Genomic DNA, 66,662 nt, shown 5'->3' on the forward strand with positions numbered 1-66,662 from the left:
GCTCTGCCGCTGACTCTTTCCCCAACTCTCCCTTTCTCTGGACCTCGGTTTCCCCACCTTGGAGACAGGGGCTGTTGAACAGTGTTTTCTACAGCGTCTCTCACACTGACTGTCTATGGGGCTCCAAGTGCTGGAATTTTGCCTTTTGCCTCCTCCCGGACAGGAAGTGAAAATTCTGTCTAACAATGAGGTTGATCTTATCAGGGAATAAATGACTTTATGGGAGTAAACAGCTTCCTCACTGACAGGAAAAGTAAGAGGATCGAGCAACCGCAGCCAGAACACGGTACCTCCAGCCAATTGCCTCCCTAAAGGTAAAACAATCCCGCCCCCAAACTGAGGAAGAACCAGGATCCCCTGCCTTCCCCTAGGAACACTCTCTATCCCACCTTCGACACCGCTTGGTCCTCTCCTGACTGTAGTCCTGGAATTCCCACCACTGATGAAAGGAAGGAATTGCTGAGTTCTGAGATACCCCCATCCCCACCCCTAGGCCTCGGCCAGACACCCAGCATCTCATGTCTGTCCCTTTCTTCATGTGGATCAGGCCCCTTCAGAAGTAGGTTTTGAACAGAGTTTGAGCAAAAATACCCTGGGATTCCTCAGCCCCAACCCTCACTGCTCCTTACTCCTCAGAAGAAAAAAACAAGTGATGCCAAGATGACCTGGGAGAAGCCACAGCTCACACACGCCGTTCTGTACATTTTCAGGGTTTTTATCCACTGCCACCACCCACAGACCTCAGGGGTCTATGATCTAAGACATTAAAAGCATGTCTGGCCAGCCAGCTAATGACCATGAGTGTGCTTGTGCAAGCGACTTCTCTTCTGTGTCCTCAGCAGCAAAATGGGGTGGAGGTTTTGATCTTGTTGGGCATGGTGGGCATGAACTTGATATAATACCTGCAAAGCATTTAGCTCAGCACCTATCAAGTGGCAGGTGCACTGAGCTAGTTGAGGTTGAGGATGTCCAGATCTGGGAGACCCCACATCCACACCTATGCCTCCAATCTAGAGTCTGGGCCCCAACTTCTCTGCATGCTTCTTTTTGGAGAGTACTTGGTCATCCAAGGTCATCCTGAGATGAAAGGGGATATCCACAGGAGAACGGGAGCCAGGAATCTTTGTGGTTGGAAGAAGCTTTTCCTAGCAAGTTGACAATGAGCGTGATGGGTTTTGCTGAAACAAATTCTTGATATGTGCAAGGATCTGATAAAGCAGACCAGACCTTGAAACCTAGAGTCGAAAACTGGGCAAGTTTCTAGTCCCCCATTTCTTCACTGGCTGACCTCTTCCTATTTTCGCTATTCAGTTATATTATCTGTAAAATGGGACTTACAAAGGCTCTTTCACAAGGCCATTGTGAGAGTCAAATAAGAAGCTTGTGTGGTATGAGGATGGAGAGCAAATAGTGGCATGCAGAAATGGAGCAGGCAGGGAGGAGTGAAAGTGAAGGACTTAAGGAAGTGCAAGCTATGGCCAGTGCCTTGGGCAGTCCCCTGGGCAGCTTTATAGAAGTAGCATGGGGTGGGCAGTCAGCTGAATTGAATCTGAGTGCCAGCTCTGCCATTAGCTTCCTGTGTGAACTTTAGCTGGTCCCCTGACATCTCTAAGCCTCAGTGTCCTCATAGGTAACAGCCAATCAGACTGGATGCCCTCCAATGATTCACCCTCCCTTGGTTCCTCACATTTCCTATTATGCAGCTTGGCTGAGGATCCTCAAATTGCCCACAATTCTTAAACACCTTCATTCTCATCTTCATGATTTGCCCAAGGATGGCAAAGAAAAGATCTCAAACTTTTGGAGAGGGTAGTTGGGAGAGTTGAGGACAACCAGTGGCCAGTGCTCCCTGACTGAAGCTTGGTGGCAATCCCCAGATTCTGTCTGCCTGCTTCCCTGTAGTCACTTGCTGGGAATAGTGGGAAGTGAGCTAGACACAGTACCTGACACTGGAGCAAAGCTGTGAGTAATACAGATCCAGTCTTGCTCTCATGGAACTAACATTCAGGAAGTAGGATGGATAATACATTAGAGCACTGATATTTGGTACATATATGTTTATTATTGCTATTATTTTTTTGTTCAATTGACACTGACTAATATATAAAGTCCTTCTTTGTCTCTTATATGTTTGGCTTAAAGTTTATCTTGTCTGATATTAGTATAGACACAAGAGAATGCACTGGGGATAGAAAACACCCTTTTCCAACAACACAAGAGATAACTCTACACATGGACATCACCCGATGGTCAATACCAAAATCAAATTGATTATATTCTTTGCAGCTGAAGATGGAGATGCTTTCTACGGTCAGCAAAAACAAGACTGGGAGCTGACTGTGGCTCAGATCATGAACTCCTTATTGTCAAATTCAGACTTAAATTGAAGAAAGTAAGGAAAACCACTAGACCATTTAGGTATGACCTAAATCAAATCCCTCATGATTAAACAGTGGCAGTGACAAATAGATTCAAGGGATTAGATCTGATAGACAGAGTGACTAAGAACTATGGACAGAGGCTTGTGCCATTACACAGGAGGTGGTGATCAAAATTATCTCCAAGAAAAAGAAATGCAAAAAGGCAAAATGGTTGCCTGCGCAGGCCTTAAAAAATAGCTGGGAAATGAAGAGAAGAGAAAGGCAAAGGAGAAAAGGAAAGATATATCCACCTAAATGCAGAGTTCCAAAGAATAGCAAGGAGAGATAAGAAAGCCTTTCTAAGGGATCAATGCAAAGAAATAGAGGAAAACAATAGAATGGAAAAGACTGGAGATCTCTTCAAGAAAATTAGAGATACCAATGGGAACATTTCATGCAAAGATGAGCACAATAAAGGACAGAAACTGTATGGACCTAACAGAAGCAGAAGATATTAAGAAGAGGTGGCAAGAATACACAGAAGAACTGTACAAAAAAGATATTAGTGACCCAGATAAGCCATGATGGTGTGATCACTCACCTAGAGCCAGACATCCTGGAATGCAAACTCAAGTAGGTCTTAGGAAGCATCACTCCAAACAAAGCTAGTGGAGGTGATGGAATTCTAGCTGGGCTATTTCAAATCCTAAAAGATGATGCTATAAAGTGCTGCACTCAATATGCCAGCAAATTTGGAAAACTTAGCAGTGACCATAGGACTGGAAAAGGTCAGTTTTCATTCCAATCCCAGAGAAAGGCAATGCCAAAGAATGTTAGAACTACTACACAATTGCACTCATCTCACATGCTAGTAAAGTGATGCTCAAAATTCTCCAACCTAGGCTTCAACAGTACATGAACCATGAAATTCCAGATGTTCAAGCTGGATTTAGAAAAGGCAGAGGAACCAGAGATCAAATTGCCAACATCTGTTGGATCATAGAACAAGCAAGAGAATTCCAGAAAAAGCATCTGCTTTATTGACTACGCCGAAGCCTTTGACTGTGTGGATCACAACAAACTGTGGAAAATTCTTCAAGAGATGGGAATACCAGATCACCTGATCTGCCTCCTGTAAAACCTGTATGCAGGTCAAGAAGCAACAATTAGAACCAGACATGGAACAACAGACTGGTTTCAAATAGGAAAAAGAGTATGACAAGGCTGTATCCTGTCAGCCTGCTTATTTAACTTACATGCAGAGTACATCACTCGAAATGCCAGGCTGGATGCAGCAGTAGCTGGAATCAAGATTGCCAGGAGAAATATCAATAACCTCGGATATGCAGATGACACCACCCTTATGGCAGAAAGCAAAGAGGAACTACAGAGCCTCTTGATGAAACTGAAAGAGGAGAGTGAAAAAGCTGACTTAAAACTCAACATGCAAAAAACAAAGGTCATGGCATCTGGTCTCATCACTTCATGGCAAGTAGATGGGGAAACAATGGAAACAGTGGCAGATTTTATTTTCTTAGGCTTCAAAATCACTGTGGATGGTGATTTCAGCCATGATATGAAAAGACACTTACTCCTTGGAAGAAAAGCCATGGCAAACCTAGACAGCATATTAAAAAGCAGAGACATTACTTTTCCAAAAAAGGTCCATATGTTCAAAGCTATGGTTTTTCCTTTAGTCATGTATGGATGTTAGAGTTGGACCATGAAGAAAGCTGAGCACGGAAGAATTCATGCTTTTGAATTGTGGTGCCAAAGAAGACTTTTGAGAGTCCCTTGGACTGCAAGGAGACCCAACCAGTCCATCCTAAAGGAATTCAGTCCTGGGTATTGATTGGAAGGACTGATGTTGAAGCTGAAACTCCAGTACTTTGGCCACCTGATATAAAGAGCTGACTCATTTGAAAAGACCCTGATGTTGGGAAAGATTGAGGGCAGGAGGAGAAGGGGACGACAGAGGATGAGATGGTTGGATGGCATCACCGACTCAATGGACATGAGTTTGAACTAGCTCCAGGAGATAGTGAAAGACAGGGAAGACTGGGGTGCTGCAGTCCATGGGGTTGCAAAGAGCTGGACAAGACTGAGCGACTGAACAGCAACAACATGAGGATTACATATAACATCCTAAAGTTATAAAAATTTAATTTGAAGGGATACCAACTTAATTTCAATTGCACACAAAAATTCCAATCTTTTATTGTTCTGTTCATTCTCCTATTTTAGTTACTGATGTCACAAATTATATCTTTAAACACTGCGTACCTATTAACATAGAATTATAATTAATTTTTATTCTTTTGCCTTTTAAATCTCATAAAAAATAAAAGGTAGAGTTGCAAACCAAAATTACAATAATATTTGCTTTTACATTTGCCCAAGTACTTACTTTTATCAGATATTCTTATTTGTTCATACAGCTTTGAGTTACTATCTGCTGCTGCTGCTGCTAAGTTGCTTCAGTCGTGTCTGACTCTGTGAGACGACAGATTGCAGCCCACCAGGCTCCACCGTCACTGGGACTCTCCAGGCAAGAACACTGGAGTGGGCTGCCATTTCCTTCTCCAATGCATGAAAGTGAAAAGTGAAAGTGAAGTTGCTCAGTCGTGTCCGACTCTTAGCGATCCCATGGGCTGCAGCCTACCAGGCTCCTCCATCCATGGGATTTTCCAGGCAAGAGTACTGGAGTGGGGTGCCATTGCCTTCTCTGGAGTTATTATCTAATATCTTTTTATTTTAACCTGAAGGATTCCCTTAGAATTTCTCATAGGTTAGGTATAGTGGTAATGAATTACCTCAGTTTTTGTTTATCTTGATGTGTCTTTAATTCTTCCCTCATTTTTTGGAAGGATATAGTTTTTCTATATCCTTTTTTCTTTGGCTGAAATCTTTTTTTTTTTTTTTTGACACAAATATATTCTCCCACTTCCTTCTAGTCTCCAAGGTTTCTGCTGCGAAGTAGGCTAATAATCACATTAAAACTCCATTGTCCATAAGGAGTCACCTCTCTCTTGCTGTTTTTCAAGTTTTTTCTTTGGCTTGGGCATTTTACAATTTGATTATAATACAGCACAGAGTGGGTTGGTTAGAGTGCAACAAATTTCCTACTTGGAAATTATTCAGCTTCTTGGATTTGTAGATACATGTACTTCATCAAGTTTGGGAAGTTTTAGCCATTTTCTTCTTCAAATAGTTTCTCTGCCTCTTTTTATCCTCTTCTTTGGGGACTCCCATAATACATATATTGGTCCTTTGTTGCTGTCCTACAAGTCCCCTAGATTTTATTCACTTTTCTTCATTCTTTTTTTTCCCCCTGCTCTCCAGGCTCGAACATTTCAGTTGTTCTTCCTTCAGGTTTACCGCATCTTTCTTTGGCCTGTTCAGTATTGCCCATCATAGGCAGCAGACTAGAATACTAGGAAGCTCCAAACTCTCATCCCTCCCACGGAAGCATCAAGAACAAAATCGAAAACTAGAAACTGCACTGACCTAATATAGGAGCTCTGGAAAACAGTACAAGATTTATAGCAACCAAGTGAATATCCAATCAAGATGTCTGAGGCACGTGATTATGGGTGGACACTTACAACAAACCATCTATGGACCCAGGCGTCTTGGGTCTATCTTCTCCCTGACGCTTTCATGCGTGGTGCCTGCTGCTTCTCCCTACCTGAGATCCAAATTAGATGAAACAAGGACCAGTTCTTCAGGGAGTTCTCATCAGGTCAGAAGGCTGCAAACAAGATCTGCCTTGCAACCTCTGGTTTGAGCGAGGGAACTAGGAACTGGGCTGCTGTCTCCCCCAGACCAAGATCACTGTTATGCCAGGGAGAGGATGGAAGAAGAGCTAATAAAATCACCACAAAACATTTCCTACTGTTTTGAAGGTGGATTTTTCTTGATTGTGTGTTCATTTAGTTGCTATAAATTTCTGATTGTTTTTCAGAGCTCCTATATTAGTTCGGCCCAGTTTCTGGGTCTTTATTTTTGTTTTTGGTGCTTCCGTGGGAGGAATGAGAGTTTGGAGTATCCTCATCTGCCATTTTGCTGCCTCTGATGGACAATATGTTAGAAACACTGAAATATTTAACTGCATGATAAGAGAAAGGAGCAGCATCACTGGTGTGAACATATATACAGCAGAAGCTACTATAAATGATTGGGATCAGGCTTTGGGGAAAAGATGATTTTTGAACTGAGGGAGAAGAAAGAAGAGACTAGGAAAAGAACTGAGGAAAGAGAAAAAGAACAAAGTTCCCAAGGTGGGAAAGAAGCTGGTTTATCCTGAGCCCTGTTGAAAGGTTGATTCTGAAGCTCAGGGAGTCTGGGGGCCAGAGCACACAGGACTTGAGAGCCAGGAGGAACAGTCTGGGCTTTATTCTATCTAACATGGAGGGTTTCAAGAACTAAAGAGGCCTCATGATTTTTGTTTAAGGTCACTGCGTAGGTAAGGCCTAGGATGGAAGCAGGGAGACCAGTGAGGAGGGTGATATAGATGCCCTGGCCAGAGGTGGAGCCAGAGTCTGATAATTAGGGGCCAGCCTTTGGCAGGAGTCACAGTGAGGCTGAGTTTGGTGGAAATGGGCTGGCAGCATCCCTGAGGGCTTTCAGAGGTAGACCAGGGAGTAATCTCAGCCAAGTCTGGTACTGGGGTAAGTGGGGGAATGGACCACTTTTGCTCCTGTGGATGTCTTTTGAAGTTCGATGCTCTGCCTCTCCCATCCGTGCCTTTCTCATTGGGAAGGTGGGGGGAAAGAAGACAAGCTGTGCTCCTGGGGTTTGCAGAATCAGTATCTAAAAGGTCCATGCTTTTAACAGGAACTGGCTCATTGAAGAGATGGGGAAGCTGGGCCCAAGGGAGGGGCTGTGGCTGTGGGCTCACAGCCTGTGGGCCCCCTTCAGTGGGAATGAGTCAGGGACCTCATCACTCAGTTCCTGCTAATACTGAGGTGTCAGCGTTTTCAGTGTGTCTGAGGTTAAACGCAAGGATTCCAAAGTTGATCTGGTCTGGCCAGAATCCTGAACCTCTGACTCACAGTGTGATATTGTGCCAGCTGCCAAGCCTCAGTTTCGTCCCCTGTACCACTGAGGTGATAACAGTCCCCATGATATTGATTTATGGTGAACTACATGAGATAATGTGGACAAAGCCCATAGCAGGGGCCTGGCTTATAGTAGGTGCTCAATATTTGATCTTTGCAATGATATTGCTAATTACTTTGATAACTGTAATTATTAGCCGAGTATCCTGCCAACAATTTCAGGCACTCATCAGAACCATAGGATCCAGCTTGGTCTGGTTTGGGAGCATGTCAGAAGGACAGATTCCTTCTTCTTGTTCCCTCTGTCTTAGCCACAGAGCTTGCCTGCTCACAGGCCCTGCCACCTATTTCATGTTCAAAGTGAAATGTCAAAGAGAGGGAAAGAGAACCTGCAGAAAGAAGAACAATGAGCCATTACATCCGTTCCTCATAGATGGTGGGTGGCATTTGAGATGGGCCTTGAGTTTGGGTTGGAGATACACAAGCCAAGATGGTAGGCTGGCATTCCAAGAGGAGCGAGGAGCCTCTGCCAAGGTTTGGATATACAAAAGTGTTTCTCATTGCTTTTGGGTAGACAGAGAAAAGACTGGCTCATTTTAGCCATATGAAGAGTTTGTGATAAGAGGGTGAGTATGAAGAAATAAAGTTGTTAGATTGTGGCTATTTGTGGATGCCAGGGTAGAGGAATTTGGTGTCCACCATTCAAGCGACTGGAGATGTGATTGTTTCTGAAGAAGGGAAGATCATTCTCAGAGCTGGGCTCTGGAGAGCTCCATACACAGACCAGAGGCCCTGATCCCTGTTTAGAGCCTTTACAGTGGCCTAGGCCAGGGATATGGCACCCCACTCCAGTACTCTTGCCTGGAAAATCCCATGGACGGAGGAGCCTGGTGGGCTGCAGTCCATGGGGTCACTGGGAGTCGGATACGACTGAGTGACTTCACTTCCACTTTTCACTTTCATGCATTGGAGAAGGAAATGGCAACCCACTCCAGTGTCCTTGCCTGGAGAATCCCAGGGATGGGGGAGCCTGATGGGTTGCCGTCTATGGGGTCACACAGAGTCGGACACGACTGAAGCGACTTAGCAGCAGCAGCAGCAGCAGGCCAGGAATGCTGAGGTCCATCTTTGGGAGTGTGGATGGAGGGATTTTCCGGGGGAGGTGTATAGTCAACAAGGCTTGACAACTAATTAGAAGTGACAGAGGAGAGGGAGGACCCAAGACAGACTCGCATGGCTGGATGGTTGAGATGAAGGCCAAGGACAGAAGAGGTCTGGGGAAGAAGATGGTGATGGCAGCTCTGGATGCTTCTTGCTTGAGGAGCCTGTGAGCCCTTCGCAGGGCCAGTTGGCTCTGCAGCTCTGGACTTAGAGGTCTCAAGATTGGAGATGGGTATTTGGTGATGATTATGTCTGAGTTTGTCTGATCTGTTGAGGGACGTGGGCAGTGGGGAGGGCCTGGCAGGGCCGCTGGCTGCTGCTGCCCCCTCGGCCCATGTGTGGCCTCAGAGTCTGTTTCTTCTCTCTGCCACCATCCCCTCCTTCTCATCTTACACTTCCTTTCCGGCCCTCACTCAGCTGCGTCATTTTAGGGAACTTGGAAACCAGACCTCATGTCTTTAACTTACAAAATTATACACTCCAATGAGCCGGAAAGGGGCTTTCTGGAATAATTCTATTGAAAATATGTGGGTTTTCGCCTTGAAATGATCTTCCTGAAATTATCCCCTTTCTCTCTTTATAAATATTAAAAAGAAGGAATCAGAGCTTAGTGCTTTAAATCCCTATTCAGGGATTTCTTGTCTGCCTCCCAGGAAAGCAACCAGTCATTGCTGAGGAAGAAAAGGAAGAGTCTGGCTTGGGTCTGTCTAATGCGAGCACCCCGACCCCGGCTTTTGGAGTGTCCCTGACCCATCCCTCCTTGTGTCCCTACAGCTAAGCTGGGATGTGTCGGAATGTGGGGGTGTGAGAGGGAAGGAGCAGGCTGGGAGGGGTGGGGGGAGAGGGAAGGTGAGTAAGGCTGCGGAGACAGAAGCAAGAGAGATGGAGAGCTGGAGCGAGAATGAGAGAGACAGAGACAGAGAGAGACATCAGGAAGAGAGAGAAGAGAGCTGGAGTGAGAGAGAGAAGTGGCTTTAGGGAGAAAGAGACACAAAAAGCAGAGACAGGGGGGCTGGGTAAGAGAAGTAGTAACACAGAACCAGAGCCGGAGGATTAAAGGAGACACAGAATACAGAGAGAGGACAGCACAAGATGCCGAGAGAGAAAGAGAAGGTACAGGGATGGGGGACTGGGAGCATGTGACAGGGAGCCAGAGGCAGACAAAGATGCAGAGAAAGGCCCACAGAAGAGAGGCAACACAGGCTGACAAGCAGGGTAGGGAAGAGCCGTGGGACAGAGACACCGTGAGCCAGTGACAGAGGGGGGGGTGACAAGGAGGCTGGAAGGGCTGGTGCCACGCCCAGGCTGGGGCTGACTCAGGCTGGGGATGAATGTGTGACTTGTGTGCAGGGTGGCATCAGATGGAGGGAAACTCCTCATTCCTAGCCTGATCCCTCGGGGCCTTTCCTCAGTTCCATGACTTGGGTGAAACACTGTCGATTTTAATACGCGAGGGAGGGGTGGGGGAACAGGAAGCTGGCTTAGGAGACGGCGGGTCCGAGTGTGAGGTCTGCCAAACCATTGCTGTGTCACCTTACGCACTTTTTCCAGTTTTTGGAGCCTTGGTTTTCTCATCCGAAAAGTGGGGATAATGGAGCCTATATCAGGACTGTTTGCCACTCACATGGGGCACCACCTGTAAGGGGCTTGTCACAGAACCTGGTGGTATGTGCCCACCTTACAAGAATGTCTGGGACTCAGCTACAATTCTGTGATCTCAGAACTAACCAGTGCGCATGCTGAAGACCTAGAGGGCAGAACTTGTACCCTATAGGCACCTCGAAAAAAGAAGTCTGTGGGAGGAAGAGAACAGGAAACTTCATGGTTGGGAGAGTTCCTGAGAAGGCTTTCCAAGGCAGTCATGATGGGTACAAGAGGTAAAGGGGGAGATAAGAACATTTAACTAGTCTCCATCCTCCTGAAAGGGGCCCTGGTGAGGAGAGAAGTGCCCTGGCCCATGGCTCCCTCTGTGACCATGAGCCCTCCAGGGCTTCTGCCTGCCTGTCTGACCAAGAGGGTATCAGCCTCCAGGCTCTGTAGAGCTTTGAGGCCCTAACATTCAGGGGTTCTCCAGGTCTATGATTGTAGCAGCCTGATCTGGAGTGGGGGTGGGGGTGGCGAGGATGTCCCCTGTGCCTTCCCGCCACCCCCAGAGCTGCAGCAGGAACAGAGCCCTCTGCCTTCTAAAGGATCTGTCACAAAGCACGGTGGTGGGTTACTGGTTACCACATAAGCCAAGCCCTTGATCTGCCGTGTTTGAGGAAACCCTTTGTTCCTTTCAAGTCTCTATTCTCTCAGCCAGGGTTGGCGCAGAGACCGAAGCACTGTTTTCTCTTTCTTCCTTTTCTTTTTGGATTTTTAAAAATAACTGGCTTGTGCATTCAGGCAGTGTTCCAGAATTAGGTTCCCAGGCTTGGGTTCAAGGCCAGGGACTTCAGCTATCCCTTACTCCTGGGAGCACCTGGAGGAGTGAACCCAGGAAGACTCGGGGGATGGGGAGGGCATTAAAACCATGCCCTCGAGACAGACTCAAGCTGAGGCAGCAGCCCTGTGAGGTGAGGCTAAAGAGTACAGACAGACTGATGGGGGGTTCCAATCCTGGCTGCAGTAGCCCCAAGCTGGCTGACTCTAGTGTACCTCCATTCTCTTCTGGACCTCAGTTTTGTTAAGTTAGAGGTCAGAGCAGAGATGACACCTTTCTCCATTGCTGGGTCCATGCCAGACATTACTAATCAATCTCCCCCTCCCCCAACCCTCAAGCTTGGATGAGACCTGAGAATTCTTTTCAACACAGTGCCCTGTGTGTTTACCACCAATTGAATCTGAGCAGTGCAAAATGAGACCTACTTCCCATTCTGGGACATCTCACATGGCCAACATGAAGTGGGTACTCAAAAAATATTTATTAGATGAACAGAAACAAATTTTTTTTTAGTCCCTACTACATCTCCTGCGAAGAGTTGGCTCATTGGAAAAGACCCTGATGCTGGGAGGGATTGGGGGCAGGAGGAGAAGGGGACGACAGAGGATGAGATGGCTGGATGGTATCACCGACTCGATGGACGTGAGTTTGAGTGAACTCCGGGAGTTGGTGATGGACAGGGAGGCCTGGCATGCTGAGATTCATGGGCTCGAAAAGAGTCAGACACGACTGAGCGACTGAACTGAACTGAACTGAACATGCCAGATAGTGTTGTACGTACTTCTAAGCAGTGAACAAAACAGAGTTCCTGACCTCAATTCAACGTGTGGGGGAGACAGGCAATAAGCAAATAAACAGAGAAATAAATATCAAACATCAGGTGGTAATCAGTGCTGTGAAGAAAAATGAACCAGAATAAAACAAGGGAGAGTGACAGAGGATGGGTGTGGTGGCGGGGTTGGGGGGTGCATATTGTAGATAAGATCATTAAAGAAGGTCTTCTGAGGAGTTGATAGCACAGCAGAGAACGCAACAGAGTGAGAAATCTCTTAAGATTCCATCACTCTAAGACTATGAGTGGATTTGACACTAAGATTCTAATTTTTGTTGTATAAGATTCTAGAATCCCAGGAACTTAGGAACCTGTAACTAAAATTGCGGATTTTTACTGCTTTCACATTCTCTGACAATGATTCTAGAATTTTGTGACTCTGAAATGCTAGGATTCACTGAAACATCTTTTTTGCTTGAATAGACCAGGATTCATTGCCTACCCTCTCCTGCTACCCTTAGGAAACGAAGCTGAAAATAGAAACATCAAAACAACAAGCCATTCCAGCTCTAAGTGCCATAGTAAACAAATGGTCCAATGTTGCTCCGACGGTTTAATTGCAGCAGCTCCAGACAAGCTCATTCATGAAGCATCTTCAGTTGATGAAGAGGAGGAGTGAGGCTTTGGGGGAAGGGGTGGCTTGTGGCTATCTCTGAGGAAGGATCTGAACTGCCATCCCAGGTGAGGGCGATGCTCTGGGAAGCTGGCTGGGTTTTAGCAGTCAAAGCCCACTTTGGCTGGATCAGACACCCTTTGCTTTGGGGATCAAGATGGTGGATATTTCCTAGGAGATTAAGAAAGGCCTCTCTGAGGAGATGGCATTAGAGCTGGATCTGAAGGACTAGACAATGCCAGGTTGACAGACTGCCAGGGGAAGTGAATTACAGGCGGAGGGAATAGCAGATGCAAAGGTTCTGAGGTGAGAGGGAGCTTGGCTGGTTCCCAAAACTGTTGGAATGCATAAAAACAAGGAGATAAGATTAGAAGGGCAGGAAGGGTCTAGATCATACATGGGTTTGTAGGCCAGGACTAGGAATGTGGAAGCTCCTGAAAGGTTTTAAACAGAGGAGTGACATAATGTTAATTCTTTAATTAAAATATTCCTAAGCACTCTGAGTAGAATGAACTACTGTGGGGAAAAGTAGAAACTAGAAGATTAGTAAGAAACTGGTGTTTGTCCCACTGAGAAATAATGGTGGCTTAGACTTAAATGGTGGCAGTAAATCCATCTGTTCATCTCTCCCTTCTTCCTTCTCTCTTCCTTCCATCCTTCCCTGTATCCATCCATTTGTTAACCAAACACATATTAAGTGTCCGTGGGGAGTTGGGCATAATGCAGGAATCACAGAGATGAATTCAACATGGTTCCTAACCATGAGGAACTCATAGACCGGCAGGGTGAATGACGTTGCCGTACAATCGTATGAATGCTCCAGGTAAGAAATTCACCAAGTGTGGCGCAAGCTCATGGGAGGAAATGTGTTGAGCCTGGGAAGCTGGAAAAGGCCTCGTGCAGGAGGAGTTGATGTTTGAATTGGACCTTTTGGAAGACACAGGGGAAGTGGGCAGCCAGGAGAGTGTCCCTGGCAGGGGGGCAGCGTGAGTAAAGGCAAGGGGGTAGCCTGAGAGAGCATGGTGTGTATTGAAATGTGGAGATGTCCAGGTTGGTGGAATCAACAGGTGTGTGGAGGCACACTCTGGGAGAGGTGGAAGGCACACTTGTGATGGGCCTGCCCCTTGCTGCTCAGTTCTGCCTGCCCCAACCAGAGCTGAGTAATTTAATTAAGTGCCAACTCTCAAATAAGATGCAGCTGTTAAGCAGATGTCGCCTTTCACCCCAGATGGAGGTGCATCTTGGCAACGGGCACAGCATTTCTAGGGCATCTAATTTGTGAAGCTGCAGAGAGGAAGGAAATTCAAGACGCTGCCATTATTATCTAACGACCATCATTCGCTCGGCCCCCACCCCCAGTACCTCTGCCACCTGTCAGACATTCCTGTTGGCTTCAGACTAGAGACAGGGAGGTGGGCTTGCAGGTGGACTAGGAACTTGACTTGCTGGTTCTCGCTCAGTAAAGGAGAAGAAAAGTAAATGAAAAAGCTGTCAATCCACAGAGAATCCCCAAGAACTTTTATGATAGTGGAAAGTGACCTATTGCCCCAGTTTTCATGAAAGGGGCACAGACAATAACCGCTATCTACTGAACTCCTACTTAGAGTCACACGCTGAGTGCAGTTCTTCACGCACCTGGTCTCTGGTTCTCTAGGCCCCCCCATCTCCATGCACCAATGTACCCCATGCAGGTACTCCCTCAAGGCCTCTGCCCTTGCTTCCTCCCCTGGGAATGCTCTTCCTCCCCTGGGAATGCTCTGTCCACGTGGCTCATTCCCTCCTATTTTTCAATGTCACCTCCTCACAGAGGCCTTCCCTGACCCCCTGCTTACAGTAGCAGCCTCTCCATCATTCTCTATCCCTTACCTTGCTTTATTTTCCTTCATCACCAGATACGTGTATGTTTACTTGGTGTCTGTTTCTCTCCTCTAGAGTTTAAACTCCTAAGCACAAAGATTTCTGTCTCTTTTATTCATTGTGGCCCTTCCAGCACTCAAAAGAATGCTTGACGCAAGGCAGAACTCTAAATATTTGTTCAGTGGGTGGATGAATGATCAATGGATCTCATTGAACTTCAGGGAGATAAAATCACTTTCCCAGGAGTAACATAGCTGCGAGGGGCAAGCTTGGATTTGAATTTGGGTCTGTCTATTCCAAAACTCTTTCCTTAAGGCTCTCTCCTCTACTCTTTCTCCCTAGCACTTACAACCACTTACTTGTTAACGATCTGTTCTTGTGTTTGGTATCTGTCTCCCCCACTAGAATGGCAACTCCACTGTAATAACAGAGTTCACCTGTTTTATTCACAACTGACTCCTCTCACACACATACTTCTTTAATCCTGGAAGCAAGCCATTTTACAGATGGGAAAATTGAGGCTCAGACAGAGGAATGGTTTGCCTTGCCCAGGATCCTCCACCTAGTGAGTGGAGAGCAGGTTTTCATTTGTCATATGAAAGGGTCCCCCATTTAACACTTGCTGGTTCAGTCCACCCAAGGGACTCCCAGCCTGGCCAGAAGCTCCCCTCACAGCCTGCTTTCCCCTCAAGGTCAGCAGTGTCAGGGCCAACGTCAAGCTAACCCTTAATTCATAACTCCCCAGTTTTGTCCATTCAAGTAAAAACTTTGATGTTATTTTAACTCAAATCCCCCATTGACTTCAATGGAAGCTTTGAATCCATGAGGAAGTTCTGACAGCGATTTTGGAGGTAGCACAAGCACCCAGTGGAAATCACATTAGCATACTCATTATCTCAGGATCCTTTGAATGTGTTTTTCAGCTGTTCCCTTAAAGTGACTGGCAACAATGGATCCTTTCTATTCACGAATTCCCGGGCCTGTATTGGGGCTGTGGTGGGCTCCTAGGTGCTTCTCTGCGCTTTCCAAATGGTGACAACGATGTGAACCCCTGCGGCATAAGGTAAGGTAAAGAATGCCATCCAGGCAGACACTCTGGGGTAAAAGAAGCACATGGTCTGGGTTTGGAAGAAACAACTCCTCAAGTCACTTAGGGCCGGGTGTGGTGGGACCCCCAGGGGTGAGAGTGGGGGCTCAGGTAACAAAACTGTTGCTAAAGGGCAGGGATGGCTTTGGGTTGTCAAGATGGCTGCTCAACTCCGGAAAGTGCCAGAATCAGCTGGGGAGCATCTGCCAACCCTTAGCATCCAGAACCCCCACAGAAGACCATTTAGCTCTGAATCTTGGGACTTGGGGGGACAACTGGGCCTCAAAGGCTTTTGAGTGTTCCCAGATGACTCTAGTACACTGACAGGCAGCTAGTAAGTGGAGCTAAACTGCTCTCTCAGTCAAACCAGAGGGGAGGGGAAGCTGGAAATTATGCCGTGGGTGATGGTGGCAGGGGCAATAGGAAGTCCTCTGAGGATGTGTGGGGAAGAAGGCACATCAGAGAAAACATCCCCCCTTTTTTTCTTTTTAAGAAAAATTTCAAGTACAGAAAAGTAGAGAGACTAGTACAATGACCCCCTTATCTGTTACCAGTCTCATCAATTACCAATGTGATGCCCCCATTGCGGGGGGAGGCTGAGGTGTATGTGGGAGGCAAAGCACCCCAGCTTCCCTGGGAGCTTCCTGGAAAGCCAGCGCTGTTCACCAGTGGTTCTGTGACAGTGGATCCCTGGTGGGAATGCAAAGCACCCCACCAAGCTCTCAGGCTAGGACAAGTTTTGGCAGGAGAGCCAACAACTGGGACACAAGGACTTCTGTAGTAAGGAAAAAAAGTTATACTTAAGAAATTCCCAACTATTTGAAATAATTCCTCCTTGACTAGTTCCTCGGTCCTCGTGTTTGGGGACAGGGCTGTGAGCATCCCCTTTGGGTGGGACCTCTCTGGCTGCTGAGTGCAGACACCTGCAGAAGGCAAGCACAGAGCAGAAGGTGTTGCAGTCTCCCCAGACCCACTGACAGTTTAGCCACTTGCAAATCATTCAGCTGCCAGTGCTCCAGGGACCGAGTTAGTTCAGGGCCCCCTTCTTGTCTTCACTTGTGTGCCTTCACGTAAGAGTCTCTGTGTTTTCACACTGTCTTTGTAATATCTGATCCTATGGGGTCTTTTGGTTTTTATGCATTTTTCCAACTCTGAGATCCAGATTCAAACACAGTACCAATACTAGACCAATTGATACTGATCAGTTTAGCTAACTGCGCTCAGCCCTGCTGGGTGGAGATTTTGCACCAGGCCAAACCAGTGGCTGCCGGCTGGCCTCTATTTTGGCAGCCTTTGGCTCAGGTGACACCTCCTGCTCCAATCAGCTGCTGTGGTGGCTATGGAGGCACTATTGGGTATGAATATAAAGTCCGAATGAAATAGTGCATGGATTAAGGTGGACTCTGGGGCAGACTGCCTGTGCTCAGGTTCAGACCCAGCCTTCGCCACTTATTGTGACCTTGGGCTGGGTATTCAACCTTACACTGGTGAAGAGTATGTAAGCTGATCAATGAAGCACATAGTACAGTATTTAATTAGAGCCCCAAAAGTGTTCATCACCATTGCTGCTACTATCAGGGGACAGTTTATCTGCACTAAGTTAGATGCTTTAAAGGCAAGTTCTCATTCAGTTCTTTAAAAACCCACAGTGAGATAGGCTGTCTTTTCTATCCCATCACACAGGTGTGAATATAGAGGGACAGGGAAGTTACCTTCTGGTTCTAGGGTCCCTCAGCTAGTAAGGATGGAGCTGGGATTCAAACACAGGTTTGTCTAGCTCCAGAACCATTGCTCTGATTCACTGTGCCCCTGACAGGGCACCTATGTATAAACGCCCTCCATTGGCCACTTGTGCAAGGCTTAGGCAGGAGCCTCCCACACCCCGGAAGGTGCAGCACTGCCCCTGACCCCACCCCGCCTCAGCTGGCCCTGCCCTCCAAGGATGCAATCTGCTAAAGTGGAGACTGCATCCTGTCTGGCTCTGGTCTACAAAAGCCGTTCCTATCCCTCGTCCTACGTGGTCCTCAGCAAGTGCCAACAAGTTAGTAGACTGGGAATTATCCCTCCCATTTGAGAGATGCAGAAACTGAGGGTCACCAAAAATAGAATCAGGATTTGAACCCAGGTCTGTCTGTCCCTTTCCCCTTCTCCGTCCCCTTTGCAGGGCAAAGCTGAATCCAAGGGGATCCGGAGCCACTGTAGATTCTCAAACAGGGTAAATTAAAGGCAAGAAGAACTTGGTGTCAGAATGGAGGACCTCAGAACTGGAAGGTGCCTCATGTAATTGGGCCCAGAGAAGCCAGAGGGTTGCTGGATTTGTGCCCTGATCACTGCTTAACAATTAAACAGTTGTGTAAACTTTCCTACTCATGACCTGGGGTTCTTTCAGGGTGTAGAGGAAATGGAGTGAAATGAATTCCAGGTGCCAGTTTAATTCCATGAAGTTCAGTATGCCTGCCAAACACGGGGATTTGATGCAGGTTCCCTGACTGAAGGACTGCAGGGAGGAAGGGGTATCTGCAGGCTCTTGGCTCAGGTTTTCCTCTTCTGACACTCACACACAAAGCAGGGCCTTGCTTATCCTCCAGGGTGATTATCGCTCAACAGTCCCTGGGCTTCACATATGTAGGCTTTTCAGCACACCCGTGGAATCAAACAGACAAGGATTTGAATTCTTATGTTGCACCTACTCACTGTGTGACCTGGGGCGAGTTGCTTAACCTCTCTGGGCTTCCATTTCCTCATGTATCAATACAGTCCTCTCCTATTTGGTTACCGTGAGGACCGAGTAAGATATGTTCATACAGTGCTTGCTGTAGTGCCTGGTGTGTGGTGAAAGCTGTTATTGTTATTTTAGGCACTAAAATCCCATGTCCCCCACACAAAAAACTTCAGACACTTGCTGTTGGCATGGGGATGATTAAGAGATTTACCTTTTAGAAACATAAAAGAATGATTAAAAAGGAAGGGTTATTTTGGTGACAGGGTGGAGGATGCATTAGGAGGAACAAGACTGAAAATGAAATATGTCCATTAGGAATGTGTTTGGCTGTTGGTAGCAAAAAAATCCAACAACGAAACAGATTTCCAGTCTTTCCTCAATCTTCACTCTCCCTCTCTTCCTTAGTCAATAGAATTCCTAATTTTATCTGGGCACGTGGCAGCCTGGCATGAAGATTACAGTTCCTAGCTTCCTTTTCATATTTTAGGTATGGCCATGAATTTCTCTTGCCAATGGGAAATGTTTTATGTGATTTCTAGAGAATGTCTTAAAAGAGAGAGTATACACATTACTCCTCTCTTTCTCCTTGCTGGCTGGAATTTGAGATGTGAGGACTGGATCTTAAGCAGCTATTTTGTAAATTAAAGATGGTTGATGATTCTTTGACCCTCTTTCCATCGAGAGGAAGAGTCAATTTGAGTCAATTTTTCCCTTCACTCAATCTAGGCTGGCCTGTGACTTCTTGGACCAAAAGACTAGAGTGGAAATGATGTTCTGCCAATTCTAGGTGTTGCCCTTAAGAGAACTGACAGCTTCTGCCATGGCTTTTTGGATCCAGAAGCTGCTATTGGCAAGGTCAAACCACTCTGCTGGAGAGATCACCTGGAAAGGCCCTAGGACTACATAGAAAAAGAGAGGGACCCAGCTGAGCTTAGCACTGTAGTCATCCCAGGAAAGCACCGGCATCCCAGTAAAATCTTCAGCTGAATATGAAAAGTGACTAGTTGATGCTTACAGATGAGAAGGATCACCCAATTATTGTTGTTCAGTTGCTGAGTCACGTCTCACTTTGCAACCTCAGGGACTGCAGCATGCCAGGTTTCCCTGTCCGTCACTGTCTCCTACAGTTTGCTCAGACTCATGTCCACTGAGTTGGTGATGATATCTAACCATCTCATCCTCTGTTGCCCTTTTCTCATTTCCCTTCAGTCTTTCTCAGCATCAGGGTCTCTTCCAATGAGTCAGCTCTTTACATCATGTAGCCAAAGGATTAGAGCTTCAGCTTCAGCAACAGTCCTCCAATGAATATTCAGGGTTGATTTCCTTTAGGATTGACTGGTCTGATCTCCTTGCAGTCCAAGGGATTCTCAAGAGTCTTTACCAACACCACAGTTCAAGAACATCAATTGTTTGGTGCTCAGCCTTCTTTACGGTCCAACTCACATCTGTACATGACTACTGGAAAAATCATACTTTTGACTATATGAACCTTTGTTGGCAAAGTGATATCTTTGTTTTTTAATATGCTGTCTAGGTTTGTCATAGCTTTCCTTCCAAGGAGCAAGTATCTTTTGATTTCATGGCTGCAGTCACTGCCCCCAGTGATTTTGGAGCCCAAGAAAATAAAATCTATTACTGCTTCCACTTTTTTCCCTTCTATTTGCCATGAAATGATGGGACTGAATGCCATGATCTTGGTTTTTTGAATGCTGAGTTTTAAGCCAGCTTTTTCACTCTCCGCTTTCACCCTCATCAAGAGACTCTTTAGTTCCTCTTCACTTTCTGCCATTATAGGGAAATCATCTGCATATCTGAGGTTGTTGATATTTCTCACCCAACAGAGCACTGCCCAAATTTTTGACCCACAAAGCTGTAGAAAAATAATAGAATGGTTACTGTTTGGGAGTTGTTTATTATAAAACCAGAAATAACCAGAACAGAGGATGAGATGGAAGCCGTTTGCTGAGGATGGTGCACCAATTACATTAGCCCTGGTCTGGCGACCTCCCGATTGCTTGTTACACAAGAAAAGTCAACTCTGTTTGTTAAAGCCTTGATGATACCTTGGTTTATTGCTCAAGGCCTCAGTTTCCCCAAAACCATTCAATTGGACTTTAGCTCCTGCCCTTACCTCCCAAGTGCCTGAAAGGATAAAGCAATAATCAAGAGGAGGGGGTCCTTTTTCATGTATATAAACAGTACTTCTATCCAACAAGATCAATAGGTGTTCATGATGGGTGTGAACTCATCATGAACCAATTACAAAGGATTTTGGAATCAGACATACTAGGGCTTGAGGCTCAACTCTTCTCTTTTCTAATGTGATGGATTGGGGCAGTCACTAAATCTCTCCAAGCCTAGTTTCCTCATCAATAAAACACAGATGATGCTATTTCCCTTGTAGAGTCTGTGTGAGGATTAAATGAGATTAATCCATCTACTTGATAAATAGTGAATTTCTCTTATATTCTAGGCCAGACCCACTCCTGATATTGGTGGGGCCTGGGGCCCACTCACTCCCAAAATTTAAATATTATATATCAAGCTAATACATTGTTTTGAAAATGTTCTATCCTTCTCCTCAAGGAATATAACTTCATAACTACTTGGAAGGCCAGGTTCAATTTGGAAACCCTGGACTCCTCAGACTGAGATGTTGAATGGTGGTGGGCAGAGCTGGGCCCCAGCCCCTAGCTCCCCAGATGCCTTCTCCCTTCTCTCTTCTCATTCCTGGCTCCATGCCACACTGTGCAGACCCACATGCGCTCCAGGCTGCCTGTCCAAGCTCCCTTCACCCATGCTCCATCCTGTTGGTTGATTGACCTATTGGTTACATCCTGGGCCTAGTGTTTTGCTTGCAGACAACAAATCAGAAGAGGCCTGCAGAGGCCCTGGAATCAGCCTGGACCCTTGGGAAGGGAGCTTAAGAATGCTGGGACCCCAGAGTGTGTCTAGAAAGGGAGTAGAGTCTTGGGTGGGCATGTCCCCTTGGCCCTGTGGGGACATATGCAGCTGGAGGAGCCAGAGAGAGGCTCTTTAAAGTATGAGAACCAGGGACAAGGGCAGGGTCCCCTGCCTGGATCTGAGGCCTGCTAGTAGCTGTGCATCAGTGTATGAAACAGATACTGCCCCTGCCCTGTTCCTTCCATTTGGGCCTCAGTCTCACCTCTACTTGTAAAATGAGGGTTTAGCTGATCTGACATCTCCAAGTTTGTGTTGGAGACCAAGGGCTAGGGAATTGGTGACTGCCAACATGAATCTCCTAGACACCAGGAGATCAGATGCAAGAAGTGTGTGTTTAAGACCTGAGTGATCAACCTCCTCCTCCAGCCCAAGCCTGGCAGAGCAGGAGGGGCCTCCACTGGCTAGTCCAACCCATTATCCACACAAAACTTTAGCAGCCATAATAGCAATGTGACTTCCTGTCAAACCTGGAATAAAATCCCGGCTCTTTGCCAAGACCTGCAAAGTTTTTTCCACTTGGCCTCTGGCTACCTGCAATCTGCTCACCCACCACTCTTGCCCTTCCTCACTGAGCTGTAGACCCCTTGACCTTCCTTATATTTATGAAATGTAAAGAGTCCACTCTTCCCACCCCCAGGCCTTGGCCCTGGCTGTTCCCTCTGCCTGGACCACCCAGCTCTTTGCACAGCTGTATCCACTCCTTCAGGCCTCAGCTTAGTTGCCCTGGGATGTAGAGATGTTCACTGACACCTTTCCAAGAATAGCTCTCCTTTATCCCAGTGCTCTCTTTATAATTTTCCATCTTCCTTAGCATGACCAGAAGTGGCAGACGGAGTGATTAAAAGGTCACCCTTGGAGCAGGACTGAGTCCAAAGCTAGTCTCCACCATCTACTGGACTCTTGAGTAAATTCTTCAGCCTATTTTGCCATGAATATATTATTCAACCTCTCGTTTTCCTTGAATAGTTGATTCAACCTCCATTTTCCCATCTGTGAAAGGGGGTAATAATCTGTCTCTTAGGTCTGTTGTGAGATTGGAGGAGCAAACACACGTATTTATAGCATTTAGAACTGAAGTCTGGTACTCGCATTTTTTGTTTTTGCCATTTTATTAGCACTTGTTATCTGAAATTATCTTGTCTGTTTATTTCTTTACTTATTGCCTCGCTTCTCTTCTGAAAGGCAAACGCCTCCTTGTGCCTGGATAAAAGGATTCCAGCAAGGAGCAGGCACTTTGCCCAGCCCTTCTGAACATCCCCCGGTGCAGATGGGGAAGCTGAGGCAGGAATAGAGGGTCGGGAGCGAGGGCCTGGCGGGGAAAGCCCACCAAGCTGCTGGGCTCTCTCGGCGGCCCCTCTTGCAGACTGGCACTGAGACGCCCCCAGCGCGGCGCGGCGCGGAGTTCGGCGGCGCCGGCGCTTTGGTTTCCAGCGCTTAGGTCTTTCAAGGCCCCACAGAAGGGAATGCGGGAAAGCCGCCTACAGCCCGCATCAGCTGCGGGCCCATTCTCTTGTTCCCGGTGCACGAACGCAGGCATTTGCATGAGATCAAGAGCTCTGTTTGCTGAGACGGCCTGTTTGCGCTCCCGCGCCCAGAGGACACCCCTCCTCAGACCTCGCGGGACAGGCTCCTGTCAACTCGTTTGTACTCTGCGGAGGCGTGGGAACCCTGGAGCACACGAACTGCCCCTGGGGTATCTACCCCAGGGTCTCCCTCCTGGTCTTGGCCCCCGCTGGCTCCTTCATGCGAAGGAGCGCAAGCGTGAACAAGGCCTAACCCCAGGAGAACGCAGTCTACCCGAAGGATGCGCGCCTGGCACCTAGGAGGGGCTCAGTGAATATGGGCTCGGATGTCCCTCCCCACGCTGTTTCTCAGCCAGCTCTTTGCAAATCCCACCCAGCCGCTACTCTCGGAAGCAAGTCATTAAGAGCAGCGGTTCGGGAACCAGGGAAACCTGGCTTCAAATCTTACTCCGGCCCACACTGCCATCTGTGTAGTCAGAAGCAAATTATTTTGTCTTTTGAGGCCACAACTTCCTCATCTGTAAAATGGGGATGGAAGAGTCTGGAGGGTGCTTAGTTCAGTCACTGTCATAAATTAAGTGCTTAACTCATACTTACAGTCACCACTTCCAGTTTACAGGGAGTCAGTGGCAAACCCTCCAGATCTCCTCAGAGTCAGTTTTTAGCAACCTAAAGGTCCAGATCCCCGCAGGGTTCTACAGAGCCAGTAAAGATGCGCTCTTCCCTCGTGCTCCCTCCCCACCCCCAAACCCCAGAAGATGCACAGGCTTTCTGTGAACTGAAGAGTAATGGCTGGCTGGTCCGGTGCCCGGGGTGAGGTTCTGGGACGCTTTTCTGCCTAGGTGAAACTCATTATTATTGTTATAATTCTTTAATTTAATACAGAAAGCCTCCTTTGGAGACAGCGCACTATTCAGAGCAGCCCATGATCCCTCCACGGTTCCCTGCCAGGAAGGAAGCCTCAGGCTGCCCTCTAGTGGCAGGCAGGGTTGTGCAGACCCAGTGAAACTGGCAAACAAGGGAACCAGAGAAGCAAGCTTCACTTAGCACGTGGTGGAGGCTCTCTGGAAGTCGGAGGGAGAAAATACATTCTGGTTCTCTCTCTGCTGTTTGTGGTTCTGCTGGATCTCTCAGAAACCTTGGGAAAAGAGAATAAAAGACTGAATTTGAAAGGCACGGGGTTTTTTTTCATTCTACTTTTATTTATTTTTGAATAGAAAACACATTTACATGATTCCAAAGATAAAAAAAGACTAGAGTGAAAAGGAATTTTTACCTTCCACTCTTGCTCCCCTGCCGTCCAGTTCCTCTTCCTAAAGGGAGCTGTTGTCATGTTTCTTGTGTAACTTCCAGCAGAAAGTCTACGCAAATACAAATATTTTACAGGATCAGTAGCTTCTTCCATATATTCTTTTATATGTTGCTGTTTCATGTAAAAATGTATCATGGGATTTGTTCTGTATTGATTCATGTAGAACTGCCTGATTCTTTTGAACAGCTGCATAATATTCCATTGTCTGATCTTATAATTATTTGATCAGTCTTCTATTGACAAGCCTTTAAATTGTTCCCAATCTTTAGTAATCATGTTACAACAATAATCTTGTATAAACACTGTTGTGCATGAGTGAATCACTCAGCTATTGATGCATAACAAACAGCTTTAAACAAAAAGCTTTTGTTATTGGTCATATGGATCACTGGTGGCTAGGTCAGGCTGGGCTAATTTTGTGTTGGCTCTTCTGTCTGGATCAGAGGGTGGGTCTTGCTGGGGGCTGGCTAATCTAGGAAGAATGAGGTCAGTCACATGTCTGGTAGTTGGCTGGGTATCAGCTGGGGTAAAAGGGCGCCTGGGACATGTCTCTCATCATTCAGTAGAATGTAAGGCCTCTGGAAAGTCCGTGACTGGCATTACATTCCACCATATGCTATTGGTCCAAGCAAGTCACAGGCCAGATTTAAGAAGTGGGGAAATTCAAAACACTTCTCCAAGGGAGGAGCAGCAAAGTCACATTGTAAAGAGTATGATGCAGGGACATGAACTATTGCTGTTATTAAAAATTATTTTTTAATTTTAAATTAGTATTTTTATTTTATAATGGTTAGATTTACAGAAAGTTGTAAAGATAGTACAGAGAGTTCCTATATACTCCTACACCCAGCTTCCCCTATTGTTAACATCTTGTATTACTGTGATACATTTGTCCAGCTAATACTGATACCAATATTGACACATTATTATTAGCTCAACTCCATGCTTTATTCAGATCTCATTAGTTTTTCCTTAGTACTTTTTTCTGTTCCAGGATCCCATCCAGAATGTCATATTACGATTAATCATCATGCCGTCTTAGGTTCCTCTTGGCTACGACTGTTTCTCAAACTTTCTTTGTTTTTGATGAGTTTTATGGTTTTGAGAAGCGCTGGTCAGGCTTTCTGTAGATTATCCCTCAGTTTAGGTGTTAGGTATTTTCCCCATGATTAGAATGGAGCTATGAGGTTTCAAGAAGAGGACCTCAGAGGTGAAGCATCATTCTAAGCACAGTATATCAAGAGAACATACCATCAGCGTCACTAATCATTAATGATGTTAATTTTAGTCACCTGTCTGAGATAGTGTTTGCCAGCTATCTCCACTGGGACATCACTCTTTTTCCCTTTCCATGTTATTCTCTGTGAGAAGTCACTACGCACAGCCCACACTGAAGAGAGGGAGAGCTATTCTCTATCTCTTTGAGGGGGCAGAATCTACATAAGTCATTTGGAATTCTTCTGCTATTTGTTTATTCCATTGTATATTATATCCGTGTAGTTTCTCCAAGGAATCCAGTTCCTTTTATTAAGAATGGTATTAGAAGCCAAGATCTGAGTGCTGAGCGTGCTTGTTGCTACCTGCGGCCACTCTCAGTGGACAGAGCTAGGAAATACAAGCAGGTGGTGGGAGCCTGTATGTGCCCATAACTATAGTTATTTCTACATCTATCCATTAGCATTGTGTTAAGCTAAACATTCATGCTAATGTTCATGAGTTCATGCTAATGTCTCCAACATGAATTCATTCATACAGTTCATTCTATTCTTCTCTCCTTGCTTATCTGTAAGCTCCCCATCCCCACTTCAGCGGTAAGAAACCTGGCTCCCACCATCTGCCATCTATTTACTTCATTGTTCAATTCTAGTGCACAGGAACAGGAGTTTCAGAATTGCCAACCCACGCTCTCATGAAGTGTAACTTTACCAATAAAAGTACAATGCTGTGGACAGTTCTTTTGGTCTTTAGTTTTCTTGTTTTCAGTTATTCCTAGAGTTATTTATGTCGGCACGTCTGTTCCCCACACCCTTCAGTGAGTCATACATTTGTAATGTAGTTAGATTCTTTTATAAAATTTGCATACATTCAGACTCACTCTTTGTGCTGTGAACTCCTATGAGTTTTGACAAATAGATGGTCATGTACCTATCACTACAATGTCATGCAGAATAGTTTCACAGCTCTAAAATATCCATGTACTTCACCTGGTCAATCATCTCCCACTCTCCAGTCCCTGAAAGCCACTGATCTGTTTTTCATCTCTATAGTTTTGCCCTTTTCTTAACCATATAAATGGAATCAAACATTAGGTAATGTTTTGAGTCTGACTTCTTTCACTTAGCAACATGCATTTAAGATTCATCCATACTGCTGTGTGGATTAACAGCTTGTTCCTTTTCTTTTTAATTGAAGTATTGTTGATTTACAATGTTGTGTTAATTTCTGCTTTACATGAAAGTACAGCAAAGAGATTCATTTATACATATATATTTTTTAAAATATTCTTTTCCATTATGCTTTACTTCAGGATATTGAATATAGTTCCCGGTGCTATACAGTAGGACTTTGCTGTTTATCCATTCTATATGTAACAGTTTGCATCTATTAACCTCCAATTCCCAGTCTATCCCTCCCCCAACTCTCTTCCCCCTTGGCCACCACAAGTCTATTCTCTGTCTAATAGCTTGTTCCGTTTCCTGGTGGCTCAGTGGGTAAAGCGTCTGCCTACAATGCGGGAGACCTGGGTTCGATCCCTGGGTCAGGAAGATCCCCTGGAGAAGGAAATGGCACCCCACTCCAGTACTCTTGCCTGGAAAATCCCATGGACTGAGAAGCCTGGTAGGCTACAGTCCATGGGGTCGCAAAGAGTCGGACACGACTGAGTGACTTTCCCTTCCCTTTAGATTGCTAAGGAGGGTTCCAAAGTGTGGATGTACCACTGTTTATCCATCCACTTATTAAAGAACTTCTTAGTTGCTTCCAGCTTTTTTAGGAATATGAATTTGCTATATAAATATTTGTATGAAGGCTTTTGTGTGGACATAACATTTCTAATCAGTTGGGTAAATATTTAGGAGTGCAATTGCTACATCATATGGTGCATATATGATTAGATTTACAAGAAATTGCCAAATTGTCTTCTGAAGTGCTTGTACCATTTTTCATTCCCACCAGTGTGGGTAAGGGTCCCTGCTCTTCTGCATGTTCATCAGCACATCAGCACAAAAATGATACTGCCAGATTTTTTTTTTGGAATGTGATCATTTTAGTAGGTATGTAATAGTTGTTTCAATTTACCTTTTATTTTAGCTGGCATTTCCTTAATGACAAGTGATGCTAAGAATCTTTTCATATGTTTATTTGCCACTTGCATATCTTCCTTGGTGAGGTGTTTGTTCATATGTGTTTCCCATTTTTAAGTCAGGTTGTTTGTTTTCTTATTGTTGAGTTCTAGAAGTTCTTTGTATATTGTGGACATGATTCTTTGATCAGATATGTGATTAGCCAATATTTACTCTCAGTCTGTGGCCTGTCTTTTCATCTTCTTCACTTTATCTTTTACAGAAAAAAATGTTAATAAAGTCCATCTTGTCAATTTTTTTCTTTTGTGGAAATTGCATTTTTGGTATTGTGTCTAAAAACTTAGCATCAAACCCAAAGTAAATCAGATTTTCTCCTATCTTTTCTTTCAAAGTTTTGTTGTTTTGTGCTCTACATTTAGATCTATGATATATTTTGAGTTCATTTTAGTTTTCATGTAAGGTATAAGATATATGTTGGGAATCTTTTTCTTTTTTGCATATGGACATCTAATTGTTCCAGCATGAGTTTTAAAGAACCATCTTTTCTCCAAATAAGTTCAATCTTTTAAAATGTGTTGAGTTCTTTTGTGGTCTAATACATGGTAACTTGGGCTTCCCCAGTGGCTCAGATGGTAAGGAATCCACCTGTAATGCATAAGACTGGGTTTGATCCCTGGGTCAAGAAGATACCCTGGAGAAGGGAATGGTTACCCACTTCAATATTCTTGTCTGGAGAATCCTCAGGATGGAGGAGCCTGGCAGGCTACAGTCCATGGGGCTGCAAAGAGTCTGACACGACCGAGCAACTAAGCACGTGTGATACCTTGGAAAATGTCTTTCCATTAGAATCTTTAACGTATTAGTTGTAGTTGTTTTAAATTCCCTGCCTGATAATTTCAACATGGGTTAATCTGAGTCTGCTTCTCGTGATTGTTTTGTCTCTTCAACCTATAAGTTTGTCTTGCCTTTTGGCATATGTGATAGGCTAAATAATGGATCTTGAGGTACAATGATTATTCTGGATTATCCAGATGGACTTTAAGTGCAACCATATGCATCCTTTTGAGATAGGCAGAGGGAAATCTGATACAGAGAGAGAAGAAGAGGAGAGGGTGATGTGACCATGCAGAAAGTGATTAGAGCCATTCAGCCACAAGCCAAGGAATCCTGGCAACTGCTGGAAGCTGGGAAAGGCAAGGAAGGGAGCTCAGCCCTGTGATATTTTGATTTTAGCCCTGTAATGCTGATTTTGAGTCTCTGGCTTCTAGAAGAGTAAGAGAATACATTTCTGTTGTTTTAAGCCACCAAGCTTGTGGTAATTTGTTATAGCAATCCTGTCTTGTACATTTTTGTTGACAGTTGCACATATTGTAGAGGATAATAAATACAGACCTTTAGTGTGAAGATCGATGTTAATTATCGTTAGGACTTGGGCCACATTTAATGCTTGTGTAGCTTTATGTACGTGGGACTTCACGGTCCTTCGTGTCCTTGTTTTCTCCTCCTTTTTGGCTCTGGAGCGTCTCTTTGAATGTCTCCTCAGAGAATCTGTGTCTTGCAGCTCTTTGTAGCACTCTTTCAGCTGTAATCCGCTGTGCTTATTTATACTGGGGCCTTACTGGTGTGGTGGTAGTAGAGCAGGGTGGAGGGAAGGCATTCCCTGATCTTCCAAGTAAGTCTCAGTCTTTTTGTGGGCTTACATCTCATCTCAGGGGTGTGGCCTTTACAAGTGTTGCTGTTCCTCTTCTAGAGGTAAAGCTCCTGCCATCCCGCTGCTTCTAGTCCCTTCCTCACCCAGGTGCAACATCCCAGCCTACCGCCTATGTTGTGTATACACACATACACTTTCCCCCTTAGGTGAAACAGGAAGGCTGGAGAGGGCTGAAGCGCTGCAGAGTTTCTTTTGCCTGAGCAGGGGTGAAATCTCAGAATTGCTCTCTGGCATAATCCTCTACGCTGGAGATTAGGGAGAAGGATCCAGAAGGGCATCACCATGACTGCTTTTTGCCTTCTCCTACCAGTTACCTGGGAAACTCTCTCGGATCCTTTCCATTAGAGCCTGGTGATGTTCCTGGAGGAAAAATCTACAAAAATACTAGGTCTTCCCCACCCCCGTGACTGGAGTCTTCAGAAGCTTCTCACTCTTATGTTAGCCCGCTCTCAGCCTTCAGCAGTTCATCACAATTACTCCTTAAGTGTTCCACCAACTCATAACGTTGCTTGGGTAAGCCAGTCTTGGGTGCCATATCTCATTGAGTACACTTGACTCCCCATATTTTTGGGTGGTGTTTGCCCTGCAGGCTCATGTCTGTGATGGATTCAAGAAAAGCCATTGATTTTCAGCCTCTCTCTTTCTTGTTGTAAAGACAGAAGTAATGACTTTCAAGTTCTTTACATGTTGGCATTGAAACCAGAAGTCCTTATTGTAACCATTTTTTTATATTAATCTACCACAGCAAGTGAAATATATTAAGGGTCACAAAATTCAGAGGACTATAATCTTGGAATCATAAAGACTTTGGCATAGACTCAGAGTTTTGCAACTAGGGAAGCATAAATTCTAAGAATAAAAATTCCCCAGATTGAAAATCTCCACAGGCTCTCGACTGCTTACAGGATGACATGACATAAAACACTTTTCGTTACCTGGCCCTTTCCACCGCTCCAGCCCCATTTCTCACCCCTATCACACCTCCCATCCAGATCTTATTCCCCCTCCCACTCCCCGCAGAAAACAAACTCTGGGTCCAGCCACGTGGTAAACTAATTGAGATTCCCTGGTACACTTTGAGCATTGCCTGAAACATGGCAGCACTTCAACAATCATTTGTTAATCTAATTAATGAATAAAATTATAAAGGTCTTAGCACATGTGTAGCATATGGGAGTGTTAACAGTAGCCAATTCCTACCATGCACCTGGTTTGTGCCTGATACTCTTCTAAGCACTTCACATGTATTGATTTATTTTCATAAACTTATGTGGTATTATTCCTGTTTTAAGGATGAAGAAACTGGGTTACGAAGGGGTTAGCAACTTGACCAGGGTAACCCAGAGGGTAGTGCAGGGCTAGGTTTCAAACTCTAGGAAATTTCATCAATGGGTTGTAATCAACACAAAGCTCCTATTGTGCTAATGCTTAGACGCATCATGTCCGTTCACGCTAAGTCGCTCAGTCGTGTCCAACTCTTTGCAACCCTATGGACTGTACCCCATCAGGCTCCTCTGTCCATGAGATTCTCCAGGCAAGAATACTGGAGTGGATTGCCATGCCCTCCTCCTGGGGATTTTCCCAACCCAGGGATCGAACCTGCATCTCCTACACTGCAGGCGGCTTCTTTACCACTGAGCCACTGGGAAGCCCAGATGCATCAAGTACACGATAACCTTGATTTAGAAGAAATGAGGCCAGAGAGGTTAAGTGACTTGCCCAGTGTCACACAGCTAGCAAACACAGTAATGAAAATTCAAACCCAATTTGCTTGCTCTAAATCCCACACTCTTTCCTGTTCTCAGCATGGTTTCTGGGCTGTCTCTTGAGAAAATGAATGCACTTTTTCTCACCTCATTAAGCTATCAAACTCCTATTCTTCCTTCAAAACATAACTTAAGTGTCTCCTGTGCTATGGCACTTGTCCTGGCCTCTCCCTCATGCCACCCCAGCTGCTCCAGCCAGTCCCTTCCTCCCTGAGCCTTCACACCCCCACTCCTGCCCTCTCCACCACAGACCAGTGGTTAAAAATACAGCTCTGCACACAAGGGGTCTTGAGTTCAAATTATGGCTCTGTTGGGGGACCTTGATGAGCTTTTCATATAATCATCTGACCTTGACTTTTTCCTTATCTGCAAAATGGTGCTGAGAAAAGCACCTCCCTCATAAGACTGGGTGAAATATGTACCAACCTTAGCTAAGTGCTCGCTGAGACACTTACCATGCTGCATTATAAGTATCTATTTAAATGTCTCTATCACTTGACTTGAGGGCAGAAGCTGATTATAATCTATCTCTTTCTCCCTAGCACCCAGCATGGCGTAGAAGAGGTATTAAATAAATGTGAAGTAAATGGATGAAAAAGAAATAAATGAATCTTAGAATCCTAGTCTCATAATTTCATCCATAAAATCTAAAAACCTTGCCTCACGTAACTACAAAGTAGAAAAGATCTTAGAGATCAACTTCCTGAGGCTTTCAATCTTTTTGACGACCACCCACAGTTAGTAATACTGCCATCCAGAGCTCATGTGCGTGCACGTGCACACACACACACTTTAAGTTTTAAGAAAGAATACTTTCCCTAACTATGTAGGATAAACCCCGATATTTATTTCTTCTCCCTTCCCGTCCACTCCCCATCATCTTCTTCCTTCTTCTCTTCCATTAAAAAATGCTGGATTATGTCCACCACATTAATTTCATGACCTATGAATTCTTTATGGTTGATGGTTTGAAAATCCTTCAAGTTTGGTTTCAACAGTACATGAACTGAGAACTTCCAGATGTACAAACTGGATTTAGAAAAAGCAGAGGAACCAGAGATCAAAAAACATCCATTGGATCATAGAAAAAGCAAGAAAATTCCAGAAAAACATGTCCTTCTTCTTCATTGACTACACTAAAGCTTCTGACTGTGTGGATCACAACAATCTGTGGAAAATTCTTCAAGAGATGGGAAAACCAGACCACCTTACCTGCCTCCCGAGAAACCTGTATGCAGGACAAGAAGCAACAGGTAGAACCAGACATGGAAGAACGGACTGGTTCCAAATTGGGAAAGAAGTACATCAAGGCTATATATTGCCACCCTGCTTATTTAACTTACATGCAAAATACATCATGGGAAATGCCAGGCTGGATGAAGCACAAGCTGGAATCAAGATTGCTGGGAGAAGTATCAATAAAAGATATGCAGATGACACCATCCTTATGGCAGAAAGTGAAGAAAAACTAAAGGACCTCTTGTTGAAGGTGAAAGAGGAGAGTGAAAAAGCGGGCTTAAAACTCAACATTCAGAAAACTAAGATCATGGCATCTGGTCCCATCACTTCATGGCAAATAGATGGGGAAATGATGGAAACAGTGAGAGACTTTATCTTCTTGGGCTCCAAAATCACTGCAGGTGGTGACTGCAGCCGTGAAATTAAAAGACGCTTGCTCCTCAAGAGAAAAGCTAGTGTCTAGGTGACCAACCTAGACAGCATATTAAAAAGCAGAGGCATTACTTTGCCTGCAAATATCCCTATAGTCCAAGCTATGGTTTTTCCAGTAGTCATGTGCAGATGTGAGAGGTGGGCCATAAAGAAGGCTAAGCGCCAAAGAATTGATGCTTTTGAACTGTGGTGTTGGTGAAGACTCCTGAGATTCCCTTGGAAAGCAAGGAGATCAAACTAGTCAATCCTAGAGGAAATCAACCCTGAATATTCATTGGAAGGGCTGATGCTGAAGCTGAAGCTCCAAGCTTTGGCCACCTGATGGGAAGAACTGGCTCATTTGAAAAGACCCTGATGCTGGGAAAGATTGAAGGCAGGAGGAGAAGGGGACAACAGAGGATGAGATGGTTGGGTGGCATCACTGACTCAATGGACTCGAGTTTGCGCAAGCTCTGGGAAATGGTGATGTACAGGGAAACCTGGCTGCAGTCCACGTGGTCACAAAGAGTCGACTGAGCAACTGGACAACAATATTGTTTGAAAAACATTTCTCCAGTCAAGCTGCTCAACCAGAATCTTCATCCCTGACATGAGTTCTATACTTAAACCTCTGGGAAGGGAAGTGGCCACCTGAAGTTGAGGCTTCATTGCTGAACAGCATTATTGTTAGAAAGTCCTTCTTTTTCTCAAGTGAAATGAGCCCCAATCACTTCCTCTTTGGTTCCCTTCCGCTTGCTGGTATCAAGCAGTCACCGCACATCACTGGGTTTCACTTACTTCCCCTGCTCCCACACATGTGCCCTGCCTAAGTGCATGGAGCCTAAAAGTCTATCATCAAAGCCACTTTTGGGGGTTAAGGCCTTGCTTTTCACCCATCATCTCCCATTATTGTGTTTGTTTGCTTTCATAGGGCTGGGGGTCACTAGAGTCAATCCATCTGTAATGGCTGAATTCTTCAGTTCCCGGAACAGAGAAGTTGTTGGGATTTGTGGGATGTCAATGAGCCTGGAGAGGTGGTGGGAAGGTGGTGCTAGTGATGTCAGGGACTGGATGATACAGAAGGGTCCGGGAGGGCCCTCAGTTGGTCCTGATACATAGCAACTTGAGACGCCTGCTACCCTCTGCATCATGCCTGAAACCTCTGGGATGTTTGCCTCCCCTCACCCCAGGAGGCCAAGAGCATGTGGCTGCACAGGCCACATAATCAGCAGAGCCCTGTGCAAACTGAGAATGAAGGGCCCCATGTTCCGAAAGTATTAAGTGTTTCAAGACGGCGACAGCAGAGCAGTAAACCAAGTATGAGCCCTGTGAGCACAGGCCCTTCGCAATTGCAGAGTTTGGACACCCACCATTACCAGCCCTGGCACTTTGCCTGGGAGGCAGTCTCAGCAGATGCGGTATGAATGAGGCCTGGGCCTGGGCTGGGACTCCAGAGTGCAGGAAGTGAAACCATACCCATGGTTTCACGGAACCTGAAACCTATTCGAGGAACAAGGTCCTTAGAGATCACTTGGCCCAAACCCATCCGTGCCCAGCTATAGAATCTGAGAGCGCAGAGGGCTGGCCCAAGGTCATCCTGGGAATTGGTGGCAGAGCCAGATCACAACTTCAGCCCTGCAACCCTCCCCGACTTTCCTCTCAGTCCTTTCTGAAGTTTCTTTCATCCTATGCAATGTCGGTGACTATTTATTTACAGCTTGCCAGTTTCTATCCCCTGTCCCCATATTCCTCTTTCTCCCCCAGGCTCCAGACTGCTGTGTCTGACTGTCCCCAACTGCAGTGGCCTCTTGCTTCCTGTCCCCCTCTTGCCTCCTCCCTGACCCTCTCCTCTCCATCCTCACCATGGCCACCAGAGTGTGCTTTTAATTTACAAATTGGATCCTCCCACACCTCTGCTCTCAGCCCACCAGTGTGCTGCACACGGATTGCAATCCCACCTCTTTACTGTGACTTACAAGGTCAGGCCCTGTGGTTTCTCTCATGATTGCCTGCCCCTCCCTCTGCAAGTGACCTTATTGTTGATCAGAAGCCCCACTCACACCTGCCATGCAGCGAGCATCCTTCTATTCCCCCAGGTCCCCCCAAGGCCCCTCCTCCCTACGACCAGGCCTCAGCTTACATGCCCCTTCCCCTGGATCCTGGTCTTCCTCTGCACTGTCCCAAACACACGCCCTCACTCTCTCTCCCCACCACAGTCTTTACTTTGCTTCATAGTGCTAAGGGCTCCCCTGATAGCTCAGTTTGTAAAGAATCCGCCTGCAATGCGGGAGACCTGGGTTCCATCCCTGGGTTGGGAAGATACCCTAGAGAAGGAAAAGGCTACGCAGTCCAGCATTCTGGCCTGGAGAATTCCATGGACTGTAGAGTCCATGGAGTCGCAAAGAGTTGGACATGACTTAGAGACTTTCACTCACATAGTGCTAACTTTCCTGACATCACACTGCACATTGGCTCCTTCGTTTTCAGCCTTCCTTCTAGAATGTAGCTTCCTTGAAGGTGGAGACCTGTCCTGCTCAGTTGCTTGGTGCCTTGTAGGGCACTTGGCACAGTTGGCACTCTGCTGAGTTGTAGGAATGAACAAACTGCTAAGGGAATGAATTGATTCAGCAAACAAGTGTTCTCACAGGCCATTCTGTGTCAGACACTGTGCTGGACACTGAACACTCAGACAGGGCGTCAGTGGACAAGAAAGTGTCCCTGCTCTCAAGGAGTCAGGTGACTGTCTTCAGGAGAGACAGAGGAGTGTCCAGAGGGGTGGCAGTGTGACATGAGTGGCTGTTTACACTCTGAGCCCCTCCTACTTGTGTTGAGAGCGAAAGATTGTGGGTCCTTGAAGCAAGAGGTTGGATTTTATGGACCACACATTCCCCTTTTGGAGGAGCTAGGGTGTCTCTGTCTGTCCCTGGTTCCACAGTCCATTAGGCCAGGACTGGGACCCACACTCACAACGAGGCCCCTAGGAGGACCCCCTAGGTAGTGGAGCTTGCAGCCTGGGGGACAGCCATGTCCTGGGCACTGGAATCAGGAAGAAGACTGACTTGGCTCCACTCAGAGGAAACTGAGCCTCCCCCAGTGGGCATGTGGTCCAGCCAGGGTGAGCCCTGTGGGTACCTTGGCACTCCTCAGACCATCTCCCAGAGGACTCCAATCTCCCCACTTCTCTTTAAGCCTCACAAAGCAGGAGACCCATGGCTACCCAGACCCTGCAGCCCAGCCCTGGTGTCCCCAGTCTCCTCCTGCCATGCAGATGGCATGACTAAAGCTGAAGGGCAGATGCAGGGGCCCTTGAAGGCAAAGTCACTTCCTCCAGGAAGCCATCTGTGCTTTCTCTGTGCTGGTGCTTCCGCCTTTTCCTTGTCCCCATGGTTCACATTCCCTCTTTCTTTATTTATTCAAACATCCACCCATCCCTCCATCCATCCTTTGATGCAACCAAGATTCACTGAGCACCTACTATGCTCTTGTCACTTACAGTAGTGAACAAGAACAAGGCCCCTGCCCTTGCAGAGCTTACTGTCTAATGGGGAAATTATGTAACTGGTTGCCAATTAAAAATTAAATCAGAGCCGATAAATGCTATGCCAGAGAAGTACCTCCGCTTCAGGGTAGGAGGGCTTTCCAGAGGAAAGAACATTTCACCCAAGACTATCCTGTCCAATGTGGCAACTGAGCCCAGCCAATGCCAGGAGAAACTGAAGTTTTTATTTACTGTTAATTATTTTAAGTGTAAAAACAGTATAATACATATGGCTTTTGTTAATCACAACTTTATTGTTTAGGAAGGACTTGGGGTGTGTGTGTGTGTGTGTGTGTTAGTTGCTCAATGGTGTTCGACTCTGCGATTCTATGGACTATAGACTGCCAGACTCTTTTATCCATGGAATTCTCCAGGCAAGAATTCTGGAGTGGGTTGTCATTCCCTTTTCCAGGGAATCCTCCCAACTCAGGAATTGAACCCAGGTCTCCTGCATTGCAGACAGATTCTTTACTGTCTCAGCTACTAGGGAAGCTTAGACTACTGTAAGTAACAAAAATTTCAAAGACTAAAGGAAAAAACAAGGTAATAATATCACAGGATTTTTATATTATTACATGTTGAAATGGTACAATTATAGATGTTGAGTTAAATAAAATGTATTTGTTAAAATTAATTTCACCAGTTTCTTTTTACTTTTTGAATGCGAAGACTAGAAAGTCTAAAGCTCCCTACCTGGCTCACACAGTGTGTCTGGGGACAGAACTGAGCTGAGAGCAGAAAGGCATGTGGAGGTATAAAGAGCAGAACAAGCGTGAAGAGTGTGGAGATGAGGGGATCATATTTCTTAGGATGGAAATTCACATTTAGCTCCTATTACATGACCAGCATTTTAGACCTTATATGCATTAGACTCAGTGCCAGGTAGACTGAGTGCCTCCTGCTATAGATGAGGAAACGGAGCCCCAGGTTTGACCGAGGTCCAAGGGCTGGTGTGACCACTCCACCGAGCTGTCTGAACTATGCATGGGTGTCACCCTGAACTGGTTTTGTTTATGTCTGAGTGCCGCTCTCATATCGGCTCGGTCACATTTCTTCTGCCTGTCTCCCTCTGTCTCACTGGCAGAGCCTGCTGTTTTTGGGCACTTGCTCTGTAATTGTTGAATGAATGGGTGATGAGGGATGAATAACTTCCTGATGCTTTTAAGAAAAAATTATTGTGTCAGACCCTGTAGAAAGCCCAGTTCAAACTAGGCCGCTTCCAAATGCCAGCCCTCCAACCAGTGTACTCTCAATACCACACTCACCATGGATGGTGCTGCCCCCTAGTCCCTGCCGAGCCATCTGGAAGGGGTGCAGCAAAGAGTTCTTTTCTTCCTCCTCCTAGCTCCGAATGGGGTCCCAGGTGGCTCCTTTTGTGGGTCCTGTGTGCGTGCATAAGACAGTCCACGCCCAGGCCAGAGATAGCACACGCCTCCCACTGGAGACCTCAGGCTTCCTTGAGGTTTTGGGGTTTGGAAGGGGATGTGGGCCACAGTGACCACTTCTCTTACTGTGGCTTAAACCACTGCTCTAGGCCTGGGGGTGGGTGGGTGGTCAGGAACTGCGAGGCCCACCCCAGGCTGTCGGGAGACCAGGCAGTGGCTCATCCAGGGCTCGGAGCCACATCCAGCACTTAGAGCCAGCACATTCTAGGGACGCTGGGCACCTCCTGCCATGACTGCTACCCCTGGGCAGGCGCTGAGTGCCCTCCTGCTCACCCTCCTGCTGGGACTCACAGGTGAGCCTGAGCACTGCCCACAGAGACCCTCAGAGTGGGCGGGGATTACCCAGCCCAGCCACTCTGCTGCAGAAGAGGCTTAGCTGAGCTGTTTGCCTGCCTACCAGGGTGCTCTTCCTATCTTTTCCTTAGTGTGGACCTTGTGGGTAATGGCGGTGAGGGGAGTTTTGTGGGGGGCAGGACGAGAATGATGTGAAGGGAGGTGAAGGGCCTGGGGTCAGGTCAGGGGATGAAAGAGAAGCCCCACACTACCCAGTATCCCTGATGTCAACTCTGGTCTGAGTGGCTATCGGATCTAGCTTAGAGAGGGTGTGGGGGTGCAAAGACGGACGGACAGAGAGCCTCCGAATGATGGAGCCTCTGGTATCATGAAGAGAGTGCTGGACCCACACTCAGATGGACATGCTTATATCCCTCCTTAGTCATTCAGAGGCATTGTGACCTTGTGCAATTCACTAGACCTCTCTGAATCTCAGTTTCTTCTTCTGGAAAGTGGGGGTGATAATACCAGCCTCCCACAGCTGGGATGCAGTTGAAAATGAGCACACAGCCCTGGAAATGTTTTATAATCCACAGGGTGCAGTGTGCAGGAGGGAAGATGATTATCAGCAGGATCTACTCAAAGGAGAGCACGATGCAGAGCTGAGTGCCAAGGGGACAGGCTCCCACAGCCTCCTGAGCTGCCCTCCACCCCCTGTGCTGTCACTGCTGGTTTATTTGCCCTGCCCTCCAACACATACCTGCCCATTTGTTCCTCCAGGGCAGGAGTCCTGTCTGACACATCTCTGTGTCCCCTCAGCATCCAAGTCACATCCTCACTCAAAGTAGAGGCTCGGGGAATGTAGCAAAGACTCCAAGAGGTCCTTGTGCTCAGATCTCTGTAGGCTGTCCTGATGGGGAAGGAAGAGTCTAGTCCTGCAGCTGTCAGGATGACTCCAGGAGATAGATCCTGGGTGAGGAGCAGGAGTACTCTGCCATCCTCCTAGCTTGTGAGGATGGATGAAGCTGCCTCCAGTGGAGAGAGTCCCCCTGTCCCTGGAGGTGAACAAGCAGAGGATGGAGGCTTAGGAGGTGTTAACGAGAAGGATCTGAGGTGGAGAGCCAGCCATGCCTTGCAGTGATTCTTGGCTTCTCGGTTATGTCCAAAGTGGAAATCTTGATTCCTCACCAAACCTCTCAGTTTCAACTTAAAATGTCACCTCCTCCAGGAATCCTTTTCTGACCGCCTCTCCAGAAGAAGTCCTCCAGGCATTTTCTATGTCAGCACTCTTTGGGTTTCCCTGAAATCACTGAAGTGAGAAATAGATTTAAGTGACTAGATCTGATAGACAGAGTGCCTGATGAACTATGGACAGAGGTTCATGACATGGTACAGGAGACAGGGAGCAAGACCATCCTCAAGGAAAAGAAATGCAAAAAAGCAAAATGGTTGTCTGAGGAAGCCTTGCAAGTAGCTGTGAAAAGAAGAGAGGCGAAAGGCAAAGGAGAAAAAGAAAGATATACCCATTTGAATGCAGAGTTCTAAAGAATAGCAAGGAGAGATAAGAAAGCTTTCCTCAATGATCAATGCAAAGAAATAGAGGAAAACAATAGAGTGGGAAAGACTAGAGATCTCTTCAAGAAAATTAGAGATACCAAGGGAGCATTTCATGCAAAGATAGGTACAATAAAGTACAGAAATGGTATGGACCTAACAGAAGCAGAAGATATTAAGAAGAGGTGGCAAGAATACACAGAAGAACTGTACAAAAAAGATATTCACAACCCAGATAATCACGAAGGTGTGATCACTCACACTCACCTAGAGCCGGACATCCTGGAATGTGAAGTCCATTCACATGGTGGGCTTTAAGAAGCATCATTACGAACAAAGCTAGTGGAGGTGATGAAATTCCAGTGGAGCTATTTCAAATCCTAAAAGATGATGCTGTGAAAGTGCTGCACTCAATATGCCAGCAAATTTGGAAAACTCAGGAGTGGCCAAAGGACTGGAAAAGTTCAGTTTTCATTCCAATCCCAAAGAAAGGCAATGCCAAAGAATGCTCAAACTACCACACAATTGCACTCATCTCACACACTAGTAAAGTAATTCTCAAAATTCTCCAAGCCAGGCTTCAGCAATACGTGAACCATGAACTTCCAGATGTTCAAGCTGGTTTTAGAAAAGGCAGAGGAACCAGAGATCAAACTGCCAACATCCGCTGGATCATTGAAAAAGCAAGAGAGTTCCAGAAAAACATCTATTTCTGTTTTATTGACTATGCCAAGCCTTTGACTATGTGGATCACAAGAAACTGTGGAAAATCCTGAAAGAGATGGGAATACCAGACCACCTGACCTGCCTCTTGAGAAACCTGTATGCAGGTCAGGAAGCAACAGTTAGAAGTGGACATGGAACAACAGACTGGTTCCAAATAGGAAAAGGAGTACATCAAGGCTGTATATTGTCACCCTGCTTTTTTAACTTCTATGCAGAGTACATCATGAGAAACGCTGGACTGGAAGAAGCGCAAGCTGGAATCAAGATTGCCGGAAGAAGTATCAGTAACCTCAGATATGCAGATGACATCACCCTTATGGCAGAAAGTAAAGAAGAACTAAAGAACCTCTTGATGAAAGTGAAAGAGGAGAGTGAAAAAGTTGGCTTAAAGCTCAACATTCAGAAAACTAAGATCATGGCATCTGGTCCCATCACTTCATGGCAAATAGATGGGGAAACAGTGGAAACAGTGTCAAACTTTACTTTTTGGGCTCCAAAATCACTGCAGATGGTGACTGCAGCCATGAAATTAAATGACGCTTACTCCTTGGAAGGAAAGCCATGACCAACCTAGACAGCATATTAAAAAGCAGAGACATTACTTTGCCAACAAAGGTCCATCTAGTCAAGGCTATGGTTTTTCCAGTGGTCATGTATGGATGTGAGAGTTGGACTATAAAGAAAGCAGAGCACCGAAGAATTAATGCTTTTGAACTGTGGTGTTGGAGAAGACTCTTGAGAGTCCCTTGGACTGCAAGGAGATCCAACCAGTCCATCCTAAAGGAGATCAGTCTCGGGTGTTTATTAGAGGGACTGATGTTGAAGCAGAAACTCCAATACTTTGGCCACCCGATGCGGAGAGCTGACTCATTGGAAAAGACCCTGATGCTGGGAAAGAATGAAGGCAGGAGGAGAAGGGGACAACAGAGGATGAGATGGTTGTACAGTATCACCGACAATGGACATGGGTTTGGGTGGACTCCGGTAGTTGGTGATGGACAGGGAGGCCTGGCGTGCTGCAGTTCGTGGGGTCGCAAAGACTCGGACATGACTGAGCAACTGAACTGAATTGAAATCACTGAGGCCTGGTTGTAATTCTATATTTGTTTGTTTACTTTTTAGCATCTTTTGGTTCCCTGAGCTGGAACCAGACAGGATACATAGTTAGTTCCCATGGCCACACACACCACAGCGGCAGTGGGATGTGCTGGCTCTCAGCATGCAGTCACAGCCATCTCTTTCCTAGGTGGGCAGCCCTCCATCTCTCTGGTGGGCCCGACTCGCAGGACAACCCCTGAGAATTCAGTGCCTTTCAACTGCACTGCTGGTCCCTTCAGCTCCTCAGACTTCAATGTTACCTGGATGAAGGACAGAGATGAGCATCCAGCCTCGGCTCAGCGCCTAGTGACCGACCACAGAGGCAATTACTCCGTCACCAGTAAGGTGTGGGTGACCCTGTCCCGCCAAGATATCTTGTCAGTGATGACCTGCCAAGTCACACACCGGGCCCTGGCCAAGCCCCTGCGGAGGAGCATGAACCTCTCCCGCGTACTCCAAGGTACGAGGGCGGGAGGCTGGGTGGGGGCATGGCTTTCCTGGCAGCACTGGCTTTCTCAGTGTTTTACACAAAGCCCCATTTCACAGTTGGGAAATTGGATTTCCGCCTCACAATGTCTGATCCCAGGGTCAGTTCAGTTCAGTTCAGTTCAGTCTCTCAGTCATGTCTGACTCTTTACGACCCCATGAATTGCAGCACGCCAGGCTTCCCTGTCCATCACTAACTCTCGGAGTTCACTCAAACTCACGTCCATCGAGCTGGTGATGCCATCCAGCCATCTCATCCTCTGTCGTCCCCTTCTCCTCCTGCCCCCAATCCCTCCCAGCATCAGAGTCTTTTCCAATGAGTCAACTCTTCGCATGAGGTAGCATTATTTAAAGACACAGGTTTCAGGGGCCAGCTATCTGGGTTTAGTCCTGAGTGTACCACTTCATGATCTGTGTGCTCCTCTGGAAGTTACTGAGCCTCCTCGTGCCTCAGTTTCCCCTTAGAATGAGAATAAATTGTCACCTATCTTGTAGGTTTCATGTGAGGATTAAATGAACAATTTCTTGTGAAGCACCTAGAACACTGCTTGTCACAAGGAAAATTGTTTATATATATTTGATTTTATTATCACTGTCTGGACTAAGCTTCCATCCCAAATATCTTTTTTCTATTAATACCATTACTATTTTTTAACTTTAAATATGTATTATTTATTCAACACAAATGAATTAATTCATCCATGAATATCTACTGTGTGGCAGGCACTGTTCTGGGTGGTAGGGATATAGAAATGAATAAAACTAAGTCCTGGTTCTCATGAAAATCATTGTTTATAATTCTTAAAATATTGCATGATATGAAATGTTTCAAATGCACAGGGAGTAACATAGCAAATGCCCACGTACTATTAGCCATATTTAGTGAATGTTAGCACTTAGCTCTATTTGCCTTACATTGAGCATACAGAAAAGTTTTGTTTTTTTTTTTTTAAAGGTAACTGATTTAAGAATGAGAGTTCTAGGGTTGGTTCCTGGGAGAGAAAGACATAGAGGGCAGGGGGCAGGGATAATTTCAGAAGGCATTCCTTTCTGTTTCTGTGTTTAGTTGTCCCCACCCTGAAGATCACCACCAAGCCCTCTGCGATGCAAATCCGTGTGCATCAGAGAGTGAATCTCACGTGTCATGTGAGCCACTTCCATCCTCCCCACCTGCACCTCACCTGGATGGAGAATAGGCACAAGGTGCAGACCGTGGAGTCCCCCCAGGTCACCAGAAACCCAGATGGGACCTACTCTCTGCAGCACACCTGGCAAGCAGAGGCTACACTGGATGGGAGAGAGTTTGCCTGCTGGGTGGTCCAGGATGAGCAGCCCCCAGTCCAGGCCAACATCACCCTGCGGGCTCAGGCATCCAGACTGGGGAAAGGTGGGTGCAGCCTCTTGCCAGCCCCTCTGAGCAGCCAGGCTGGGAAAGTCAGGTGTGAAAATACTTGCCGTCTGCCTGGAGTGCAGACAGCAGTGGGTCAGGGACTCGAGGTAGCAAGGGATGAAGGTGAAGGAAGAGAAGATGCCCTGGGATTGTGATAAAAGTCTCGAGAATTCATCCCCAAACTCCACTCCTCCTTCCTCTGTTAGTCTCTCAGTCGTGCCCGACTCTTTGTGACCCTATGGACTATAGTCTACCAGGCTCCTCTGTCCATAGGATTTCCCAGGCAAGAAAACTGAAGTGGGTTGCCATTTCCCTCTCCAGGGGATCTTCCCGACCCAGGGAGTGAACCCCGGGTCTCCTGCATTGCAGGCAGATTCTTTATCATCTGAGCCACCAGGGAAGCCCTCCAACCCCTACATCCTTTTTAAGAAGGAGGAGTGGGACTTCCTTCTTCAATTCCATGCACTCTTCAGGTTGAATGTTCTCTGTTTTAACACTTAGGTACAGAAAACAGTAGATACTAAGGACAGCTAGAAATCAAAATCCCTTCCAGAAAGGTGATAATCAAGACTGGTTCATCTGACAGTTTCTAGGAGTTGATTTTAAAGAGCGGCCAGAATTCTTGACAGGATTACCTGGGAAGTTGGAGGGTGCAGGGGCAGGCTTCTCATTCTCTCTTTTTTTGCTATCTCTTTTGCTCATTTGTTTGCTCTCTATCACTTCTGTCTCAGGCTATTTTTTCTCTCTTCTCCCCTCCTCTGTCCCTCATTTTTCTTCTCCTTCCCTTTTCCCTCTTTCTCTTCCTTGTTGTTGTTTTAGTTGCTAAGTCATGTCTGACACTTTTTCGACCACGTGGACTATAGCCTTGCAGGCTCCTCTGTCCATGGGATTTCCCAGGCAGGAATACTGGAGTGGGTTGTCATCTCCTTCTCCAAAGAATCTTCCCCACCAGGGATTGAATCCACATCTCCTGGATTGGTAGGTGAATTCTTTATTACTGGGCCACAAGGGAAGCCCCTTTCTCTCTGTGTATGCTTGGTAAGTCGCTTCAGTTGTGTTTGACTCTTTGCGACCCTGTAGACTTTGCCCACCAGGCTCCTCAGTCCATGGGAATTCTCCAGGCAAGAATACTGGAGTTGGTTGCCACGTCCTTCTCCAGGGGATCTTCCCAACCCAAGAACTGAACCCATATCTCTAATGTCTACCTGCACTGGCAGGCGGGCTCTTTAACACTAGCTCCACTTGTGACTCTTTTAAATCTAAATCTATCTTCTCTGAACCTTTTGTGTGCTAGATGACATTCTCCACTAGAGGGAGCTGCCCACCAGCCCTTCAAACCCTGGGGCCAGATGTGCTTTCCCTGGTCCTGGTGAATCAGCTTGGGAGAATGAGTGACTGGGCCAGAGGGGCTGTGTTGGGGAGGGGAGAAGAGACAGGAATATTGGAAATGGCCAGACCTGGACCAGCCAAGGGTGAACCAGAATCCACCGACAGCTCTCCAGAACAACAGGAAGTGGGATAAGATAACTCCCTACAGGCAGTGTGAGCTACTTGGTCTCTAGCACCAGCAAAAGGGCAGACAGGTTGCTGGGCTGCAAAACCACACATCTTCACAACAGGAGCACTGACCCTGCATTCGATCTCTCCCTGAAAGAACTGGCCTTTTCTGCTAACTCCGAGAATTCTCAGGGGGCAACGAGCCTATTACCTTTCGACTTCTCCATGGCCTTTTTTTTCTTGTCTAGAGGAAATGAGAAAAATGTCCACCCAGCAGGATATACAGGTCTATGTGAAAAACTCCAAACTGCTCCTTTCTGACCAGAAGCAAGTTACATTATTTCGTTTTTTACTCATGCTGAGGTTTTTCTCTCTGTCTTATTTTTCTCCTTCGCCTGCATACATGGGTCTGACCCACTACTGCAAGGTTAGCCCCCTGAGAACATCACTTTGATTCTACCACCCCTCTGTGCAGCTGTTTGATGTGCCCTCTGGTCTGCAGTGGGGAAAGGGCAGCTTCTTTTTCTGGCATCAGGCCCTCTTCTGTTTGGTGTTCAGGTGCTTTTGCTGTAACACCTCCTCAACCTGACCGCTAAACCCCTTCTTCAGCTCCCACCCCTTACACACTCCCAGTCCGTGCATCTGGTCATGTTCACTGACTCCTGTAGGGCATTACTGTGTGCCAGGCCTCTCACATATGTTGTCTGACATAATACAGTTGGGACAGGCAGGAGAGGAGCAGGTCTCAGGGGTCTCAAATAGTAGAACTTGGATTCAAAGGCAGGGCTGTCTGCTCACCAGTTCAATGTGTTTTCAGAAATTTCTCCCCCCTCCATCCTGCCTAGGCATACAAATATTAGTGTTATCTCAAGTCTTTTGTAAATTTCCCTCTTAAATACTCTGTATCATATTTATTTCCTTCTAAACTGTCATATCTGCCCACATCATTCCGTTCTCATAGTTGGCCCTGAAACTTTGGGACCTCTTCCAAGTCCTGACCAGGCTTCTGTCCATTTAGGCCTCTCCTCCGTGCTGAGACTCTCTCAGCCCTGAAGCAGACACAGGCTCTTATTTTCGGAGTGGCCAGATTTCTGAGTCCAATGGATCGGTATCATCTGGCAGGGTTGCCACAGGCATTCTGCGACCTCAGGCAAAGCACTGCCCTTCCTGAGCTCCGTTTCCTCCTCTGAGCGAGAACAGTTATGCCCTCCAGGTGGGAACCAGCTAGGGCTCCTTCCTTTGACCCATGCTTGGCATCTAGATATTGGGGTGCACAGAGGGTGCTTTTTGATGATCGTGATGGCAGTCTCTCTGATGCCCAGACCATGCTGGGTTGAAAGCAGGAAAATGCTGAAGTTCACTATTATTATGGAGAAGCTATGGAGAAACAGAGGCAGCTTCAGTGTAACAGAAAGAGGCCTTGATTTGGAGTCTGTGACGGGAATGTGAGTTCTGTTTGCTGTGAGGCCCTTGGGTGAGTTACTAATCTTCTCAGCCTTTTTCCCTTTAACATTAGGAATGCAATTAAAAATAATTCTTTAGGTGACTGTCATGAGTATTTGATGATAATAATTATCATTTGGGACTTCCCTGGTGTCTCAAATGGTAAAAAAAATCTGCCTGCAATGTGGGAGACCCAGGTTCGATCCCTGGGTTGGGAAGATACCCTTGAGAAGGAAATGGCAACCCACTCCAGTATTCTTGCCTGGAAAATCCCATGGACAGAGGAGCCTGGCGAGCTCCACAGGGTCACAAAGAGTCGGACATGACTGAGCAGCTAACACTCACACTCACACAATTGTGTTTATAGAGTGATTATAAATGGTAATTATTTATAATTATCTCATATGCTTTACTAGTTATTGTATATTATTTTTAAACTAACACTGGGCATTAAGAATCATCCCCGTGTCACAGATGAGGAAACTGAGTTAAGTTGTCATGCAGTGGAAGGACTGGGAATGCAAACTTGGGCTGAGTGTGACCCCAAATCCTATGCTCCTACCCCTTCTCTGTGCTGTTGTTATTGTTGTTCAGTCGCCAACTTGTGTCCAACTCTTTGCAACCCCATGAACTGCAGCCACCAGGCCTCCCTGTCCCTCACCATCCCCCGGAGTTTGCCCAAGTTCACGTCCATTAAATTCTCTGTGCTGCCTGCCTTCATATGACCTGTCCTGAGAGCAGTGATACACCCTTCCCTGTCCCAGGACTGAGGGAAGAGCTGAGTCTGGCCACTGAGCACAGACCCTGAGTCCTTACTTTCTGGCTAAGAACCCTGGCTCTACTGGCCAGTTTTGGAACTTAGACAAGGTACTTAGGCTCTGGACCTCAGTGTCTTCATCAGCAAAACGAGAATAGGAGCAGCTCCCTCCTCCTAGGTTTGCAGTGAGGACTAGGGTTAGGTCTCAAAGTCAGCAAGCAGTGTTGTGAGGTGTGGGTGGGAGTCAGGTCTCTTTGCAAACTGCTGTTGTCCCTGTAGCTTCATTTTGTCTGGCCTCTGATATCAGCTTCATAGTTGAACTCCTGTCAGAATGCAACCTACAAATACTGTGGAAGACGAGATGGTGAGGCTTGTCAGTGGAGATGCTGAGGGTTTGTTTGTACTGGGTTTGGGCTCCTCTGTACCTTCTCACAGGCTGGGTCTCCTCTACAGGCATGAGCAGCTACTCTTCTGCCCTGCAAGGCCCCTTTCAGCGCTCTGAGCCAGGCACAAACATCCAACTGACCTTCACATCCTCTGGATTCTCCACGGGTCAGGTTACTGTGACCTGGCTTAAAAATTCCCACCAGCTGTTAAAGTCCCAGACCAGCGTCCACCCTCGTGGAGACACCTACAATGTGACCAGCAGTGTGGTCATCCTTCTGCAGGCTGACGACGTGCATTCCCTTGTCCACTGCCAAGTCAAGCACATGTCCATACTGGTTTCCCAGAAAACCATCAGACTGGAGCAGTACCTCCGTGGTAAGGATGTTCTCTTTGTCCAGATGGCTTAGTGCAGAGTCGGGCTGGAAGTTTTCTGAGTCTTGGTTTCCTTGACTGATACATGGGACATCCCCTCACTTTGTTGTGGCAAGAATTCAGCATAATGAAACTGGTAAAGTAATTAACACATCTCTTGCTCGTATCAATCACAGAGAAGTGGCAATTATTATTACTCACATTTACTATTCATATCACCTCTCAGAACTCAGTTTATTCAGCTGTAAAATGGAGACAAAATATCTTCTGGGAATTGAATTTTATTATATTAATTAATATATATTAATTTTATTTATATATATAAATTTATAATTTTTATATGAAAAGAATTTAAAGGCCTTTGTGAACTTCTAAATTTTAGGTAGAATGATGACTGTTTTTATCTTTACTCATATGTAGGGAAAGGCCTAATTTTCTTTGTTTTTTTAGACCATTCACATTTTTTAATATAAATTTATGTATTTTAATTGGAGGCTAATTACTTTACACTACTGTATTGGTTTTGCCATACATCAACATGAATCCATAACAGGTATACACATGTTCCCCATCCTGAACCCCCCCTCCTCCCTCCCCATACCATCCCTCTGGGTCATCCCAGTGTACCAGCCCCAAACAACCAGTATCATGTATTGAACCTGGACTGGCGATTCATTTCATATATGATATTATACATGTTTCAATGCCATTCTCCCTAATCATCTCACCCTTGCCCTCTCCCACAGAGTCCAAAAGACTGTTCTACACATCTGTGTCTCTTTTGCTGTCTTGCATACAGGGTTATCGTTACCATCTTTCTAAATTCCATATATACGCATTAGTATACTGTATTGGTATTTTTCCTTCTGGCTTACTTCACTCTGTACAATAGGCTCCAGTTTCACCCACCTCATTAGAACTGATTCAAATGTATTCTTTTTAATGACTGAGTAATACTCCATTGTGTATACGTACCACTGCTTTCTTATCCATTCATCTGCTGATGGACATCCAGGTTGCTTCCATGTCCTGGCTATTATAAACAGTGCTGCGATAAACATTGGGGTACATGTGTCTTTTTCAATTCTGGTTTCCTCGGTGTGTATGCCCAGCAGTGGGATTGCTGGGTTGTATGGCGGTTCTATTCCATTTTTTTAAGGAATCTCCACACTGTTCTCCATAGTGGCTGTACTAGTTTGCATTCCCACCAACAGTGTAAGTGGGTTCCCTTTTCCACACACCCTCTCCAGCATTTATTGCTTATAGACTTTTGGATAGCAACCATTCTGACTGGCATGAAATGGTACCTCATTGTGGTTTTGATTTACATTTCTCTGATAATGAGTGATGTTGAGCATCTTTTCATGTGTTTGTTAGCCATCTGTATGTCTTCTTTGGAGAAGTGTCTGTTTAGTTCTTTGGCCCATTTTTTGATTGGGTCATTTATTTTTCTGGAATTGAGCTGCAGGAGTTGCTTGTATATTTTTGAGATTAATTCTTTGTCAGTTGCTTCATTTGCTATTATTTTCTCCCACTCTGAAGGCTGTCTTTTCACCTTGCTTATAGTTTCCTTTGTTGTGCAGAAGCTTTTAACTTTAATTAGGTCCCATTTGTTTATTTTTGCTTTTACTTCCAATATTCTGGAAAGTGGGTCATAGAGGATCCTGCTGTGATTTATGTCGGGGAGTGTTTTGCCTATGTTCACCTCTTGGAGCTTTATAGTTTTTGGTCTTATGTTTAGATCTTTAATCCATTTTATTTTTGTGTATGGTATTAGAAAGTGTTCTAGTTTCATTCTTTTACAAGTGGTTGACCAGTTTCCCCAGCACCATTTGTTAAAGAGATTGTCTTTTCTCCATTGTATATTCTTGCCTCCTTTGTCAAAGATAAGGTGTCCATAGGTGCATGGATTTATCTCTGGGCTTTCAATTTGTTCCATTGATCTATATTTCTGTCTTTGTGCCGGTACCATACTGTCTTGATGACTGTGGCTTTGTAGTAGAGCCTGAAGTCAGGCAGGTTGATTCCTCCAGTTCCATTCTTCTTTCTCAAGATTGCTTTGGCTATTCGAGGTTTTTTTATATTTCCATACAAATTGTGAAATTATTTGTTCTAGCTCTGTGAAAAATACCATTGGTAGCTTGATAAGGATTGCTTTGGGTTGTATACTCATTTTCACTATATTGATTCTTCTGATCCATGAACACAGTATATTTCTCCATCTATTAGTCCTCTTTGATTTCTTTCACCAGTGTTTTATAGTTTTCTATATATAGGTCTTTTGTTTCTTTAGATAGACATATTCCTAAGTATTTTATTCTTTTCATTGCAATGGTGAATGAAATTGTTCCATTAATTTCTCTTTCTGTTTTCTCATTATTAGTGTATAGGAATGCAAGGGATTTCTGTGTGTTGATTTTATATCCTGCAACTTTACTATATTCATTGATTAGCTCTAGTAATTTTCTGGTGGAGTCTTTAGGGTTTTCTATGTAGAGGATGATGTCATCTGCAAACAGTGAAAGTTTTACTTCTTCTTTTCCAATTTGGATTCCTTTTATTTCTTTTTCTGCTCTGATTGCTGTGGCCAAAACTTCCAATTTTCATCTGTATTTTTTAGAGAAGGTTAATTTTTATTTTCTTGACCTGGATCAGGCCTCACTGCTGCTGCTGCTGCTGCTGTTGCTAAGTCACTTCAGTTGTGTCCGACTGTGTGCGACCCCATATACAGCAGCCCACAAGGCTCCCTGTCCCTGGAATTCTCCAGGCAAGAACACTGGAGTGGGTTGCCATTTCCTTCTCCAATGCATGAAAGTGAAAAGTTAAAGTGAAGTCGCTCAGTCGTGTCCGACTCTTAGCGACCCCATGGACTGCAGCCTCCCTCCATGGGATTTTCCAGAAAAGAATACTGGAGTGGGTTGCCATTGCCTTCTCTGTGATCAGGCCTTGACTGGTCTGCAAATGACATGATTTGAATTCTTTCATATAATGCCTAATAGGAGCTTAGTGATCATCTCATTATTTGCAACAATTCTAAAGCCCAGAGGAGGTAAGTGAGTTGTCCAAGTTTGCATGCACAACAGTAAAATTAATTTCTTAAATATTTATAGGACTTTAAAGTTTACAAAATATTTTCCTCATTTTATGCTATTCTTGTGGAATAAAATACATCATTTTACATGGATAAAATATTGATATTAATGACATTGTCAATATACACACTTGTGTGGATTGACTTATTTAATGTGTACAACTGCCCTGTACTGCTTATCCCATTCATGATTTTATAGAAGGAAACTGAGTTTGTAAGAAGTGAAGGTTGCCTGAGGATATGAAGCTGCTGAGTGAGAGAACTTGGATGTGAATTCAGGCTTTTCGGACTCCACCATTCACCAGCTGTGGGACCTCATGCTGGTTGTTTAAGTTCTCTGAGTGTTGGGATCGCTGACTGTAAAATAGGAAAATGATACTGCAGGGACTCCCCCTTATCTGAAAATTTTTATATAATTCCCTGGAGTTAGAACAATTGTATAGAGAAGCAAATAGATAATAAGAATATTCACCATAAATTGATTATTTATAAATTATATTAATCAAACTAACAAAAATTAAACACAGAAAAAAATATTAAAAGCAGCAAGGAAAAAGCAACAAGAAGCGTACAGGAGAATCCCCATAAAGTTAACAGCTGATCTTTCTGCAGAAACTCTGCAGGCCAGAAGGAAGTGGCAGGATATATTTAAAGTAATGACAGAGAAAAACCTACAGCCAAGATTACTCTACACAGCAAGGGTCTCATTCAGCTTCAGTGGAGAAATCAAAAGCTTTTCAGACAAGCAAAAGTTAAGAGAATGCAGCACTACCAAACCAGATTTACAACAAATGCTAAAGGAACTTCTTTAGCCAGGAAACACAAGAGAAGAAAAAGACCTATAAAAACAAACCTAAAACAATTAAGAAAATGCTAATAGGAACATATATATTAATAATTACTTTAAGTGTAAGTGGATTAAATGCTCCAACTAAAAGACACAGACTGATTGAATGGATAAAAAAGAAGATCCATATATATGCTGTATGCAAGAGACCCACTTCAGACCTTGGGACACATGCAGACTGAAAGTGAGGAGATGGAAAAATAGATTAACCTCCTCTTTAAATCCTTCTGCTCATCACTGCCTGCATCAGGTTGGGCTTGCAACTACAGAAATAATTTTGTGTTGTTGTCTGGATTTCCTTGGAGGCAAAGCCTGAAATGAGGTGTTAGGTACAGGTGGTTAGGAGATGATTTAGTGAGACTGGGATAAGAGATGGAGTGAGTGACACAAGGAAGAAGGGACACCCCAGAAAAGGTGAGTTATTGACCTGGGGGCCCCTGTGGATGACTGAGGCTTACTGCCACTGGGTACCCTCTGAGAAACTCTATAGACTATTCCTCAGGAGTGTCCATAGAGGAGGGAGCTGGAATGTGCCTTCAGGGGCTTCTTGGTGGCATTTCATGGTTGTGGAGAAATTCAGATGCAGAGCATTGAGGAAGAGCTTCAGGAATCTGAAATAGAACGTGGCACCACCCAGCACCACTGGGCTGAGGTCAGGTGGCTACAAGAGGTGGTGTGGAGCCCAGAAACCCTCTGCTTTAGGAGGAGGGTCTTTCCTTGACTGAAGTATGGCAAGCATCAGACCACACCGTGCAATTAGAACCCTAATTCACTGTTGCTAAATGAAATCAGAGATTTGGCAAAGTGTATTTCAAGTAATTGATGTAAATGATGTGTTAGAACTGCTGGGGTCTCAGGTGAATTTTCTGGCCTTAAAAGATGAAAGAAGATGGAAAATTTCTATGATCCTAATGATTCTGTGGGCACTTTGAAAGATAACATTCTGGTTTAAAAATGCATGCCCCTTAAAATTGACAGAACAGTCAAATGATTTCAAATAATTTTTAAAAATTAACTTTTAGGCTGTGAGTGTGAAATTTGAAATGTAGGGTTTGATGGTATTGGCATATGTTTTTTAGGAAAATATGATGCCAACTTCCTTACACTCCCAACACTTGTTTCTTCTAAAAGTTGGTGCATAGTTGTCATTATATGCTGCTGTGCTCAGTCACTTCAGTTGTGTCCAACTCTTTGTGACTCCATGGACTGCAACTTGCCGGGCTCCTCTGTCCATAGAATTCTCCAGGCAAGAATACTGGAGTGGGTTGCCATGCCCTTCTCCAGGGGATCTTCCCAACCCAGGGATTGAACCTCTGTCTCCTGCATTGCAGGCAGATTCTTTATCATTGAGCCACTGGGGAAGCCCAGTTGTCATTATATTCTATGTTTAATTAAAAGGTAAATTAAATAAAATTACTTGTATAATTGAAATGTTGTTCATGTTCAAGTTTGAATCAATTCCTTTTTGACAATTTCATTGAAATGGAGGCCTGAGTTGTGTAGGGTCCTTCTATTGGCTTTTTGTTGTCTTTTCTGATACCAAGTAGCACTTTGTGTTTATACCATTTGGTTGTGAAGAATAAATAGCACATGCACAGTGACTCAAGCTCTGTGCTCAGCACATGGGAGCAAATATCATCAGCTGGGTTTTGGTCTCTGTCCTCCCAACATTGTCCTGAATATCTTGCAGCCCAGAGAACTCACTGGTGGCTAGAATGGTCTATCTGAGACCCTCCATGCTCTTATTGGTCCTTGTCAGCCCCATGGCACTTGCTTGGTGGTACCTTGTTCTGGCCTGTCCTCCACAGGCACTGCCTAGTTACCAGGCCATCACAATCCCTTCTCTGGATTTTGCTCTTTGCTTGGTAGGAATCCCTGCCCATGGGCTGAAGGGGAAAGATTGACAAGAGATAGGGACATTCTAGGGATAGTGACAGGGACATTCTGGGGATGGTGTCTTGCTTGGCTGTCCCACCTATGAGCAGCATCATAGATGCAAGCATATAGGTCAAGGTGAATTGAGTATAAAAGAAATAATATTGGGGGAACAAACATACTCTTAGTTCTTTCAAATTGTACTACATGAGGAGTTATTTTCTCTACCCTAGACCAAGAGCCAAAGTCTGTATAACTAGACCCCTCAAGCTTAGACAATTTCAAATAAGAGTGTGGGAAACAAAGAGGTGACGGGCACAAGGTCTTGCATTTGACAATGGTGTCAGTGCAGGGACCAGAATCTGATGCTCACATCCCTTACTTTAATTTAGTGCTGTGTATTCCTATGAATTCTACTGAAACCCTTAATGTGTTTTTTAGCATTTAAAAATTTCTCCAATTTTCTTTAGTATGCATACATTTTCTTCACAGCTAAAAAGTCTGGTTGAAAAAATTCTAGAAGTTGTTAGGTCATAATTCCCAGGAGCCTGCAACCATAAATGATTATAGCCTTATAGTTTGGGTGTCAGCATAGCGAATGTTAAAACATACTGTCTCTGGTGGAACCCCTGCTTTGCCACCTGTGACCTTGGGTAAATACTTAACTTCTCCAAAAGTAAGCTCCTTTCTATGTCAAATATTAGTATCCTGCAGTCATGAAGATTAGAGGCTAGGAATCTTCATCAAGTCATAGAGTAAGTCTACTGATTCATAGGTTCTTAAATGACATTCAGGTTCACCTTTTCCTATTGAATGTCCGCAGTGCAAAAGAAAGGAAAGATTAAGATGGATTCATCATTCCATGCTTCCGTCCAAGCATGCATTCACTCATGCACTTACTTATGCGTGCATTTGTTAACCAATACCTAACTCCTCTATGGTAGGCCCTGAGCAGAGGACCTCTATCTTTAGGGAGCTTGCCGGTTCCCATGGTGAACTTCCTATAATACTTGTCTGCTTTCTTTCGGCTGTGACAGTCCCCCCTACAGTGACTGTGTCCCAGTCTTCACACTCCTTGGACATGGTGGCAGTTACCTGCCACGTGCAGAGATTCTATCCACAGAATGTGCATCTCAGCTGGTTGGAGAACTGCCATACGTTCAAGAGAGCTGTGCAACCCTCGTCCAAGCAGAATAGTGATGGGACCTACACCTTGGAAAGCTTGCATCTGGTGAATGCCTCAGTGCGGGAGTCTGAACGTGTACTTACCTGTAAAGTGCAGCATGAGACCCAGCCTCCCATCCAGGCCAGCCTCATACTGTCCACAGCAGTGCAGGACACATACAAATTCCTTGGGAGCACAGGTAAGCTTACCCCTACACCTGTGAGCAACTGGGTGGCCTCTGTCTCCAAGTGGAATGAGGTATTAACTCACAGAGTCCCGTTTGATATCTCCTCTGCCCCTTGTCACTTAGGTCCAGAGATGCCTGCCCTTATCTTGATGGCTTTCCTCCTGGGCTTCAAAGTGGTGCTGGTGATCAGTTTCATAGCCACCTATTTTCACAGGTGGTGGAACCTGTAACAGGTGAGGTGGTGGCAGTCTTATTCTTTAGGGAAGGAGATCAGAGCCACCTTCCTGGGGTGGCAAGAGGAGTCAAGGCAAGCTCAAATATCTTATGGCAATCCAGCTTCAAAGGAGAGATGGGAACAGACTTATTTTTCCAAATGTGTCTTGGAATTTCAGAGGTTTCCAACTCTCATTATTCTGTGCCTGGGAATTTGAAGTTTTTACAATTAAGTTAGTTGGGACCTGGCAGGTGAGAGTCCAAGGTATGTAGGACACTGGAGGTGAGGGTCCACAGTCAAAAAAGTTTGAGACCCAAACTCCAAAGAGCCCTTCCATAGACTGTTGTATATTCATTTATCACATGGTGTATCCTCGGAATGAATAAGGAAAGTATTACTAAAATCAACTTATGGAACCTATCTTGGGGACTTAGATGTGCTATGTAATAATACAGATGGATGTGGGATGGGAGAGACTTTAGAACTCAGAAAGAGGTGTTTGGGGCTTCATTCTGGTCAGCACCATGAACCCAGGCCAAGCAAAGTGCCTCCCATACAGTATGTGCTCAAAAACACTTGTGGAAACAATGAATGAGTGTTTTTCCCTACAGGTCCTGCGTACTCTGTGATACACCGCCTCCCTCCCTGTGCAAGGGGCTCAAGTGGAAATAAGCTATAAGGACTGGGGATGACTCAAGATTTCCCACCCTTCACTCTGCTTTCCCCACCTCCAACATGAACACACTCCCTTCCACACACCCTCCTATGTGCCTTCTCTCTGACCTTTGGAACTGAGTCAAGGATGGACATTGGTCATGTTGATCCAGAATGTCTGGACCCTGATGCACTGAGCTTCAAATTGTTCCTGCCTCCACCCCAAAAATAATCAAGTAGATCAATAAAATAGGTTTCCATTGTGCCCCTGCTCACGCACACTTAATTTTCAGAGCACTTTTTACTTTTATCCAGAGCTTTTGCAAGTGTGATTTCATTTTAACACACATGTATTTTAAATCACTAAGTTGAATAAGATGTTTCCATTCTGAAATTTATAATATAAAAATATCCACGTAACTACCTACCATGCTATGTTTGCAGACTGTTAACATTTTGCTATTGTGATCTGTTGTTCCTTTGAAAATTACTGTACTAGATTTGGCATTCATAATGTCAATCATGATTTTATACTTCTACAACATATGTATAAACCTTAAGCAATATATAACATTACTTGCATGTTTTAACTTTTATATAAATGTTATTATACTGTATAGAGCCTGCTGGAAATTTTATTTTTTATACACAACAAGTTTTTTTTCTTTATTCATAAATGAACATATAAATGAATTTATACATTCATTTATGTAGCTTAATTTTATTAATTTCCACTGCTGTATAAGTTCTACTGTGACAGTATGCCACAATTTTTGATTTTTCTTGTGATGGATAATAAATATTTATGTAATGTCTTGCTAGTAGAATTTTGCACAAATATTTTTGTCTTTGTTTCTTGGGCACATATGGGAGAGTTCCTCTTCATCTGGTGTGTCCATAAAGTGGACTGTTGGTATCATTTGGAGCTTTTGTTATACATTAAAAAAAAGATTTTCCAATCTTGATCAAGTTTTGCTCTTTCTATTTATGCCTTTGATCTCATTTTGTGTGTGTGCCTTTGATCTCATTTTTCATGTGTGTGTGTGTGTGTGTGTGTGTGTGTGTCTATTACAGGTGGGGATATTATTGGGATCTTATATATATATATTTTTTTGATCTCTGCTGCCCCTTTTCCATATATCAAGTTCCCGTAAATTTCTGGTTCTTTTACTGATTTTATTTTGTTCCATTGTGCTACTTGTCTATTTCTCTGACCAAACTACCTTACCTTAGAATAGCTTCATAAGCTTTAATGCCTTGGCTGGGCACATCTTCCCACCTTTTCTTTCCTCTCTTTCCTTCTTTCTTTGGCTGCACTGGGTCTCAGCTGTGGCACATGGGGTCTTCACTGCGGCATGTAGGCTTTCTCTACTTGTGAGGCATGGGCTCCAGAGTGGGCAGGCTCAGTAGTTGTGGCATCTGACCTTAGTTGCCCTGTGGCATATGGGATCTTAGTTCTCTGACCAGGGATTGAACCTACATGCCCTGTATTGCAAGCAGGTGCTTAACCAGTGGACCACCAGGAAAGTCCCTTCCCACCTTTATTGTTATTCAAAACTGTCATGGCTATTTTTGGCCCAAACACATTTTCTTTTACTTTATTTTCTGCTTTTTAGAGATTGAAGTATGCTTGATTTAAAATATTATGTTAGTTTTAAGTGTATAACATATGATTCAAGATTTTTGTAGCTTATACTCCATTTAAAATTACAAAAATGGCTATATTTTCTCATGCTGTGCAATATATCCTTCTTACTTTTTAATCATATACACAGTAGTTCACAACTCTTCATCCCCTTTCCCCTCCCCACTTGTAATTACTATTTGTTCTCTATGTCTGTGAGTCTGTTTCTGTTCTGTCATATACATTCATTTGTTTTATTTTTTAGACTCCATGTATGAGTATTTGTCCTTGTCTGTCTGACTTACTTCACTAAGCACAATACCCTGCAGGTCCACTCACATTGTTGCAAATGGCAGAATTTCATTTTTTTTTTAAATGTCTCAGTAATATTCCATTCCAGGAATATTCCACATATATGTATAGTGCATATATTCCATTCCATACATATATATACATCTTTCTTATCCATTCATCTGTTGATAAGTTACTTCGATATATCAGATATTATAAATAATGCTGCTATGAACATTGGGGGTGCATGTATCTTTCCCAATTAGTACTTTTTTTCCATCCAGATAGAATGGAAGTGCTGGGTTATATGGTAGTTCTATTTTTAGTTTTTTGAGGAATCTTCATACTGTTTTTCATAATGGCTGCATCAATTTACAATCCTACCAAGAGTGTACTATGATTCCCTTTTCTCCACATCCTCACTAGCATTTGTTATTTGTAGAATTTTTGGTGATGGACATTTTCACAGGTATAAGTAAGCATTTGTAGTTTTAATTTGCATTTCTCTGGTGATTAGCAAAGTTGAGCATCTTTTCATGTACCTGTTGGCCATCTGTATGTCTTCTTTGGAAAAATGTCTGCTCTGATTTTCTGTCCATCTTTTAATTAGGTTGTTTGTTTTTTTTATATTGAGCTGTATGATCTCATGTTTTGGATATTGTGCATGTGTTAGTCACTCAGTCATGTCCTACTTTTTGCAACCCCATGGACTGTAGCCTGCCAGGCTCCTCTATCCATGGAATTCTCCAGACCAGAACACTGGAGTGGGTAGCCTTTCCCTTCTCCAGGGGATCTTTCCAACCTAGGAATTGAACCCAGGTCTCTGGCATTGCAGGTGGATTCTTTACCAGCTGAGCCACCAGGGAAGCCCATATTTTGGATATTAACTATGCATTAAATACAGATTAAAAACTCCTTATTGGTCGTATTATTTGCAAATATTTTGCTCCATTTTAGGCTATCCTTTTGTTTTGTCAGTGATTTCCTTTGCTGTGCAAAAGCTTTTAATTTTATTTAGGACTCTTTTTTTTTTGCTTTTGTTTCTTTTCCTTAAGGAGACAGATCCATAAGATACTGCTTCAATTTATGTCAAAGAGTTTACTATATTCTCCTCTAGGAATTTTATGATTTCAGGTTTTACATTTAGTTCTTTAATCCATTTTGAGTTTATTTGTGTATGTGATATGAAGGAATGTTCTAATTTCATTCTTTCATATGTAGCTATCCAATTTTCCCAGTACCATCTATTGAAGAGACTGTCTTTTCTCTACTGTATATTTTTGCATTCTTTGTCATAGATTACTTGACCACAGTGCATAGTTTTATCTCTAGTCTCTGTATTCCATTCCGTTGATCTATGCATTTGTTTTATGCCATTACCATGCTGCTTTGCTTATTGTCAATTTGTAATATAGTCTGAAGTGAAAAAGCATGATACCTCCAGCTTTGTTCTTTTTTCTCAAGATTGCTTTGGAAATTCAGGATCTATCTGGTTCCATATAAATTTTAGGATAATTTTTCTATGTCTGTGAAAAATGTCATAGATATTTTGATAAGGATTGCATTAAATCTGTAGATTGTATTGGGTAGTATGGACATTTTAACAATATTAATTCTTATAAGAACATGGGATGTCTTTCCAATTCTTTGCATCATCTTCAATTTCCTTCCTCAGTGTTTTATAGATTTCAGAGTGAAGATCTTTCGTCTCCTTGTATAAGTTTATTCCTAGGTATTACATTCTTTTTGATGATATTTTAAATGAGATTGTCTTCTTCTTTTTCTGATAGTTCATTGTTGGTGTCTACAAAAGCAAAAATATTTCTGCATGTTAATCTTGTATCCTGAAACTTTACTGATACTTTTTTTAGTTCTAATAGTTTCTTTGTGGAGTCTTTAGGGTTTTGTCTATATAGTATTATGTCATTTGAAAATAATGACAATTTTTCTTTCTTTCCTTCTAATTTTAATGCCTTTTATTTCTTTTTCCTCTCCAATTGCTGTGGCTAGGACTTCCATTATTATGTTAAATAGAACTGGTAAGAATGGGAATCCTTGTCTTGTTCCTGAATTTAGTGGGAAGACTTAGCTTTTCACCATTGAGTATGATGTTAGCTGTGGGTTTGTCATAAATGGCCTTTATTTTGTTGAGATATATTACCTCTATGCCAACTTTGATAAGAGCTTTTTTCATGAATGGATGTTAAATTTTGTCAAAGGCTTTTTCTCTGTCTGTTGAGATGATCATGGGATTTTTATCCTTCCTTTTTTTATGTGGTATATTGCATTGATAAACTTGTGAATATTAAGCTATCCTCTTATTCCTGGCATAAATACCACTTGATCATGGTATATGATCTTTCTAATATATTGTTGAATCATTTGCTAATATTTTGTTGAGTATTTTTGTCTCTATATTTATCATGGATGTGGGACTGTAATTTTCTTTTATGTACTGTGTTTGTTGCGTTTTGCTGTCAAGGGTATTGTGCCACATAGAATGAATTTAAAAGTATTCCATCCTCTTTAATCTTTGGAATAGTTTGAGAAGAATAGCATTAGCTCTTCTTTATATTTTTGATGGAATTCCCACGTGAAGCCATCTGATCTTGGACTTTAGGTATGCTCTGAGTTTTAAAATTACAAAGCCAATTTCACTACCCATGATCAGTGCTCAGATTATCTATTTCTTCCTGATTCAGTGTTGGAAGGTTGTATGCCTCTAGAAATTTGTCACTTTCTTCTAGATTGTCTAATTTTTTGGCATATAACTGTTCATAATATTACCATGCTCCAGCCCCAGCAGGATCCAGGGGTACCCTCAGGAAGGATGGCGTCGGAGATAGAGAGAGATGACACGGGTCTTATAATGGATTGGGAGCTGGTGGTCCGGGGTCAAAATGAAAATAAAAATAAAGAGAAAGAATAAGGGAGAGAGAAAGAAGCTGATGTTCCTTGGTTTACACAGAAAGCCAATAAAGCCCCTGGCATGGGATTGCTCTGTTCATGGAGGCCACAGGCGCCCTCTCAGTGGGGTGAAGATGCAGGGCGCCTTCCCGATTGGGTCTTAGAAGCCTGGGCAAAAAAGTGAACTCAGAGAGCCTCTGTGCTCCAAGGAGTCAGCCTGAAAAAAGAAGAGAGAGAGAGAGAGAAAGAAAGACACAGAGACCAGAGCTCTGGTGAAGTGGGATCCGCAGCTTTATTTTCAAAAGGAACTTTTATACTCTGAGTTACACATTTCTCAAAGTAAAAGATACAGAGTCAGCTCAACATTCCATCAATTTTACCTTTATCGAAACCAGGACATTTTCTGTACACCTTTTCATAAACAAAGGTCTTATGTTATGTCTGGCCCTGTGGCCTGTTAACATTTCATGACTCTTTTCTGATAAAGGTTGATCAGCCAGAAAACTTGTTTTCCCTTAAAGTGTTTTTTCTTTATTTCTCCCAGCCTCAGAAAGTACTAAATAAAGTTACATTCTCACGGAGCGAAGGTGCAGTGGGTCACAACAAAGAAAGAACTTATTAGCTCAAAGGTCTGATGTGGTTAATACCAAGGCTACTACTTATTTTTCTTACATTCCAACTACATTAACTCATGTACTCACAGGTGCACAATGGATAAGGGATATGGGAACTTGGCAGCAAGCATTGGCCTAATAGTGAAGCCCTTTACCAGTACTATTCTAATAATTTTTCATCCCTCAAAGGGCTCTATGCTCATTAGGACTTTTAGAATGCTTAGGCTTCCCGTGCCTTTCATGGTTGGGCAGTTGTGAGCAATTATGTGCGTTAGTTGCAAGAGTATGGATAAACCTGCCAAGCAAGCTAAAATAGCAACAGAGGGGTTAAAGTAAAAATGCTCCTTTAAAGCCCAGGAGACTCATTAACTAGAGCCCTAAGTTGATTTTCTTCAGAGAAAGGTGGTCGGGGATAGCCCCCTGTAAATGTCAGAAGAGTTGGTGAAAGGCATGATATAATAAACAGTAGACAGACAGATTTTGGTTTCGGGACAGATGGTTTAGCAGGTCCAGGGAATCCCTCGAGTCCTGATCTGCCTTTGCCTGTCAGATCTTCTCCGCATGACCTTTGTCATGGGTGGGATCTCCCGTGGTGGTCCCCGGCACCATGATATTTTGTATCTCTGTGATATCAGTTGTTATTTCTCTTTCATCATTTCTTTCTTTTTTCTGCTTTTTTAAGTTTTTTTCCTTTTGTTTTTATTACAAATAATATTAAAATAAAAGATTTACATGAATTTATCAGGCTTTAGGTGTTTTGAAAATCTTTTTCATCATTTCTTATTTTGTTTATTTCAGTTCACTATCTTTTCTACTTTTGAGCCTGGCTCAAGGTTTATCAATTTTGTTAGTCTTTTAAAAAAATCAACTCTAGTTTTCATTTATCTTTTTTATTGTTTTCTGTCTCTATTTTCTTTATATTTGCTCTGATCTTTATTACTTTTTTCATCCTGCTGAATTTTGCCTTTGTTCTCCTTTTTCTAATTCCTTTAAATGGTAGGTGAGGCTGTTTATTTGAGATTTTTCTTGTTTCTTGATGTAGGCCTGTATCACTATAAACTTCCCTCTTCAAACTATTTTAGCTACATCCCATAGATTTTGAAAAATTGTGTTTTTGTTTTCATTTGTCTCATGAAATTTTTCAATTTCCTCTTTGATTTCTTTATTGACCCACTGACTTTTTTCATTGCATAATATATTTTTTTCAAAATTTTTATTTATTTAATTTTAATTGGAGAATAATTACTTTACAAAATTGTGATGGTTTTTGCTATATATCAACATCAATCAGCCATAGGTATACATGTGTGCCCCCCATCTGAGCCACCCTCCCACCTCCTCCCCACCTTATCCCTCTAGGTTGTGCCAGAGTACCGGCTTTGAGTGCCCTGCTTCATGCATTGAACTTGCACTGGTCATCTATTTTACATATGGTAATACACATGTTTCAATGCTATTCTCTCAAATCATCCCACCCTCGCCTTCTCTCACTAAATCCAAAAGTCTGTTCTTTACATCTTTACATCTGTTCTTTACATCTTTACATCTGTCTCCTTTGCTGTCCTGCATGTAGGATCATTGGTACCATCTTTCTAAATTCCATATATATGCATTAATATACAGTGTTTGTCTTTTTCTTTCTGACTTACTTCACTCTGTATAATAGACTCCAGATTCATCCACCTCATTAGAACTGACTCAAATGCATCCCTTTTATAGCAGAGTAATATTCCAGTGTGTATAGGTACCACAGCTTCCTTATCCATTCATCTGCCAATGGACATTTAGGTTACTTATGTCCATGTCCTAGCTATTGTAAATAGTGCTGCAATGAACATTGGGGTACATGTGTCTCTTTCTTTTTTTATTTTTCCAGCTTTACTGAAATATAATTGGCATGTAACACTGCATAAATTTAAGATATACAATATGTTGATTTGACACATTTATATTTTTCAAAATTATTACCATTTTAGTGTTAGCTGACATCTCCATCATGTTGCATAATTACCATTTCTTTTTCTGGTCAGAACATTTGATCTATCCTCTATCCTCTTAGCAACTTCCCTGATAGCTTCCCTGATAGCTCAGTTGGTAAAGAATCTGCCTGCAATGCAGGAGACCCTGTTTGATTCTTGGTTCAAGAAGATCCCCTGGAGAAGGGAAAATCTAGCTACTCCAGTATTCTGGCCTGGAGAATTCCATGGACTATAGTCCATGGAGTCACAAAGAGTCGGACACAACTGAGTGACTTTCACTTCACTTCTTAGCAACTTTCAGGTACATGGTACAATATCATCAACTATAATCACCTTGCTGTGAAATAGATCCCAAGAATTCTGGTTTCCTCAGAGTATACACCCAGCAGTGGGATTTTGCTAGGTCATATGGCAGTTCTATTTCCAGAGTTTTTTTGTTTTTTGTGTGTGAACCAAAAAATGATTTTTTAAAAAAATTTTCAAGATAAAAGCACCAGATTATTGTTTTCTTCTCTGGATGGAAAGAGGAGTGGATCAGAAAGTTCACTGCGTGCTTTTTAAAGTGCTTTCTCATTGAACATTGAGGCTGCAAGTCTGAAAAAAAAATAAGTCATTGAAACATGTGCGATTGACTATTCTTTGCCTGACACTTAGTGGTAACTTGGAGAACTGCAGTTTTGACCTGTGGGAGGGAGCTCCATGGGAAACCACAGGGAAGAGAAAAGGCTTTGGGTTTGTTCTCTGCATTCACAGGAACCTGAATGGATCACCAAGAACTGACCCTGGAAACCTGGAAGGCGGGCTGTGGACACAGAGCCTACCAATAATCTGATTCCCTGTCATGCTTCAAGAGGGACCCAAAAGTAGGAGACAGAAAAATGTGTTTTCATATTTGCTCTTTTAATATCATGTCACTTTTCTCAGCTCATGATTTTGTGAAGAAAATAATGAAAATCAACATAGCGCTTTGCAATGAAAAGAGATATTCAGGGCAAGAACTTAAAGAACAAACAACAGGGACTTTCCTGGTGGTCTAGTGGTTATGACTTCCCCTTCCAGAGCAAGGGGATGCAAATTTGGTCCCTGGTTGGGGAGCTAAGATCCCCCATGCCTCAGGAGCCTGAAAACCAAAACAAAACAGAAACAATATTGTAACAAATTTAACAAAGATTTTTAAAATGGTCCACATAAAAAAGATCTTTAAAAAAGAAGCTAGCTAGGAATATAAGTGGGTATCACCTTTCTGGAGTCCTGTTTGGCAAGCTGTATAAAATTGTTTTTTGAAGTATTGCCTCCTTTCTTGTCATGGACTGAATGTTTGTGTCCTCTCCCCACCCCTCATGCTTTAGCCCTTCATCAGATTTACAGGTTGAAGCCTAATCCCCAGTATAATGATATCTGGGGATGGAGTTATTATATTCCTAGTTTTTTAAAGAACCTCCACATTGTTCTCCATAGTGGCAGTACCAGTTTGCATTCCCACCAACAGTGTAAGAGGGTTTCCTTTTCTCCACACACTGTCTAGCATTTATTGTTTGTAGACTTATTGATGTTGGCCAGTCTGACTGGTGTGAGATGATACCTCATTATGGTTTTTATTTGCATTTCTCTAATAATGAGTGAGGTTGAGCATCTTTTCATGTGTTTATTAGCCATCTGTACATCTTCTTTGATGAAATATCTGTTTAGGTCTTTTGCCCACTTTTTGGTTGTGTTGTTCATTTTTCTGGTATTTAACTGCATGAATATTTTGGAGGTTAATTCTTTGTCAGTTGTTTCATTTGCTGTTATTTTCTCTCATTCTGAGGGCAGTTGTTTCACCTTGCTTTTAGTTTCCTTCATTGTGCAAAAGCTTTTAAGTTTAATTAGATCCCATTTGTTTATTTTTGTTTTTATTTCCATTACTCTGGGAGGTGAATCACAGAGGATCTTGCTGTGATTTATGTTGGAGGGTGTTCTTTGTTTTCCTTTGAAGTGAAGTGAAGTGAAGTGAAGTGAAGTGAAGTCGCTCAGTCGTGTCTGACTCTTTGCGACCCCGTGGACTGTAGCCTACCAGGATTCTCCGTCCATGGGATTCTCCAGGCAAGAATACTGGAGTGGGTTACCATTCCCTTCTCCAGGGCATCTTCCCGACCCAGGGATTGAACCCAGGTCTCCTGGATTGGAGGCAGACACTTCAACCTCTGAGCCACCAGGGAGGCCCATGTTTTCCTTAAGAGTTGGAAATCAGAGAAATTAAGGAAATAATCCCATTCATCATTGCAACAAAAACAATAAAATACTTAGGAACAAATTTACATGAAGAAACGAAAGACCTGTATATACAGAACTGTAAAACATGATGAAAGGATTTTCCAGGCAAGAATACTGGAGTGGGGTGCCACTGCCTTCTCCAGGGGAACTTCCCGACCCAGGGATCGAACCCAGGTCTCCCGCATTGTAGGCAGACACTTTACCATCTGAACCACAAGGGAAGCCCAAAAGAAATCAAAGATGGTACAAATAGATGGAGAAATATACCATTTTCTTGGATTGGAAGAATCAATATAGTGAAAATGAGTATACTACTCAAAGCAATCTATAGATTCAGTGCTGCTGTTGCTAAGTCGCTTTAGTCGTGTCTGACTCTGCGCAACCCCATAGATGGCAGCCCACCAGGCTCCCCGTCCCTGGGAATCTCCAGGCAAGAACACTGGAATGGGTTGCCATTTCCTTCTCCAGTGCATGAAAGTGGAAAGTGAAAGTGAAGTCGCTCAGTCGTGTCTCACTCTTAGTGACCCCAGGGACCGCAGCCTACCAGGCTCCTCCATCCATGGGATTTTCCAGGCAAGAGTACAATCCCTATCAAACTACCAAATAAATTTTTCACAGAAACTAAAACAAATAATTTCACAATATGTATGGAAACACAAAAGACCCTGAATAGCCAAAGCAATCCTGAGAAAGAAGAATGGAACTGGAGGAATCAACCTGCCTGACTTCAGACGATACTACAAAACTACAGTCATCAAGACAGTATGATACTGTCACAAAGACAGAAATATAGATCAGTGGAGCAAAATAGAAAGTCCAGAGATAAATCCACCCACCTATGGACATTTTATCTTTGACAAAGGTGGCAAAAATATAAAATGGAGAAAAGACAGTCTCTTCAACAAGTGGTGCTGGGAAAACTGGTCAATTAGGTGTAAAAGAATGAAAACTATAATACTTTCTAACACCATTCACAAAAATAAATTCATAATGGGTTTAAGAGGGTTAAATGTAAGACCAGAAAGTCTTGTTCATGGTATCTTTAAATATTACTAATACTGCTTTCAGTAGTTTTGTCTAATGATTGTAATTGAGGTATATCATAAATGTTATTCCAGCAAGCTATAAAACTCTTACCATTGCTAAGAGTTGTTCTTCAGTTGCTGAGTCATGTTGAACAATTTGTGACTCCATGGGCTGCAGCACATCAGGATTCTCTGTTCTTCACTGTCTCCCACAGTTGGCTCAAACTCATGTCCATTGAGTCATTGATGCCATCCAACCATCTCATCCTCTGTTGCCCCCTTTTCCTCCTGCCCTCTGTCTTTCCCAGTGTTGGCTCTTTGCATCAGATGGCCAAAGGACTGGAGCTTCAGCTTTAGCATCAGTCCTTCCAATGAATATTCAGGGTTGATTTCCTTTAGGATTGACTGATTTGATCTCCTTGCAGTCAAAGGAATTCTCGAAAGTCTTCTCTAGCATCACAGTTCAAAAGCATCGATTCTTCAGTGCTCAGCCTTCTTTATGGTCCAACTCTCACATTCATATGTGACCACAGGAAAAACCATAGCTTTGACTAGAAAGACTTTTGTCAGTAAAGTGACGTCTCTGAACTTTTAATACACTGTCTAGGTTTGTCATAGCTTTTCTTCC

At 44.1% G+C, this 66,662-nt stretch overlaps 1 protein-coding gene across 1 annotated transcript; it reads left to right on the forward strand.

Annotated features, from left to right (window-relative positions):
* Nucleotides 1-9,450: 9,450 nt before the first annotated feature.
* Nucleotides 9,451-56,243, forward strand: LOC133259373 (signal-regulatory protein beta-1-like). Its single transcript, XM_061436776.1, has 9 exons — nucleotides 9,451-9,694; nucleotides 12,297-12,516; nucleotides 15,229-15,368; nucleotides 41,125-41,436; nucleotides 42,529-42,849; nucleotides 47,003-47,311; nucleotides 54,159-54,485; nucleotides 54,597-54,706; nucleotides 55,299-56,243. Exons 4-8 carry the CDS (start codon nucleotides 41,241-41,243, stop codon nucleotides 54,701-54,703), a joined length of 1,260 nt encoding a protein of 419 aa, XP_061292760.1. The 5' UTR covers nucleotides 9,451-9,694; nucleotides 12,297-12,516; nucleotides 15,229-15,368; nucleotides 41,125-41,240; the 3' UTR covers nucleotides 54,704-54,706; nucleotides 55,299-56,243.
* Nucleotides 56,244-66,662: the final 10,419 nt, after the last annotated feature.

This window comes from Bos javanicus, chromosome 13 (genome assembly GCF_032452875.1).
Source record: "Bos javanicus breed banteng chromosome 13, ARS-OSU_banteng_1.0, whole genome shotgun sequence".
In the NCBI taxonomy this organism is placed as follows: domain Eukaryota; kingdom Metazoa; phylum Chordata; class Mammalia; order Artiodactyla; family Bovidae; genus Bos; species Bos javanicus.

Bases quoted from the DNA above. Each gene is read 5' to 3' on its own strand.
- LOC133259373 (XM_061436776.1), top strand. From the start codon at position 41,241: ATGAAGGACAGAGATGAGCATCCAGCCTCGGCTCAGCGCCTAGTGACC. The intron at 47,312-54,158 runs GTAAGGATGTTC...CGGCTGTGACAG, and splicing joins ACTGGAGCAGTACCTCCGTG to TCCCCCCTACAGTGACTGTG. The intron at 54,486-54,596 runs GTAAGCTTACCC...CTTGTCACTTAG, and splicing joins CAAATTCCTTGGGAGCACAG to GTCCAGAGATGCCTGCCCTT.